The 72,089-nt window shown below is 39.3% G+C and overlaps 1 pseudogene; it reads right to left on the reverse strand.

Moving 5' to 3' along the window:
• Positions 1-23,587: 23,587 nt before the first annotated feature.
• LOC150008452 (uncharacterized) lies at positions 23,588-24,359 on the reverse strand (annotated as a pseudogene).
• Positions 24,360-72,089: the final 47,730 nt, after the last annotated feature.

Below are 72,089 nucleotides of genomic sequence, written 5' to 3' on the forward strand. Positions count from 1 at the left end.
AAGAGATTGTACCAATTTATACCCTTCCTACCAGTGTAAGAAGAGTGAACCGAAGCTTCGGTTCACTCTTCAGAGTCTTCAAGGAGCTGCTATTTGAAGTATATCCAGGATTTATAGCTGTTTTCTGCAGGGAAGGAAGGGAGGTACCTCGTTGCAGTCTTATTCTTATATTGCCTCCTTTCATTTGTTTTTTATGTGCTTCTGTTGATATTGTCAACATGATTCCAGATCTTTCAGGAATTATTTACAGTTTTTAGACTTGCAATTTAATCATTTTTCTTTTTTAAATTGTGGAATGGATTTTACCTTAAACATAAGTATAAACACAGAAACAAATACCAATGTAAATGTGTAATTAAAAATGAATATATTATAACTAATTTAAATATAATGCCACATTAAATATAAGTACCTATTTCCTGTAGAAGCTGAGTATAGCTCTACTAACTATATCTTGATTAAGTCTCTTTCTTTTTTCAAAACAATTTTCTCATTTAAAATTGAAAACAACTTTACATCTTGTCCAGTAATTTAGGAGGATGTTTACAGTTACTGCCCATTTCCCTATAGCCTTCTAATGTCTCCAAACAACTTTTAATTTCTAGGAAAGATTCTTAGATGTAAAATGCCACTTTATGAATAATTTCTATGTTCCCCTTTTGGGTAAGCTGCTACTTATCTGGCAAGCTTTAAAAACTGTTTTCAAAAACACTTTCAAGGGACCAGTTATCAGCTTCTTTTAACTTTCAAAAACACTCTATTTGGATTTTGATCCATATCAAGAATATTTTATAAGATTTTTCAGAGAAAATTTATCCTTCTTTTTAAAGAAGATAAGGTGACAAGATACAATATCTATGAGTGAGTATAATAAAACCCTTTACAATTAGAGATTTTACCTTCAAAAAACTATAAGGTAATCAACATACATGACTATATTCAATAACTATACTATTAATACTAGAAATTGCCCCTGGCTGGTTTGGCTCAGCGGATTGAGCGTCGGCCTGCAAGCTAAGTGTCGCTGGTTCGATCTTCCAGTCAGGGCACATCAGAGAAGGAAAACTCTGACTCCAAAAAACCTCCGCTGCCTTGCGGCATACCTCTTCAGGGGAAAGGCTAAGGGAGTAAACCCCGACAGAAAATCCGGAGCCGGCGTCCCTAAGGCGGTTTGACGTTGTAGTCAACACCGGCAACTCCTGCGGCGCACCTGAAGCCAAGCTGTATTGACTCCGTCTTTCCCTTGGATCCTTCAGCTGCGAAGAGAGGGGGGTCTGCTGCATGGGCAACAGCAGACCCTCCATATCACCCTGCCCAGGCTCTGTAGCTTCAGCTTCACTGGAGAGGACACTCCAGCGTCATCGCAAGATGTCGATTCAACACGGGAGGAGACAGATACCGTGTCACTCCTGAGTCAGACTGCACAACCATTCTCAGCGGTGCAGATAGACTCTTAAGAAGCTACACCATCGTCTCTCGAGACGGACGGCTGCCGCCGCCGACGACGACCAGTGTAAGAGATGCCAGATAGCTCTTATAGAGAATAGAGTATAGTTTGGACTGGAAGTTTGTTCCAGATTTGAACCCATTGATAACCCCATTTTAGGTCTTTTGTATATAATCCAGGATTTTCTAAAGTTTATGTGAACAGGGGCCTAAGAGATACTGTAGGAAAAAAAGCTTCTTTTATCAAATGACTGGGAAAAATATTGAATCCTGCTGGTATATTCTTTTTGTAGATGAACATATTAAAGGTTTTAAGCATGTTTTACTTTTGTTTGATTTAAATTTCCCAAGTGGGTTTAACTTTGACTCAGTTTTCCTTTATTGAGGTCTCAGAGAAAAAGTTTCCAGGAATACTCTTTGAAAATTATAAAATAAACTATAACTCAGGATGATTTCTAAGTTTTTTTGAAAGACAAGTTTCAGGTTCAAAGAAAAGTTAGTAAGATGGTACAGAGATTTGCTATATACTCCCTGCTGATACACATGAATACTCTCCCCTATTATCAATGTCCCCCACCAGAGTAGTATATTTGTTACAGTTGATGAACCTCCATTGACACACCATAATCACCTAAAGTCCACAGAGTATCAGGGTTCACTCTAGATGTGTGTTCTCTGGGCTTGGACCAATGTATAATGACCTCTATCCACCATTACAGTATCATGCAGAGTAGTTTTACTGCCTTAAATATCCTCTGTGTTCTACCTATTCATCACTTTCTTCAGCCCCTGGCAATCACTGATCTTTTTACTATCTCCCACTTTTGCCTTTTCCAGAATTTCATAGAGTTCAAATCATAAACTATATAGCCGTTTCAGATAGGCTTCTTTTACTTAGTAATATATATTTACAGTTCCTCCATGTACTTTTCATGGCTTGATAGCCCATTTCTTTTTAATGCGACTAATATTGCGTTGTCTGCATGTGCCAAAGTTAATTTATCCATTCGCCTGGATATTTTAGGACATCTTGGTTATTTCTAAGTTTTGGAAATTATGGATATAGCTGCAATAAGCATCCATGTACAGGTCATTGTAGGGACTTAAGTTTTCTACTCCTTTGTATAAATACCTGGCAGCATGATTGATGGGTCATATGGCAAAAGCATGTTTAGTTTTATAATAAATCACCAAAATTTCTACCAAAGTGGCCATACCATTTTGCATTCCTACCAGCAACAAATGAGAGTTCCTGTTGTTCCACCTCCTCGCCAGAATTAGGTATTGTTAGCATTTTGGATTTGGGACATTTTAATAGGTACATATGGCATCTCATTGTTGTTTTTTAATTTACATTTCCCAGATGACCTATGATGTGGAGCATCTTTTCATATGCCTGTTTGCCATCTGTATATCTTTGGTGAAGTGTCTATTCAGGTCCATTCAGGTCTTTGACCCATTTTTTAAATTGGGTTGTTTTGTTATTGTTGAATTTTATAGAGTTCTTTATACATTTTGGATAACAATCTTTTATCAGATATGCCTTTTGCAAATGTTTTCTCCCAGTCTGTGGCTTGTCTTCTCATTTTCTTGACAGCATCTTTCTCAGAGTGGAAGTTTTTAATTTTCATGATGTCTAGCTTACCAATTGTTGCTTTCATGGATCATGCCTTTGGTGTTGTATTTTAAGAGTCATTGCCATATCCAAGGTCTTTTAGGTTTTCACCTATGTTCTGGGAATTTTATAGTTTTGTGTTTCACTCTTAGGTCTGTGATCCAATTTGAGTTTATTTTTGTGACAAGTGTGAGGCCTGAATCTAGATTTATTTTCTTGTACATGATGTTTCAGCACCATTTGTTGAAAAAGACTGTCTTTGTTCCATTGTATTGCCTTAGCTCCTTTGTCAAAAATCAGTTGACTATATTCATGTGAGTCTATTTCTGGGATTTCTGTTCTGGCCCATGGGTTTATTTGTCAGTTCTTTCACCAATAGCATGCAGTCTTGATTAACACAGCTTTATAATGAGTTTCAGACTCTGGTAGTGTCAGTCCTTCAACTTTATTTTTCTCTTTAAATGGTATTAGTTTTTCTCAGTCTTTTGCCTTTCCATAAAACTTTGTAATCTGTCTGTCAATAGCCACAAAATTACTTGCTGTGATTTTAATTGGGATTGTACCGAACCTATAGATCAAATTAGGAAGAACTGACATCCTGGCAGTAACGATTCAGGATGATTTTTGCTAAAAAAGTAATAGAAAGTTGTTACAATTTTCTTTTAGAAGGTAAAAACACAAGTTATGTCTTTGAATATGCTCTCCATCATCTAAAGACCTATCTATAGAAAATTAGAAACCATTATAAAATGGGTTGAATTTGCATATATTTAGTTTTCTTTAAGTAAGGCCTATGCTTTGGGGGAAAAGGTGGGGCATTGCTTTCTGCTGGCAAATCCTATTTCTCCACTGAACATGGTTTCTCACTCTCTGCATTTTCTTAAATCCAGTATTTAAACACGATGCCCTAAACTTTCTTCCATTGTTCTATCATGTTCCTGCTGCATTTTGCCTTTTTAAAAAACCTCACTTTTTAGATGGTGCATTCTTGCTTTGCTGCACTCTGAGTGGGCACCTTGCTTACCCAGTCTCTGAAGCACTCCGGGTTGGCTGCTGTACTTTGTGGTGGGGGTTCCTCGCATCTCTGCTGGGTGTGTTGTGTCTTCTGCTCCACTCAAGAGTTGGCTTCTCTGTTATGCATTCTCCCCTTCTGCCTGTACTTGTGTAGGTCTCCTCTACCTCAGGATAGGCCTCTGGCACTATTGCCCTTGAAGCCAACAAACTTGGATGTGTGTTACCTCTGAGGGTACTTGAAGACTTTCTAAGAGGTATTGAGCGCATAGAGTTATAAGGAAGCTATTTCAGGTCTTTACCTCCGTGCATTTTTTTCTAAAATGGATCTGCCCAGGAACAAACCTGTGTTACTGGGTTGCCTGATGTGACCTCTTCCAAATCTCATCATGGTACATTGTCACAGGAAATAACCCACCCCCCAGGTGACAGACAAAGGACAATCAGAATATTGGCTTGGTGTTGAGAAAGGGAATGAATCTATCTACTTGGAAATTAATCTTTTAAATGAAATGGATTCTAATTTTTTTTTAACTGAAGATAATCATAAATGATTTGTCTGGGAACAGGGATTATATAAAATTTTGTTTAATTACCTATGATTTAGGGAGCATAAATCTCAGAAGACAATCAAAGAATTGAGTGCCACTGGTATAATAAAATTTCCATTCCTATTAACTTACATGAACAAGGCTTTTTCGTTTATATTTCTAATTAAAATAATGAAATAGAATGGCTGTTGAAAGACTTCTTATTCTTGAAATAAAAAAATATTCATAGCTACATGAACTACTTGGGGAAAAAAAGCTATCACCATTCAGCTCATTGAGAAATGTATTTCCAATAAAGATAGACTTTAATTTTAATTATAAAATTAGACATTTGTTTAATTTTATAAATAGTTGTAATAATTGGATAAGGTGAAATTAGAGCCATTTAGAACCATTTAGTCACAGTGAATAAAAATTTTAAAAAATTTATAACTTTTTGTTGCACAGAAGTATGATAGTGTGATTAAAAGAAAACCTAAATACATGAAAGTGTTACATTAGGCTAAACTTATGTGGGAGAAATGGAATAGAAATACAAGTTAAAGGGGAAAAAAAGAACTATAGATCTTAGGTATCAAATCACTATAGTATTCTAGCTAAGAATAGACACATTTACAAGCTTGAATGAAAGTAATTTCATTTTAAAATGCCAATATTTACGAAGTCCTAGAAATTAGATCCATGCCATTATTTAAACCTAGAGAAAACAGGTTTAGATTTCTACTTTAGTAAAATGTAAGAAGGCCTGTATAGTTTTTAAAATGTCTTTGGATGCGTTTGGAAGCAAAATGTTTGTAGACCACTTATGCAAGGAACTTAACCTGGGAAGGTAGGGCTCATGACATGCCTTGTTCTGTTTTTCTGGCCCAACACCTTGACCACATTAGTTAATGGAGTACCATTGCCAGAACTGATGTCACATTTATCAGTTATATGTTTCCCTTCTGTATTGACTTGATCTCCAATAAGCCAACATTCATTCAATAATCACATGCTTCACTGTTCAGTGTTTTACCAATTTGCTATTCTTAATTCATTGGAATTTAGGCAAACATCATGGGCCCCACAGACAGAAAGGACAAACTTCTCTAGTAAAGAGGTTTGTTTGTCGGGGAGATGGGCTGTCATCTGATCCTAGGTGATGAGCACTCAGCTAGAACAAAGCAGAGGTTTCCATGGGCCTTTGGATCCTAGGAGGAGGGTTTCGTAGGGAAGCTGGGACTTCATCTTAAGCCGAGTCCTCAAGGATGAGGACCCAGGATTGGACCAGGACTATTTAGCCAGGTGAGGGAGGATGAAGAGAAAGACTTCACTTCTGGTGAAAATGCTGCTATTGAGGTAGAAAGACAGCCAACATTCCTGTCCACATCCTCCACCTCCCCTCAAGAGGAATGCCTGCTTCAATGGTCTTTTTAAAGTTTCCTCATTAAATAATTTTTATATCTAGGCAAAGGACAAAGTGTTTTTAACATTATAAAGTTGTATCTTATGCTCCTATCCATAAAAATGATTCCTTTGACATTTTTAGTTTTGGCTTTTCTAGCAAATTGTGAGTGAGGAGCATATCCAATGTATTCCTTTGACATATGGTTACACCCAGTGCAGCCTCGGCCAAGCTGTCTCTGGGGATTGCAGAGGCAGAGTTAAATTTCCCACGTTGGAAAAGAGGCTTTCAGAAATGAATTGCTCGCTCAATTCTGAGTGACTTTGCTACTATTTCCCTGGGGAGGTTGCTAGGCATTCAATAGATCTCCATGTTAGGAAAATTCTTCCAAGCATTCAGTCTTAGGTGTTTTATTTTTTCCCTTCCCCTGTTAGCCTCAGTTTTGTGTTGTGGAGGCTGTATCTAATTTCCTTAAAGTTCATATTTGTAAAATGTTCCTAGAAGATTATCTCTACCGATTATCACTGGCATAGTCCTCAGGTATTACTTGTCTTAGTCATTTCCAGTTAGACACAGTCCTACTAACTGATGAAGGGAAGGAGGAGGCCATGTGACAACCAGGTCCAGGCCCGGTTCCCACCACCTCTGCACAGCTGCTACCCTTCCTCCACCCCTGGGCTCTTGCTGGGACTTGAGAGACTTGATTTCAACTGTGACAGTCTTTTGTTGCTCTTGGCCATTGTACGGCAGCTCACATCCTGTGTGTTTTTCAGATGCCCTTTCAAAGACTCTTTTCAATATCTATGGGCTTTATATGGAGTGACTGGAAAAATAATATTTAAAACTAGTGTTTTGTTAGCTTTGCTAGGAAAATAAAGCATAAGCAAAATGAAAGCTGCCATATTGGAAAGTAAAGTATGTTTTTTAAAAAAACCTTAAAGCTAGTCTTTAAGTACAAGTTGTTTAATTATAAGGTGTTCTTGCATATAAAGTCAAACACGTGACCTATTTTGTGTGCTGGCATGTTCTTAGTTTAGTAGGGGCTTTCCTTAGTGAAGGCTCTTTTAGTATCTATTAAGCCTGACAGTCGCATGAGGGCCTGGAGCCAGTTCAGGTACCCCGCAGAGGTGTGACTGGCTCAGTGTGTGGAGGTCACATCCTCAGGGCCACTGGCTCTGGCAAGGTCATGGGGTATGACCATGGCTACCGCGTCTCTCAGGTGACTGTGTTCAGAGAAAGAAGCTATGGGCTTGGTGGACAACCCTAGAGATACCTGTTAAAGGGTTGTTGTGCACAATGTATGTTTGGAAATAATACAATTTAGTTGTTTCAATCAGTATTAATGTTTGGCTTTTCCACTAATTACTAATCTCCCCAAATTTACCTGAATTGTGTCTGTATGGATGCAGCCTGCATTTCAGGTCATGTTCCCTCTTGGTTACACTCTCTGCTAGTCCATTCTCTTCTCTCTCTCTTGCTTGACTTCCAGTTGAGTGCTTCAATAAAGCTTTGCATTTTGAAAGAGTGACCTTACACAATTCTTAGTAATACATTTGTGTGTATTCATGTGCTTAACTGTCTGGTTCTGAACTTGCTCTTCTTTTGGTAGTTAACACCCATTACAGTTATATCCTGACATTTTTTAAGAAACATCAAATTTCCCGAGTTCTCTGGAGGAGAAGCAGTGGATCTTTCAGATACAAAATGGTTGAAGTGAGTTACAGAAGTGAGTTGCATTTTTTTTTTTTTTGAAATTATTTTTCTTTAGAAAGCTAAGAATCCAGCTATAGTGTATAGCATAAGGTAGCCTTGCATTAGGGTTAACTGCTACCATGAATTAGCACCTTGGTTACTTCTTTTTGCAAGGTGATTTTAAAAGCGTTCTCAAACCTCAAGAGTTCCAGGTGAGGATGTAAACTAAATTCTTTTCGGAGGAAATATAAACCAATGAATTTAATTCCAAATGAGCCTTCTTCCCAATAAAGAATCACAGAGAATTAAAACTGGAAGGGAGAAATAGAGTTTTTAAAGTTTCTTTTCCTCCTTAAGCTGAAGAATTTCCTATTAGGAAACCGTCAGCTGAGCAAATATTAGGACCAAATCCTGAATTGTTTACAAAATGAGATGAAATAAAATATTTTTGCTTTACTATTCATGGTTTTACAGATTTGCTATTCTTAATTCATTGGATTTTAGGCAAGTATCAAGATATACCACATTGTCAAGACAAAATACACCTAAAACATAATTTTTCCCCCTTAGAGTATTTGTGTTTTGTGTTACATTTCAATAAGATTTGTGATCAACTTTCCTGAATTTATGCTCAGGTGTTTTTAAGCATTGGCTGTAGTCATTAGATCATTACCTCCCCTGAGGCAAAGAAAGAGTTACCTTTATAGAGATATTAAATATCAGTGGTAGGAGCAGACATTCTCATTTTAATATAACTCTACTAATAATAATATAGCAGTTAACATTTATTGAACACTTACTATATGTTTCTGAAGTTAATGGGAGGCCTTTGGTAGTCCATTGTGAAATAGGATCTCATATGTTGATTAGTGATAAATATTGCTTAATGTGAATTTACTAAAGATTTTTAATCAGGAATGATTTTTTAAAATTTTGAAATGCAATTTTGGCATATAGCTGTATTACCCATTATAGTTGTATGTGATTTAATAATTTTTAAAGAATTTTAACTTACATTTATAAATAAGATAAATTTATATTTCCTGTACTTTTTTGAAGTTTTGATGTTGAGGTTATACTGGATTTTATAATAAGAAATGAGTAACTTCCCTTGATTTTTAAAAACCATGTAACATTGTAAATTGCATAAAAATTCTCTTAAATGTTTGATATTGCTGTTCTATAAAATCATTGTTAACACTCTCTATTTCTGTATCATTACTGAATTGTTCATTCTTCTTCTTCAGTCAAGTTTGATAATTTCCATTTTCTTGGGAATCATCTCCTTCATTTAGTGTTTCAAATTTTCAGCATAAAATTGTATATATTTCCTTATACTTGTATTAAACCTCCTTTGTCTCTTTGGCCATACATATCTATTTTCTTATTTCCAATGTTGTTGATTGTATTTTCTCTTTCTTGATGAGCTTTGCAAGAGGTTTGTACATTTTATTGATCTTTACAAAGAACCAGCCGTTTTGCTGTTTATATTCTAATCCCTTAATGCTTTTATCTTTTTAAGTAATTCTTCCTTTTGCTTCTCTTAGGTGTATTTGATTGGGTTTACTTATTTATTTTTTTGGCTTATTGAATTGAATGATTTTAATTTTTCTCTATTTGTTTAATAATGAAAGTTCCTTTTTTTTAAAGTGGTATTTTCTGACCTTTTCTCTCCTCAAGCTTTAAACATCTGTCCTTCTATCTTCACTCTTAGATAAACAGATCCCTACAATGGCAGAAAATTGAAAGTCAGAAGAGAGCTTCTAGAGACTCCCAGACCCATGTCCCCACCCAGCATCTCCACCCCTATCCTCTCTGCTTGTTGCTATAGGTAACAATTTCTGCTAGTCATAGAATAGTCAGGTAACAATTCATGCTCCTGTCTAAGGCCAGTTCCTCTGCATGTGCCCCCACCCCATCTCCTCTCGCCTAGTCAAAAGAAATTACCACACAGGAGGTGACATTTGGGGTATAGAGGAGAATTTGTTTAAGGCTACTAACTTGCACCCAGTAGATAAATAAGTTCTTGAGATCTAACGCACAGCCTAGTGATTAATCAACAATACTGTACTATAAACTTCAATGTAGGTAAGAGACTTGATCTCTGTTGTTCTCACCACAAAATATAAATGATAATTATGTAACATGATAGAGATATTAGCTAATGCTATGGTAGTAATCATGTTGCAATATATAAATATACCAAACCAATACATTGTACACCTTAAATTTATACAGTATGCCCCTTAATCTCAAAGACAGAAACCACTCCAGCAATTCTCCTCTCTCACTTACAACTCAGATCTTATCTCTCCTGGATCATGTTTGTCTGCAGACAAACATGCAATTCTAGCTCCATCTCTCATTAAACCTTCTCTTGCTCTCACTCTCCTGTCAGATACCCACAGATTTATTGCTCTACTGGGTAGCCTATGCCAGTGAGATATTTCTTTATCCTCATGGTCACAGATTCATCTTCTAGTCTGTCTTGAACCTAGCCTACAAGGCTTTCATCCCCTCACTCTATAGGGACTACTCTCGTTGGGGTTATCAGGGACCTCCGTTGGTCATTTAACTACAGTGGTCACCTTCTCAGACCTCTTGTAACATAGACCTTCCTCTTTTGTCACATATGGTCTTCATTTGTCCTCTAGGACACCTCAAACCCTTGATGTCTTCCTACTATACTGGTTGCTTCTTGTCATTCTCCTTTGTTGGCTCCTCCTTTGTCCTCTTAATGTTGGAGTGTCCCAGAGTCTGTTCTTAGCCCTCCCCTTTTGTCTATTTTACTCTGTCTTTTGTGATCTTATCTGGTATAATGGCTATCCGCTATATACTCATGGGCCTTAAATTTATATCTGTAGCCCTGAACTCTCTTCCCCATTCCAGATGAGCATGTCTAATTGCTCACTCTATCTCTACTTGAATGTCTAATGGGCATCTTCAACTTAATGTGTCCCAACTAAATTTTTCATCTGTTTCCCAAACCTGTTTCACAAGACTTTTCTGCCTCCAGAAATGGCTACTGCATCTTTCAAGTTGCTCATGCTATGCTGAAATCACCCTTAACTGCTGGTTTTCTCTTAAGCCACATCCAGGCCATTAGACAATTTTCTTGGTTTTACCTTCTGATAGATCCAGAATCTGGTCACTGATTCCTGTCTCTATTGCCATTGCTGTGGATCTGTGTCACCACTGTCTCTCAATGTAATTACTGCTGTGTCTCCTAAATGGTCTCCCTGCTTGCATCACTGCCCTGTGTGATCTGCTCAACTGAGCAGCCAAAGCAATGCTGTAACGATGTTGGCCAGACCAACCTGCCTTTCTATTCAAAACTCTGCAGTTGCTCCACATTGCACTCAGAGTGAAATCCAAAATCCTTACATATGACTCGACTCCTGTTACGTTTCAGACCTTACCCACTCCTACTTTTTCCTCCCTCACTCCACTCCACCCACGTGGCTTCACTGATGTTCTCCGGATGTGCCAGAAGTACTGTTGCCTCAGGGCCTCTGCTGCGGCTATTTCAGACCTTGTTAGGAAAATCTTCCCTCAGCTGTCCAGGAGGCTAATTTCCTCAACCCCTTAGGTCTTCCTCAAACACTGTCTTCTCCTTGAGGCTTACACTAACCACCCTACTTAAAATTGCAGTTCCCTCCCCTGAACTCCCAGCACCATTTACCTTGCTGTTTTTATTGGCTGCCAAATTATATAACTTACTGTATGTTTTTATTGCCTGACTTCCTCATTAAAATGTAAATTCTAGGATGGCAGAGGTCTTTGTCTCTTTTTTTCATTCATGTGTCCCAAGCACATAGAACAGTGCTTGGCACATGGAGAAAACTCAATGATTATTTGTCAAATGACTGATGAACAAAGGCTATGATTTTGCTGTGAGAACTATTGGCTGCCACTCATAAATTTTGATGTTCAACATACTCACTGTCTTGAGTTTTTAAATAGTGTTCTGTTACTTATAGTCTGTTTCTGAATGGAGAGAGATGGCCATTCAGGGAGACCGTCATAGTTGTGGTAGAGCATGGGACAGCTGCTAGGTATTTTAGTTGAAAAGGGATGTGCTTGAGTCAGGGATGTGGTAGTAAAATCATGAAGCTCTGCCCCACCTTCTTAAATAGAATCTATTAATGTGGTGAAGTAAGGGTGTGTTATGAAGCAGAAGCCTGGAAATGTCTGTCTTATTGTTGCAGTGGGTCCCTTCCAGATTCTGGCAGTAGTTTGTGTTTTCAGCAGGTTTGGCTTTGGGAGGTGCTATGAATTGTTGCTCCTTTCTAAATCTTCAGTGACATTTAACGAGAAGTTGGGAGAGACAGCACCAGCGACTTAGACACACGCCTGTTTTAATCAGAAATATCAGGTACATTTGGGGAAGCCTTTGTCCAGCATGTGAGTTGGCCATGTTTAAGTCCTCAAAGCTTCTTTTTTCTGTTGGTTATTCAAATTTTTCCTAAATACTATAACTATTTTAGAATTTTTGACTCTAGCTCTGTTATTAAGTCTGATTTATTAAGTGGCCCGGGAAATAGTGCAGAACCAGGTTTGTTTTGCTGCTGTAGACATGGAAGTGCTGTGGGCTGGATTTGCTGAAAGGAGGCTTGGCTCTGGTGCTGCTGACTTGGCCCTTTCAGATTACTTCTTTCTAGAGTTCCTCAGAAATGATGTAGAACCTTAGCGATGTGAAAAATGCTAGTTATTTTTTATTTTTGATATTGCAGAGAGGTATAAAGAATATAATATAAGGGAAAGTGCTTATTCCCTTAGGAAAATTTTGAGCTTTCTTTATGGCTTGTGACTCTAGGAAAATGGGAATCTTCAGAGATGATATTTGTATACTTTTCTCAAGAATGATCTCAGACTGATTTTTCTTCTTTTACATAATTTTTTCCCTCATTTAACCAGGTTATTTAAGAGGAAAAACCAAATTACTTAATACCAAATCACTTTTTAAAAAGACATTATGCTGTATGAAGCTGACATATTTTAGTCTCCTATTTTAAAAAAATGAAAATGCTTTAGAAAGAACATTTGGTGATGGTGAAATTTACACCAGGCATATTCTCTCCTACACGATGGCTGGAGAAACCTCCCCTTTTTCCTGTTGCCAGATATATAGTGAGGACATTTCTGAGGATGGTGAGCTAGAGGGAAACAGATATTTTGAAAGATTGACCCAAGGATATAAAATAAGAAATTGTCACTTTTAATGGAATTATTCTCATTTTATTTCCAAGCAAACATTGGCCCAACTTCCTAAGCAAGGTATTAATTTTCCTTCTGGCAGAGGAAAGAATTCTTATTCATTTTTCCTCTTTCCTTTTACAACAGTTATAGTCATGTTTAGTTCTTGATATTTTGGTTGTAAGTTGTTGATTTAAAAATATACTTATGAGGTGTGGAGCACAGAAATACAGGCAGGGTTTTGTGCATTGAACTGTCTTCCTGGTTAACCAAGATGTCACAGTGAGAGCAAGTTTTAAATTCAGATACAGTCAACCATGCAGGTGGGATTTTGATTGCTAGCTATGGTTATGGATTTGGGTTTGGGTCATTCTAACTTATAGCTGGAGAGTATACTTATGTATTCTGAAATGTAAAACCCTTTTAACTAGTGTTATCTTAAATAGTCCCTCTGTAAGCTATAAGCATCCATTTTCTCCTCTTTAAATATTCCTGTATTTTTGAGAAAAACCAAAGGTGATTCTCCTTTATTTTTCACTGAACTGTGCCTTGTGTTTAATGAAATATTATGTCATTTAAAAGAAATAATTGGTATCTCTCTGGTCATATGGTTTTACTGTTTTATTTTCCTCTTTAAGTTTCTGCCAGTTTTGTTTAATTTATATCTTAAGGATGAAGCGATATACTTTTCTTATTAGAACATCTGCATTAATCTTTTATTTGATAAGAAAAAATACTTTTTAAATGGCTTCAAGTATTTTTCACAAATTTGTGTTTTAACATAAATTGCTATAGTACATGTGTGAGATTTAGTTTTAAGCTTCAAGAACATATGCATATTTTATCATTCTCCTTACATTCTTAATCTGATTTTTAAAATGATTATAAATATTGGATGTGTCCATGACTTATTACCAAGTAAATGCCACCTTCCTTCAAAAAATAAGATGCCTGATGATTCATTTGCTTCAAATTCCTTCAGAGTTCTAATGTCAATGAATATGAATACTGAAAATGTGGATATTAAAAGCTCTTTATACTGTTACTTCATATCAAATTAGAGAATGACTTTTTTTTTATAGTATTCACTTCCAAAAGACAACAGATCCCTAAAACTATTTTTAGATGGCCTGTCTAGGTATAGTGGTATTCTAAAATTTCTACTTTTTTTTTTTTTTGGTTGGCTAATTGGTCTGTGTAGCCCTCTATTTCTTTATGTCTTTGTGTCTACTAACAGAAGAAATATATGAGATAAAAATTAGAATATGTTATATGTGAGTTTCTATTTTTACTTTTAAAATGCAAACAGTTATTGTGTACCAACTCTGCAGCAGTGAAAACAGGTGCTGGACACTCAAAGTTGAATTAGTTCTAGCTTCTGATCTTGATGACATTCACTCACTTATTCATTAAATAAGTATTTATTGAGTGCCTCTTATATGTCAGGCACTGGAATATAGCAGTAATAAAACAAACAAAGAAATGGCACTGGCATTTCTAGTTGGTGGAGACAGACATTAAACAAGATTTAAGTTGAAAATATATATACATTTACTAACATTGTATATAAATATGCATATATGTAATACTATACATATAACTAGCACATATATGTAAATGTTTATATATACATAAATATAAAGTAGGAAGTGATGAGGAGAAAAAAGAAGCCAGTGGAGGAAGCTGGGAAGGAGATGGGGAAACTATGATAGGTGGAAGATTTACTTAAGGTGGTCAGGGAAGGTCTAATTGAGAAGGTGACATTTGGGTAAAGACCTAGAGGAAGTAGATAAAACCTGTCCCTAGAGGAAGAGGTAGGCATGCAGGAAAGCTAATTTTCATGAGGTAAGAGATCAGACAGATGTAGATACAGGAGGGCTGGGAGCCCAGAGCAGATTCACATAACCACATTCCAGAGTTCCAGGAGGACTCTTTGAGTGGGGTTTCCGAGGAGGAGCATGGAGCAGAGGTATGGCAGTGAGAGACAACAGATTCTACAGGACATGATAGCTGTTTGGGTGTTCCTGCTGAGTAGTGATTGAGACTGCAGTTTTTGGAGATGAATATGGAAGGAACTTGGGGTTGGTTTGTGGAGTGCCTTGCACACCATGCTGAGGGAGCTTTGATTTGATTCAATTCTTCAGGCAATGATGGGTTTTAATTTGGAGATTGAGAGGGTCAGATGGGCATTTTGAATAGATTATTTTGCAAAGGGGTGGAGGTTGATTTAATTGGGACATGACAATACAATAAAGATCAGACTGGAGGCTGTTCTAATGATTTTGGTGAGAGATGTTGACCTAACCTAGGAAGTGATGTGCAGGAAGTCGGGGTTGGAGCATATAGAGATCAGGATACTTAGGAAGTAATCTCAGCAGACTTTGGTAGTTGCATGTAAGGGGTAAAGGCAAGAGGAGTCGAGTGACTTTTCTAACCTACAATAAGAAATACATTTTATATCATAACCTAGTATACATGCTGCAAATATACATCTAACTGATTATAGATTATGTTGCTGAAACAAAGTTTTATAAACCTTTTTTTAACCTTACTGTGTGTAGCATACTCTGATATTTTCTCTTCTATTTCAATTTCTTTAAAATGCTGGCTGTGACTTGCTAAATTGATTGTACTGAAGGGCCATGACCATAATATGGAAAAGACCTACACAGACTTCTTCAGGTTATCTTTTAACAGACAAGATGTTCCCTGACCCCTGTTCTTTGTGGTCTCATATCTCCAGATGCCTTCCATGCAAGAGGAGGGTGTGAGGGAGGAGACAGTAAAACATGTTGTTTCCGAGTTCAGTGCACTATGGAAACACTCATATGAGGAAATGGTGTGTTAAGTCAACCAATGCCATTTTAGTAGGACAGTTGAAGAGCTGCACACAATCATCGTCATCGGCAGCCATCCGTCTCGAGAGACGATGGTGTAGCTTCTTAAGAGTCTATCAGCACCGCCGAGAATGGTTGTGCAGTCCAACTCGGGAGTGACACGGTATCTGTCTCCTCCCGTGTTGAATCGACATCTTGCGATGACGCTGGAGTGTCCTCTCCAGTGAAGCTGAAGCTACAGAGCCTCGAGAGACGATGGTGTAGCTTCTTAAGAGTCTATCTGCACCGCCGAGAATGGCTGTGCAGTCCGACTCGGAGTGACATGGTATCTGTCTCCTCCCGTGTTGAATCGACATCTTACGATGACGCTGGAGTGTCCTCTCCAGTGAAGCTGAAGCTACAGAGCCTGGGCAGGGTGATATGGAGGGTCTGCTGTTGCCCATGCAGCAGACTCCCCCTCTCTTCGCAGCTGAAGGGTCCAAGGGAAAGACGGAGTCAATACAGCTTGGCTTCAGGTGCGCCGCAGGAGTTGCCGGTGTTGACTACAACGTCAAATCGTCTTAGGGACTCCGGCTCCGGATTTTCTGTCGGGGTTTACTCCCTTAGCCTTTCCCCTGAAGAGGTATGCCGCAAGGCAGCGGAGGTTTTTTGGAATCAGAGTTTTCCTTCTCTGTGCACACAATATGTCACTGATAATTGCCTAGATAATTTATCCTGCTGGGAGGGTGTTTAATTGTTTATGTGGGGTTTTGGAGGGTGGGGAATGGGAAGGGGATATCATCTTTCTTTTTCTACTCTCATTGCTGCTAAAATGTCAGATAGAGAATGGCAGAATTTGAGGTCCTGCAGTTGTGATGTTTGTCTGTCAGACTCTGGGTTGGACTCACAAAAACATTGTTGGTTTACTCTAACCAATTAACTCAGGTGTTTCAGCTCTACAAAGGGAGATAATATCACTTAGCTGGTTTGTTTGTTTCTTGAGGGTTAAATGTGATAACATATAGAAAGTACAGTGAAGCATAGGAAACATTTTAAGTAAATGGCTACTGTTGTTTTCCTCATGTAGTGTAATTGACACCAATACTTTGATCATTTTAACTAGCACTAGGAAAGATGTGGATCCTTCCTGAGTTTCATATATAGAATAAGCTAAAATTAAAGTTCTCTTATTGGTGTGTGCTGAGCTTTTTATGAGAACATACATTTCCATTTAAAATAAAGATGCATTTGAATTCAGGAATGAAAGATATTAAAATACATCCCAGTTGAGATGGTTATAGAGGTAGCTTCTGAAGGACTTTGGTTCTTTGGAATAGCACACTCTGAATTTGCTTAGTGCAAACAAAGCTTTTAAACAGTACTGACTTTCAGCCCCCTAAATGACATTATTTAGATATATGAGGTCTGTTGGGAAAAAGTCCAGCCATTGTTAATCTAATGAGAATTGTTTGTGTGATATCAATGTACCCTGGCAGCCAAGGATAGTAGACTAGAAGGCACATGTGTGAACAATGATGACTTCACTGTACTAGTCAGTGGGGGCGGTAGATGCCGTTGAGTGAGCATGTGCACTGTGTGGCCTTCACATTCAAAATGACTGCATGAGTAAATGAACCTTAATCAAATTTTGTGTTAAGCTTGAACATTCCTCTGTGGCAACTATTCAGATGATTCAGAAGGATTTCAGGGAAGATGCAATGAGTGCAGTGCAAATAAAAGTGTGGTACAAGTGCTTCAAAGATGGTCAAGAATCTGTTGAAAGTGATCCATGTGCTGGAAGGCCCATAGCAAGCAGAACACCTGAGGATGTTGAATGTATACAGGCTGCAATCAACAAAGATCGGTGGCTGACAGTGCGAGAACTAGAAGCTGATCTGGGGATTCCACAGACTACTGTGTCTGAGATTTTGCCGTGGAACCTTGGCATGAAACATGCCATGGCAAAATTTGTTCTGTGGCTTCTGCTACCAGAGCAGAAGGAACATCGTGCTGCAGTTGCTAATGACTTGATTCAAACCACTACTAATGAACCAGATTACCTCAAGAAGGTCATAACCAGAGATGAATCATGCATCTATGGCTATGATCTGGAAACAAAGACCCAGTCCTCCCAATGGAAGTCTCCTGGTTTTCATGCCTGAAGAAGATGCAGCAAAGTCACAGTAAGATCAAGACCATGTTAACTGTATTTTTTGATTGAGGAGGTGTTGTCCATCATGAGTATGTCCCTCCAGGCCAAACAATTAATAAGGAGTACTACCTCAATGTTCTTTGTTGGTTGAGAGGTGCAATACGATGAAAACAGCTGCAGCTATGGGCTACTGGTAATTGGCAGCTTCATTATGACAATGTGCCTGCTCATGCATCATGTCTCTTGCAGAGGTGTTTGGAGAAACATCAAGTCACCCAGGTGACTCTGCACCCCTACAGGCCAGATTTAGCACCCTGCAACTTCTGGCTTATCCTAAAACTAAAATCACCTTTGAAAGGGAAGAGATTTCAGACCATCAGTGAATTTCAGGAAAATATAATTGGGCAGCTGAGTGTGATTCCAACAAAGGATTTTGCAGAGTGTTTTGAACCGTGGAGGAGACTCTGGGAGAATTGTGTGAGGTACCGAGGTGCCTACTTTGAAGGGGACTGAGGTGTCATTGTCCTATGTACAGTGTTTCTTGTATCTTTTACCTTCTTCAGTAAATGTCCCTATTTTTTATATTACATGGCTGGATACTTTCTGCACAGACCATATATATATTTGTGTTTATATTCATATATATATTCACACATATATGTATTCTTAAATATATTTGCTGTAGTCTTTTGTATAATGTCCAGTACATTTTGGATGATTAAGCTTAAATTTTTGAATATGCGATTTCTTTGAATGATGGGAAAGTCATAGCTGTACAAGATGGATTTCTATTAAATAGTGAAAGACTTATTTAGCTCAAAGAAGTTATTGATAGAAATCTATGGAAATAGGTAACAGTGAACATCTCCATCAGAAGAATTTTACTGGTTCAATTTTCATCTTCCCTTTAAGTGAAATGTAGAAAAATGGGCAAAGGAACCTCATTTTCTTTTGGGAGGAGTTGGCAAATTGCTCCTTAGCAAAAGTCATGATGTATTTCTTTCTACTAGTAGATGCTAAACATAACTTTCTAAAGAATAAAACCCAGAAATCTGTCTTCAGTGTAAGGGTCCACTGGAGGTATAAGCTAAGAAAGGAGGAAGGAGAGAGGATGGCTGAGTGTTCTGTGTTCTCCGGGTTTTCTTGAAATACCATTTGCTATTTGGTAGTTTTCACTCTATCTGTTTTGTAAACACAATACTATATTTTTGATGAAATTAAGTGAAACAAAAACATAATATTTAGCTCTTAAGTTTGCTTTTTGGAAAAGGGAAAGACAGAGCAGCACTTAATTGACCCATTTAGAAGGAAGGATAAGATAAGCATGTGTTTTATTCCAGTGAGTACAATGATTATGCAATTAAGGATATTTAGTTATAGATTTTGTGCTGCAATCTGAGTAAGATTAGTATGGTTTTTATTGATGCTGGGCTTTGAAGGAGAGGGCTACCAATTAAATGATGAATTCCTTAAAACCATATGTGTGTGTGTGTGTGTGTGTGTGTGTGTGTGTGTGTGTGTTACTGTGGACATTTAAATTACAAGTGAAATACTTGAAGGAGCTTTGTTTAAGTGAAGTTAAAGAAATTATGGTGTTGATTAGCTCTATTTCTTAGAATTCTATATATTTACACAATTTGGTACTTGTCTTGCTTCTGTTATACTGCACGCCCAAGCATTTGGCCTGACTCCAGTGTTCTTTTTTCATAATGTAATGTATATTAAACTACGCAGGCCCTTCATAGAACAGTGTTTTCATCATTCTCTATTGATTTATACAACACCAGATGCTGATAGGGAAGGACTCTTATTCTAAGTCTGCTTTACTTGGATTCTCATTCTCTCTACCTGACTTGCATAATGCTTTGGGACTCTCTTATATATTTTTTTTCCCTGTCGAAAACAGTCATGATTAGGAAGCCATAAAAGGTCAGCCATGTTGCTTTCTCTCAGCTTTCGGTGGTGCAGAGAACAAGTAATGGGCTTAGAGAAATATTGTCATTGTCCATAAGTGATAATGGGGATCAGAACTTATTTAAAATTAATAAATGCTGAGTTTCCAGCTTTGGCATGAGCCTGAACGATTTATTGCAAGCTGCTGATGCCAAGAGTGTTTTGCATTGACCAAAGGAGTTGGGGTGGGTGCCTGAATTTCCTGCAAGAAGCGCATTCTAGGCAGGGCTGTGTACAGCCTGTGAACAGTGGTTGGTCTTTGGACCTAAAGTTGTTGCTACAAGCAGGCCAATACAAATGAGAATATTTTATTTTTTTCTTTTGCCTTGATGTTAATTTGAGTGAAAGGAAATATGAATCTGGCTGATGAGGATGAAAGATGCCTACATGGACTTGAATAAATAAATCAAATCCCTTGCCTTCTACCTGCAACTTTTAGAATCTTATTTGGATTGAAAGACTAGAGCTAGATTTTACATCTGAGGAAAACTCTGCTCACTTCATTATTATTCATATCAAATCCCCAAATCTCCCTGAAGAGATGCATTCTTCCTAGAAAATTAAAACATCCTTCTTTTTAGAGGCCAAATGATGATGGTGTCAACTATTGATGAAGATGAATAGGTAATTCTGTTCTCAATTTATACATTCCCCCACCCCCACTGTTCAGAGCAGGGAGTTTTCTCATGGAAATAGAGATCCAGTGTTTCATTCGTCTCATCTCTGTAGGTTATAGGATTATGTTAATCTCCTGGTTAGGTAATGGAGGAAAATATTTGAAAATGTGATAGCTCATTATAAGGGCATTTGACATAAGCATATTTGCTGATGACGGATTGCTGATCAGTGGTAATTTAAAGGGATTCTGAGTAGTAGTTAAGGTAGAACATTTTCCTCACATTAATCAGTTAAGATCAGGAGAACCTAAATTACAAATATCTTTCAAAATCTGTAAGTAAAATGTAGATTTGGGAAGCTGGTGTCATATAAATGTACATATACCTTATTCTGTCTTACTGTGATTTTTTTCCACCTAATCTAATTCTTACAGAAAAAAAAAACATGAGTTAACAATATGCCATTTTACTTTATGTACCCATATACACCCTTAGAAAAGGAGAAATAGTCTTTTTAGACACATATTAGAAAATAAAAACTGGGAGTAAACAGGATGTTGAATTAAAATTTCCAAGATATTGGCAACAGAAACAGATCTCAAATTCTAATCTAAATAGGAATTGGAACTTTAATCAAGTAAGTCTTTAGCAATGAGACCTAGTTACACAAATTCCTTAAAATAGGCAGTAGCCCACCTGTGAAAATGATTGGAGTAGTTATGTTTTCATTTATGGAAAAACATCACGGATGTGCCCCAGGTGAGTAATTGTTGTTTAGAGGCATTTTGGAGCTCCCCAAGAGTTGCACAATTGCATAATAACACTTCAATTTCCTCATGACATGCTTTATGATAAAGCAGCATTGGGTGCAGCTTAGCAATATCCAAAGATCAGAACAGCTGTTATCTGCAGAGTCGCTGGGGTGTATCTGTCAGATGTTTGCATATAGAACAAGGTATTTCAGTTAATGTGTCATGATAGTTTAATTACATCACCTTTCTTGGGAGTTCCTTTGACTCCTGGTTCGAGAACATCCAGTGAGATGACAACCTATCGATTTTTCTTTCTGTTGTGTAACAGCCTTTGCTTCTGTTATTGTTTGGCTAGGCTACATCTGCTCAGTCCTAAACCATACATAGAAACAAATGTCCATCATTCAGCTCACCTTCCCTGTGGCATTTAACCTCGCTCTTTAAAACCACTCTTTCCTTTTCTTCCACATTTTCTCATTAAGAGTCAGGTTTTCCTCTGGTTTATAGTCTTTTTAGTCATCCCCTCTCCTAACTATTGGTGGCCTCTTTGTTTATACTCTCATTTCACTTAATTTCTCTATTGCGAGCTCCCGAATGAATTGCTCCTGCCTGATCTCTCTCCTGGTCCTCACAGCTGGATTTCTTGACATAGCCATTTAGGGTGTCCCAGAGACAACCTCAATGCAACTTGTTTAAGAATGATTTTCTTACTAAGTGACCATCCTGATAAATCTCATCACTGGGATGTACAACTGAAACCGATGTAATAAGGTATGCCAACTGTACTTGAGAAATAAATAACTAACTAAATAAATAAATACCCGCCATATAAAAAATTAAATAAATAAATAAATAGATAATCAAATAAATAAATAAATAAATTTCTTATTTTTTCTTCCCCAAGCCCACTGCCCCTGCTTCCCCAATAAGAAGCCTCATAAGGGAAGGACCCCCTAGGGATCTGTGACTCTGTTCTCTTTTGCCTTCTGTCCCCTCGGGCACAAAGACTTGTCACTTTCCTTTCTAACCATCTGCCAGTCTGCTCTTGCCCCCTCCTGCTGACGTTGCTCTCACACAGACCCTTCTTTCTCAGCTGCCTTCCTCACTGTCCCACTCTCCTGCCTTCCTCTGCTCTGCTGCTTCTGTCTTTCTAAAGAGGGTGCCTTTCTTGTTCTATTTCCTGGCTTAAAAGTGTCTGGTTTCCAGTTGTCTTCAAGATGCAGTTTGCCCTAGTCAGTACTACTTAGGGGACCCCTCACAAACTCATCCCCCCTCTTTATCCAGCCCCCTCCCTCCTGCCCAGTCTCTCTCCCAGTCCTCGTCATGTTGTGGCCGCACCATTCCTTCTGCCACCACTCAGCGTCCCTCAGGCTTCCTGGCTTTGCATACAGTGTTGTCCCTGACAGAAATGCTTTCTGACATTGCCTCGTTTTCCTGGAAGCCTTTGCTGACCTGGGCAGAGCTACTTACTGGGTCATCTTTGTTCAATAGCATTTTGTATATATACCTCTCTCCTAGCACATCTGTTTGTGCTATAGTTATTTCTTTAGGAAGCTGACTTTTGACTGGTTTCTTAAAGGCAGAGACTGTGCTTTATTGACTTTGGACCTGGCACATGGTAGGTAGGCAACATTTGATTCATTGAATGAAAAAGTGAAAGGAATGGAAAACTTTTGCAGATAGCTCAGCATCAGGATACGCTGGGCAAGGGGACAGAGATTGTCTCTGTTTGCCTTGGGTGTTTAGCCACGGTCTGTTCTAGCTCATTAGGAAAAGGAGTGGATCCGATGGAACCCGTGTAGTCTGTGGACTACATCTTTCCCTTTAGTATTTGTGTCATTCAGTTTCTAAAGATCCTCTTAGAAATGTGAGGCCCATTCTTGTGTTCCCATAGCGGAAGCCTGCTGTTCTCCAACAATTCCTTCCTCTCGTTCTTTCTTACCACCATACAATAGTCCCTCTCTATATCGCGGTTCACTTATTGTGGCCTCACTGTATCGCGGGATTTTTAAAAATATTTTACTTAATTATCTGTCGTGGATTTTTTGCTATATTGCGGGATTTTGTGGTACTGCATATGTATGTTGTTAAAGTTATGTAGGTTTAAGAGTGTAGAATAAATGTAAGGTTCCCACTTCACAGGGGGGTCTAGAACGTAATACTCGTGATAAGTTAGGGAATACTGTATTCAGGTCTTCATTTTATGTTTTTTTTTTTTTTTATGGTTCTGCAAACTGTTTTCTTTTTAATTTTACAATGCACCATAAACATTATTCCATGCAATGGATGAAAATCTGCTGCTGAAACAGAGAGTGCGGCAGTTGGATAATGAGAGTGACAGCTAAAGCAAAGTATTTATATATGGTTAAAGCCCTGGGCCTGGCAAATACCTACCATGGGCACTACACAAAATGAATGTCTTCAAAGCCCCTTTGTGGGGCCCTACAGCCACCCCTGAGTTCCCTTGGGCCCCTCGGGTGGAAGGGGTCCTGTAAACTTTTTTGTATCTACAATCCCCCCCTCCAATCTCATCCTCTACCCTAGCCATCTCGTCAAAGTCTCTTATCATCTTCTCATTATTCCAATGCCTATCATGTATGGCCTCTTTGTATTCCTTGAGGCACAGAGCTAGCCCCTGGTTGGTTTTTCTTTTGGCTTTCCTGGGTACATCATCTCCAACTGGGTGCTTTCCTGTAGCCCTTGGTTTGATGGCTGGTTTTCCTTCTTCTTTGGGCTTTCCATCATCCACTGGCTTCCCCTCACTCTCTGGTTTTCCTTCTTCTTTTGATTTTCCCTCAATCTCTGGTTCTCCCTGGCTCTGACTTTCCCTCTATCATTGGCTTTCCCTCTTCTTTTGGCTTTCCCCCTTCTCTAGTTTTTTCTTATCCTCTAGTATTTCCTCATCTTTTGTCTTTTCCTTGTTTTCTATCTTCCCCTCATTTCCTAACTTTTCCTTGTCTTCCAGAGTATGTGCTACTTCTGGCTTTCCCTCATTCTGAGGCTGCTCGTTTTTCATGTTTCCTTGGTTCTCAAACATTCCTTCATTTTCACTGTAGAGTTTTTCCATGTTGAAATGTTCCCTCCTTTTCCTGTCCTGCAGGAATTTTGGACAGGTTCCTCCTTTTCTAGCCTAGCTGAGTGCTGAGAACAACAGACATGCAGACCTGAAAGAACCTGGAGTCTGAAGAATGCTCAGGGTTCAATCGCAGCTCTATGTTTATATTTTTATGCTTCATAAACAGTATGACTGGCCTTCTGTGTCCATTTACTGTACCACAAGTCTACTTTAAAGTTCACTTTCTGCAGTACTGCTGGGCCAATCTGCCCCAACTTTTGTTCTCTCTCTCTCTCTCTCTCTCTCTCTCTCTCTCTCTCTCTCTCACACACACACACACACACATACACACACACAAACAGGTTCTGTTTTGTCTGGCAAACCTAGAAATTCACATATGAACAGTTATTATTAAACACCTCCCTCCAACTGTGTTTCTCTCCTCTCACACACATACACACACACACACACACACACACACAGTTTTCTAATTCTGTTTTTACAAATATAATTTCATATAATTATCTTTCTTTAGGTAGACTGTTTATTTACCAGTTTCTACCATTAGAAGGTCTTATGTTTAGTTTTCATTTTATGTTTAGTTGAATGGGTTTAGTTTATTGGGTTACAATGGTATCTTTCTTAAAAATAAAATTTTAATAGAGAATATAAAAATAATAAGGCATATCAGAAAATGCATATTGAAGTAAGGCTAAATTATTGCCTTGTGAAATGTTTCAGGTATATGCCTACTGGAAAATTATCTAAAATATCTTGGTGAGGTTTGTGGTGAAATAGTTTGAAAATTGCTGACATGTCATAATACAAAACAATTGGTTTTTAATTAGTTAATAGCTTAACTTCCTTCATGAACCCATTTGTGACAAAATAATAAATGGATACGTAACTCCATTATACGAGCATTTGCCATCACCTTCCTTTTCAAATCTTTTATGAAAAATTATGGCTTAAACTTTGCTTTTCTCACTTTTGTACCATGTCACCTTTACCTTTTGTAATAAAACGTTGTTACTGTTTGTTTATTTTTAGTCACCTATGTTTTGTAATTCTTCTTTAGTTCCTGTGTGAGCCTTAAAATTCTCCAATTCCTCAAATTATAAACTTACTTGAATTTTTAAAGCATTCTGAGCAACAAATAGAATCATAGAACTTAGAGAACCAAAAGGAGAAATGAACTTAGATGATTCGTCCAATTCCTTCACTTTTCAGGTGAAGAAGGTGAGGCTTTCCAGAAAGGTCCTATTTTCAGATAGGCCTAATCTCCACCCATGAGCCAAAAGGAATTAGAAGGCATGTAATGAAAACGAGTCTCTGGAAAAGATAACATGAGAATGAAATTTGTAATTATATCTCATAGCAATAATGCCATGAGATACTTTTCCACAGTATTTATGATTATATGCAGCATGATTTTGATATGTGGCTATAGAAAATATGTGGGCTATAAATATAAATAGTCATCTATATATACATTTTTTTGTCTTACACCACTGAATTCTTAAGGGCTAAGGCGTGTCTTATTATTTAGCACTCTCTTTCTCTTCAGGGCATATATAGATATTAGGAACTCAGTACATGCTGTTTGGGTTGGTAAGGACAAATAACTCACAGACCTTTCACTTGCTTGGTAGCTCCTGAGCCACTTGAATCCCAGATGGGTGTCTTGGGCTATATTATGTAATGTGGGGCCACTTCTCCATTGCACTCAAAATTCTTAATCTTAACTGTTTTCTACTAGTTTTGTGTCAAGTTATGTTCTTCTATAAATAAAAGAGCTTCACTGAAAATTGTTCATCTCTGAACCTATATACTTTCTGTTCAAGACTAATTAGATTCTCTAAGTTTTCTGGGTTCCTCCTTTCTGGACGAGAGCTGTCTGATAGAACCTCCTGAGAGGATGGAAATGTTCGATATGCTGCAGTGTCCAACAGGGCGGCGGTCAGCCACAGCTGAGTTTTCAGCTGTTACAATGAGGCGAGTGCATCCGAGGACCTGGAGTTTGCATTTACATTAACTTAAGTTGAAAAGGCCACAAGTGGTCAGTGGCTGCTCTGTTGGCCAGCACGGTGCCGGAGGCCTGAAAACATATCACTTTGTTTCCTACTTTCCTGTTTTCTAGCTCTGTCCTCACTGTCCTCACCCGTTACAGTGCCATCCTTTCTCTTTTTGTTCTTGTTCTTCCTCACTTCTTCCACCTGACACAACCTGTTGGCATCCACACTCCCCACAAAAGAACATCGTCTGCCCTGGATCTGAGAACACATTCCTTGAAAGATACTGCAGAAATGAGATGAGAAAGAAGTTTTTAAAAAATCTCTGGTGCCTGATTCACTTGTCGTTCATGTTTTCTTTTTGATAGCATAAATATAGCTTCTTTAAAAAAACCGAAAAATTCACATGAACTTTCTCTAAGATTATAGCCTAAAATAATTAAAACCATTGAAAGTAATGAGAAGTGCTCAGCTTGCTATCTTGCAGTTACAGAAAGTTTTTTATATTCAGAATTAATCATACAAAATAACTATATCTAGTATAAAGATGAGGATAAAAAGGCAGATCTTTCAAATTTAGGTTTTATGCAAATTCATTTCAGTTCAATATCTATTACCCATAAATAGTGATGCCAGAAATATTAGTAAATGTTACTTTTACATGAATGTATTTTGTCTTCTGCAATATCTGATGTCTGATAAGAATAAAGGGATTTTTTGGGGGGGGGCTGCTTGGAAGAGAGGCTAGGTTAATATATGTTATATATTACATAATACATTAGTTTAAAAAAATTTTACATGTTTTTTCTTCCTAGTAGATCGAGAAATGCTTATCCTAAAATCCATGGACCTTGAGGATTTACAGATAGCCTGATATTGATAGCAACATTTTGTATTTATTTATATATGTATTTTTTTTTTAATAAAGGTTAAGAGTGACTTACTACATTGAGATATTACTGATTGCAGGGGCTATGTGTACTTATCACTTTACTCTGCCATTCCTGGTAGTGCCATAACAGAGACAGTAAGCACTCAATAAACACCTTTGGAATGGAATTGGAAACCATTTCTTTCATAGCCAGTACACTGCTTTTAATCTAGGCAAAAGGAATGTATGGTAACTTTTATTTTTTTCAGTGCTTCTGATGTTAAGTTTTCATTCTTCTTGATACAGTGATATGGAACATTGAATCCTAGAGGAAATAACTATGGGATTTGGCAGAGGTGGAGAAGTTAATTTTCCCATTTCCACAGCATGCTTTCTGTTGAAGCTGACTCCACTGTAAACATCAGCACCATCTTATTTTAAACTTACCAGGCCCTCATACCATTGTTCCCTCCTTTCCTGTCCTCATCGAGGCTGAGACTCAATTAACCTTTCCCCCCTAGAAATTAAACCTTAGACTGTTTAATGATCATCTCCCAGTTCTCACTCATACCCCTAAATAGATAGAGTCAGAAGATGCAAAATGCCAGGAGATGGAGAAGACTTTGGTACCCGTGTGTTTGATTTTCTTTGTTTGTGTCCTTTTGTGGTGTGCTTTGGCTTATATGTACTTCCTGCTGGGACACATACACATGATTGGAGCTATATTTTTATTTAATAAGGTAGTAAATTACAAAGAGAATCAAATGCAAGTTCTGAAGTGAGGTAGAATGTCAACCACAACTATTTAGCTGCTAAAGATGGCAATGGCTCAGTGTCAGAGGAAGGGACTCCTGCTAGTCTTTTTTGCACATAGTTGGAACAGGAATAAAGAAAGATGCACATCGTCATGCCACACTTCTGCATTCAGGTACTGTTACTTGTGGTCCAGTCATCTTTTATTTATTTTTTTATTGTTTATCTTCTGGTTTGCTGTTCATCAAGGGTGTTTTGGGTCATGCTTAGTGAAAGGCCTGTCATAGATGCTGTGATATAAAGAAATGAAACTGGTTTTCTCATATGATACATGGAAGGCTATTTTTAACAGATCAAGATAGCAATGAAGGGAAGTACTATGCTACCCTTAAATGTGACAAACAAGAAAACAGCATAGAGACTCCAGGTGTACTGTATGCAGGCAAGCATGTTTGTAGCTGCTCACTTATCTGTAGACCATCGGGGTCCATGTGTATCCATTCCATAAAGTTACTGTGAACATGTCATTCATGCAACATACACACACATGCAAACACCCAGGCCTGAGGACATTGAATATATTAGTTATCTTTGGCTATGTAAGGAATTATCCCCCCAAATTTAGCAGTTTGAAAAAATAAATAAAAGCAAACCCAGCGAGTTACCATCTCCAATTTTCTTGAGTGAGTAATTCAGGAGCTTGGCTGGGTGGTTCTGACTTGGCGTCATTCATGAGGTAGCAGCCGGGGCTACCGTCCTCTGGAGGCTGGACTGGGGCTGCAGGATCCATTTCCAATATGGGTCCCTCACGCTCCTGGCATAGTGGCACTGGCTGTTGTCACGAAGCCTCAGCTCCTCACCATGCAGGCTTCTCCATAGGGATGCTTGACTGTTGTCATGGCATAGCAGCCGGCTTCTCCCCAATGTGGTATTCTGTGAACTGAACAGGGAGGAATGGAGGACAGACTAGCAGGGAGAGATGGGGGAGGGCAGAGAGGGAGAGAACAAGAAGGAAACCTCAATGGATCTTATGGCCAAGCCTCAGAAGTTACACACCCTCCGTTCCTGTGTTCTGTTCCTTAGAAGCAAGTCACTAAGTATAGCTTCCTTAAAGGGGAGAGTTATTAGGGTCTACCTCTCGAAGAGAGGGGTGCCAAAGAATTCTGGGATGTTTTAGAACTGCGCAGCTGAGGGTACCTTCCTGAGACCTTCTTTTAACTTCCGGGCTCTTCAGAGGTCTGAGGTCCATCCTAGAGGGGCTATTTCATTCTTGAGGCCTGTGCTTTGCTGGAAGGAGCTTTAACCTCTATAGAAGCTTCTGAGTGAAACATCTAGAAGACAAACAAACCTTTTTCTTGCTGATATTGATCACTTCTCACAGCCTAACATCCAAATAACTCTCTTGATTTTGTTCAATTAAAGGACTTTTCAGGAATGCCTGAGGCAGCTGTGGAAAGCAGGGAATGAGGTAGATGACCACCCTGTCCTGTCACGTGCACTTGAATTAAGGTTTTTCATAGAAAGAGAGCCAGTGAAGTGGGCACACAAAATTAGCCATCATAGCGTCCTTCTCTTTAATAACAGCTTTTGCCTCAGCTCCAGAAAGAACCTGTGAATTGTTGCAAATTAGAATGGGCTGCATTGTGAGCACACGGGTCCCCTCAGAGCTCATTATGGTGTATGAGCTCCAGGAGGCACGCCAACACATCCAACCACACATTTTTATTGAGCACTTACCCTATCAGTTAGGAGTGGTGATAACCCTCGACTCCCAGTGGCTTAAAGCACAAAGGTTCTTTTCTTGATCATGTATTACCTTGATTGGAGGTTGACTGGGGGTGTTGTCCCCACTCTGAGACAGGCTACCAGCGCAGTCACTGAGCAGTGTTAGGTAAGAGCACTCTGGAGCGTCTCATACCCACAATGAAATACATCCACCGGGACATCACACACACCATTTTTCCTCACACTCGCTGGCCAGACCTTGTCATGTGGCTCTCACCAGCCACAGCGGAGCAGAAAGTACAGAGCTATTGTGTGCCCACAAGACGGAGAGCCCAGAGTGGTCAATGGCTGCCTTATCTGGTGCAGACACTGTTCTAGCCCCTGGGCATTCACCTGAACAAAAGAGACCCTAATCTCTCCCATCCTGAAGTTTATACTCTGATGGAGGAGGGAAACAACCAGTAAGCAGATAAAATAGTGTGTTAGATGATAGGGGCTGTGAAGGGGGTTATAAAGGCGGAGGGTAAAGAGTGTAGGTGTGTTTGTGGGGGAGGGTGTGTCTGTATTTTTAAAGATATTTTGGGGAGGTCAGTGTAGGTAGCCATGGCATTTGCTTTCAGTGTGAAGAGGCTGTGATTCAGACCTGCATGCTCACTGCTGATGGTGATGAATATTCAGCTCCTCTCAGGCCTCTGCGCTGTCAGCCGCACATGCTCTTGGGCTGCTTATAGATTCCTTTCATCTACTTCTTCGACCTTTCATTTCTAACTTGATTATAGACTATTGTTGATGATTCCATCTTGGTTATGAGATATTGTAGCTACATGAGATACTGAAGTGTAAGAATCCATAAAAGGTTTTAGGCAGATTGCTTCCCTCTCTTCGGGCAGTTACTGAAGTCTTGAATTATTGATAACGTCATTGTCATTTTCCTATAGATCTTATTTTTTCCTTGGTGTTAATTAGCTGCAGCAATGAAGGGTGCTTGATTATCAAATAAAAAATGTTGGCACTTAATTATGTTGCTGTGATTTGTATAAAGTTTTCTCTAAATTTTCAAAAATGATTCTCAGAGTTGACTTTATTCCTTTTTTCTATGTTCTTATTCATTTGGGAAATGGGGAAACAGCAGGTAAAATGTTTCATTTTAGTGAAATATTACTTCTGTAACAAAATGTAAAATTATTTTACACTTCCAAACAGTATTGTTATTACCCCCTCCCTCCACACGTAGAGGACACCCACGTTTAACCACATCCTTCTCCAGTTGTTGGAGCAGAGGCCATTCTTGTTTATTGTCCTTGACCTCTCTACCCCTTATGGCAGGAATTCTTGGGAGAAAAAAGAGGATATGGGAAAAACTGGTTCACCTAGTCAGAAAGGAATAGCAATAGGGTTTCAAGAATGACTGGAGCCCCTTCCTAATCCAGTTCCAGGGAGTATTTTTACATAGCTAATCCTAATCCTCCTCTCATTTTACACGTATGGAGCAATTTTAACTTTATTGGAGCCTTCTTTTCATTCCTTCTCAATGGTACATCTCTTAAATCCTTGAAGATACCTGTCATCTAACAATACCTTCAAGTATAAGTAGACACTTATTTTTGAGCAGAATATACTAAATGTTGGTTATATCAGGCCTTTTGCTAAATTTTTGGAAGCACAGATAAGAGACTAAGATTCCCAGGGGCCAGTGAACATATTAACCAAGACTGGGATTAATGTTATCCTTTGTAAACACTAAAACAGGGCAATCAGCAAAGCATTTTTGTATATTTTCCCCCACTGAGCAGAGAAAGTTATTTTCCATCACTCTTGCTATTTTTCCATTCCCCTTTTGTAGCTAGAATTTATTGAAGAGTGCTTCTCACTGCCTAGTACATGTTGTGTTAGAATTTTGTTGTGATTTTTAGATTACTAAATATTATTATATATTGAGGGCAACACTAGGGGAATTAATCCATATACCTGTTTTGGAAATGCTTGGGAAATTGTGGTGGCAAGCTTCCAAGAACCCAACTGCCTGAGGACTCCTAGGCCTCTGGGAAGAACCGACTCTGTATACAGGCAGAGGGTTGCTTTAGGACTCGTTGTTCTTAGGACACCACCTGAACACTTGCGAACAAAGCATGAAAGGCTGGTCCAAACGCTTAAAAAGAGTGGAGACTGAGTGAGGGCACCAGAGGCCATAGTCCGAGGTAGGGAAGAATGGAAACTTGCTGTATACTTTGTCTCAGGACATTGGATGAAGATTGATCCCGAGGAACTTGGCGTAGTAGCTCATGCTTCCTTTTAAATTAATATTATGTCAGCTGTGTAGATTCCTCAAGCATCTCCTTGCGCTGTGCAGTGCAGAAATCCACATGGAAGATGTCATGTTTTTCTACTTCAGTGTTCTCACTAAGTATCATCTCCCAGGAATAGAGTATACAGAGTGTTTATATCAGTGCCTCGCACACAGAAGACCTTCTGTAAATACTAGTTCCCTTTCTCTTTTCTTCTTTTGCAAGCTATTTTCTTCCATCAGTGAGCTTTCCATAGCTCAGTGATTGGTTTTGGAGGCCATCTCAGGAGGCTTATGTAGGAAGTGGAGGAGTTCAGTGAGAACATGGTCCAAACACAGAGTGAAACAGGAAGCAGGCTCAGTGAAGCCTGTTTCATGCACCCCAGTGGCCCGCCCCTCAGACCAGGTATAACAGTAACGAGACTGCTGGTGTGTACCTGGGTGACAGTGCTGGTGCTCCTGCATGGAAGGTGGGAGACAGTATAGGAGGAGCCTGGGTCTCACAGCTAGCCATGGTCCCCAGTCTTCATTGCTCACTAGCTCTGATACTTTGGCCAAGTTACTTAAGCTCCCTAAGCCTCAGCTTCCTTACCTGCAAAATGGGGATGAAAACAAGATCACTTCTGAGGGCTGTTTTAAAGAGTAAATGAGATAAAGACTTGGCATGGTGCTGCGCAGAGAGTGTTCTGTGCCTTGCTGTGGGAGGGATTGGTGGATTGAGACCCCGGGGAAAGAGGACGTTGCCCAGCCACCTCGTTTGCTTTTCCTGGAAGCCCTTTCCCCCCATACAGCTCTCTTCCACCTTCAGGTCTCTGCTCGATTGGTCACCTTTCAGAGAGATGACCTCTGACACCCACGTTGTAGAGTGGCCCTCATTCTCTGACTTATATCCAAACCTGCTACTTTGCATCACTTATTGCCACTGAAGAATGGGATTTTGCGTGATCACTCTTCATAGTGCTTGGCACATAGTAGATACTCAGTGAATTTACTGAAGACACCAGGTACTGGCAAACTTGTTCAGCAAAGGCCAGATAGTGAATATTTTAGGCTTTGCAGGCCATGTGGTCTCTGTGAGAACTGCCCAGCTGTGCAGCTGTAGGCAGAGTGTGAACAGTATGTAAATGGTGAGCATGGCAGTTAGCCAGTAAAACTTTATTTGTCATGGGGCCTGTAGTTTGCTGATCCTAGGATTTTCAATAAATGGTGAAGGTCAGGAATGGACCTTTAGTGGCTGTGGGGGTTTGAGTTTGGTGGGAGTGGGGCCTCTTAGTGTACTGGTAATGATAACCATTGGCAGAATATGCAGAATTAGAGGACAAAGAAAATCCGCAGTCCTGATGGGGAGGCATCTGGCTTTTGGTAAATATGATGACACAATTAGTTGGGGGATCATGTGCTTCACCAGCCAGACCAGTCCAGTGGACATGGCCTTAAAAATGAAAGTTATGCTTTCATGTTCTGAACTGCTTTTAGTTAATCTTTAAATAAACACTTACATGGCAGAGGAATTCATTGTTTAAAATAACCCTATATGGAGAAGAAATCTAATTTATCTTCCTGGAAGTTTAGGCTTCTATATACGAGAGCCCTAGATTTATTGAAAGGAGGACTGTTGTACCCACACTGTGCTCTGTTCTCCAGCAGATTTCAAGCTCAAACTGGAAACTTTTCCTAACTTAGTGTGTCTCTTGATTCCAGCCTTCAGAGTCAGTGTTTTCAATGCAGAGCCCTGCCACCAGCGAGTCTCAGGCAAGAATGGGAAAATAAAGTCCTCGGGCGTGGGAGCCAGAACTGCATCAGATGCTGACTGTAAAGCTGCATTCCAGGTTCATCTGCTAGAATCTGTTTCAGACATCTGGGGACATCTTGATTTGTCTTTCACTCCTGTAACTGGGAGAAAGGTTTTCTTCTGCCAAATGGGGTGGGGGGCAGGAGGGTGGGCAGAGCAGAGGGCTCTTGTCTGTCTTGTTTGGAGCCACATCTTTTCATAAGGAATAGATAAAAACATGTGAGGAGCCCTGACTAGTGTGGCTTAGTCAGTTGGGTGTTATCCCGCAAAGCAAAAGGTTGCAGGTTCAATTCCCGGTCAGGACATATGCTTGGGCTGTGGGCTTGTCCGTGGTTGAGGGTGTGCAAGAGGCAATTGATTGATCTTTCTGTCACATGATGATGTTTCTTTCCCTTCCTTTCCCTTTCTCCAAAAATAAGTAAATAAATTTTTTTTTTAAAAATGAGAAGATTCCTGTAATGGTTAGTCAGCCAATCAGACTAATTTTAAATGACAGTGTAATCAGTGATCAGAGTGAGTAAGTTACTCCTATGACCTTGACCCAAGTGAACAGTAGAATAGGGAGGGAAGTTAAGATGGATTCTTTTTCTGCAAAATTTACCAAGCTATTAACTGCTCCCCTCTCTCCTTTCCTTTTTGTCTCCCTCATTGCATTTACCACCTCTTTCTTTCTTCCTCTTATATGTCTTTCTATGTCATTTTCTCCTTTCCATGTTGCTGTAGTTTATGTTCTCCTGGGGGCCTGGCGGGTTAGACTTGGCCAAACTGTTGGGGACTAGGAACCCAGTGGTGGATGATGAGTTGGGACTCAGCCTTGGGATGGTGTGAATTAGACCAAGAAAAGCTGGGATTTTAGCACTGTTACCCAAAGCTCTAAAGCAAGCACCCGACCCAGGGTATGACCCTCAGCAGAGACAAGGCAGAGATGTAGCAAGTCACTGGGCAGGCAGGTAGCACTGAGGCCCAGTGCCATGTTAGATCTGGCCCTCAATAGGCTGAATTTCAGAGGCAGGAGTCAGTGCAAGGCCCTGGGCTCAAGGCAGTCCCCAGAGTCCTGGGGCCACAGGTCAGGGAGACTAGTAATCAAGATGCAGAGGGCACAGCCCAGGGAAGGCGTGTGGGCGGGAGCCTGGTCAGGTAGAAATCCACAAGAAAGCTGGATTTAGTGCTGAGTCAGGGAGCTACTGACTTTAAGGTCTTGGAATTTATGCGTTTTGTGGAATGTATTTATTTATAATTATTTAATAACACATTTCTGATTTCTGATTTATTTATTACTTGTTGTTCTTGCTGAGAGACAAGATTGGTCTTAGGCTTCACGGTGGGACACAACCCACGATGGGCAGGTGAGAGGACACGGGCAGGAGCCTGGCAGGGCACTCATTTCCTGAACAGCTCTTGGTCCATCACTTTCATCTCTTCCTCCCCCTCTCCTTTCTCCCTCAGTCTTTCCCTCTTTTTCTTCTCCATTCCCTTCACATTATCTGGTTATTTTTTTTCCTCTTTAAGAAGTCAAGCTGATAAAAATAGCCTGCATGGCCCGGCACTCCACCCCCTCGCCCCCATCCCCAGAGCCCTCCTTTAGTTCTCTCACTGTTTGCCAATTTCTCAGTGATTGTTTTCCCTGTTCTTCTAAATTATTTTCATTTTAACCAGGTGATTCCCTTAAGCTGCTGAGAACTCATGACTCATGGTTCTTAGGAATGCTTTTCTTAAGAACATTTATTTTGCCTCTTGGGTCAGAGTTCACTTTGTTCCTGCTACCCATGGGAACCTTGCTCAAATAGCTCGTTTTTCCTCTTAATATAAAATCATGAAATGAATATTAATTTGTATGTTTGTCCAGTTAAAGAGCTTAAACATTATTTTACAAGCAGAGTGTATTTTGAAGTTTTTCCCAGAACCTTGTATATAAAGTTTATTTTTAGCTTCCATGGATATTATTGAACAGAAGGTCCAGTCCTTGATTATTTTCTTTCATGGTTCTGATAAAATGATCTGGGCTAAGGAAGGGTAGGGAAAAGGAAGAGAATAAATATTTGAGTACCTTCTCTTACTAGGAGCATTCTGTTATCAGTTAACCCAAGAGAATCCTATGAGGAGAGTATAATTGTCCTTAGTTTATGGATGATAAGTTGCTGAATTCGATCCCAGCCTCAAACCCTGCCTCGAACCACTGCCATCCTCCTCTGTACTGCCCCCATTCCCGTTGGGTCAGGGGTATGAGGCCCTGCACTTCTCCACAAGCTCCTGGCCCTGCTGAGAGAGCTGGTCCCCAAAGAGGTGTGGGCGGTTAGGATCACTGAGGCCCAGTCATGCTATGTGGTGCCAAGGGTGGGAGAGGCTTGGTTCTCTTACACCTTAAGACAGGGTGGGTGAGTTTGAAAAGCCCCAAACCAGAAGGAAAATTAGCAAGTACTTACATACCACTCTGTGCCCCTTTTTGGACTGGCTTCTGGGTGCCTAAGAAGACCATAATCTATGTGAATTAACATAAGTCAGCCCCTTTGATTTGTCAGGCATTAATACCAGCGTTGCTCAGCTAACCCAGTAAGGAAAAGAAATTAACCAGGTGTTGGACCACCACTCTGCTCCAAGCCACCACAGACCTTGAACCCAACTCTATCCCTGCATTTGCCATGTTGTTTTATGGTTGTCTGGTTGTGTCTGTCTCCCCAAATCTCACAGAAATGCCCTGAGGATATTGACTGTAACTATTCTGTTCTCTTATCTGCAGCCCTTAACACTCTGTCTAGTCCACAGTAGACATTTGGCTAATTTTTTTTCAAACAACTCTAAATCGAAGGTACATATGAGTAAAAAAACATAGAAAAATTGTACAAATCTGTTATAATAGAATGATGGATATCAGTGGGATAGCAGAAAGCAAAGTGGGTAAGGAAACCAGTGTGATGAGCAGTAGATTGTAGGTCTGGAATTTGGGTTCTGGTCTGAATTTATGCATCAACTGTCTTTGTAAACGTGGGCAGTTCATGTGACAAATTTGCTATTTGGGGGAAGGCCTCAGTCTTCCTGAAAATAGTAAATTAGATTATGAGTGATTTTTAGGTCTTTTCCAATGCTAATATTTTGTGATTCTATAATTCTCATGGAAGCGTTTCAAGTATAGAAGTCCTAGAAACTGTGTAGGCTGCCAATTAGGATTGAAATGGACCATTTGAATTGGTTGAGACCAGGGTGGAAGATCCAGTCTTCTTGGGAGCATCTTCCCAGACCAGGATGGAAGTGGAAATTAAAGTTAACTTTGTGGGGCTGCATGTACTTTCTGGGAGCCCCTCTCCAGGAGACAGCTGGGAACAGTGGAAGGAATGCGGGATCTGGAATTAGGAACCGTGCTCTTGATTCCTTTTGCACCTCCTGTGGAGCTGATCACTTTGGAGGGGTTAATCTTTTCTGAATCTGTCTCCTCACTGGTGAAATGGGAATAATAACACTATCTAACTGGGGGTCTACTGTCTGCCAGAGCAGGAAGTGGACACATTTTCCCTTCTGACTTTGCATGGAAGGACAATGACTGATGAGGAGTAGAGTATTCTCTTCCTGCTTTGTTAACTGTGGCCAGAAGTTTTACTTATGTCACTGGTGGGGACATGATGGTACCAAGGGAATTTGATGACTTCAGATAAGTAAACAACTCCAGGCATAAATTAGATCCCTGAATAAAGGTCAGGGACACATATGGAATATTAAAGTGACAAAAAAACAGGTGATACATATGCAAAGTCAAATCCGTGGACTCTGAGCTTTCCCCAATGTCATTGTTCCTAAACAGAACTTTGAAAAGTGCTATGTTTTAAAAAAACTAATTAATATAATGTTTTTAAAACTGTAATAAAATATTAGGTCTATTTTTCTTTTTACATGGGTAGGCTATTGAACATATTGCTTAATGTAAACATCACAGTAAGTAACAATTAAATGCCTGCTGTGTGGTGCTTTGTCCTTGGGACTATGATGATACTCAGGTGGTGGATGTGCGTGCGTGTGTGTGTGTGTGTGTGTGTGTGTGTAGAGATGCTCATAAGCAAAGGAATTGGCTTTCTTGAAGTTGGGGTGACAGACAAAAGTGAGATAGTGTTATCAAAGTGCTAATTTACATTTTTCTCAGGGAAGGGAAGAAAGAAAATTCTCTTACAAAATGGAACTAGTGATGCGGTTCTGTTTAGGTAAATGCCATTTTTGTTGATCTAATAATGTATATTAGGATGTTGTTGAAACACTTTTATATTGCTAATTGAAATTTGTGATTCAAAGAATTAATTACAAAACTGAAGATGTAAAGCAATATTGGTATCTAGTACATCTAGTTTAAATACATTCTGTTGATGTATTATTTTCAAAACATGGATTTATTGAGAAAGTGAGTTGCAATAAACAGTTAATAGGTTGAGTAAATTATGTGGTTCAGGAAATTATTTGCTTAACAAACCTTGTTGACATTAATATTTTTTGCTATGATTCTATCAGTGCTCTTCTTCTGTGTCCCTTCTTTTTCTCAAAAGGTTGTAGGATGACCTACAATAACAGGCAACTCAGCAAGTAGAATAACTTAAACATAGGTGAAGGTAAACAAACAAAAAAAGTAAAGGTAGAGCAGTTTCTTAACAGTGGCATTGATGACATTTTGTAACAGATAATTCTTAGTTGGTGGGGGCTGTCCTGTGCATTGTTTAGTAGCATCTGTGGACTCTAGCCAGTAGATTCCAACAGTATCCCCTGTCACTGCTAAGTTGTGACAAGTAAAGGTGGTTTCAGACATTGCCAGATATCCTCTGGGTGACAAAATTACCACCAGTTGTATAGAAAGTATCTTAGTTTGAGCTACTGTAACAGACTACCACAGACTGGGTGGCTTATCAACAACAGACATTTATTATTCCCAATTCTGGAGGCCGGAAGTCCACCATCAAGACACTGGAAAATTCAGTATCTGGTGAGGGCTCACTTCCTGGTTCAGGGACAGCCATCTTCTAGCTGTGACTTCATGTGGTGGATGGTGAAAGGCGCAGGGAGCTCTCTGGGGTCTCTTTTATAAGGGCACTAGTCCCATTCAGGAGGGCTCCACCCTCATGAACTAATCACCTACCTCCAAATACCATCACATTAAGGGTTAAAGTTCAAAATAGGAACATGGGGGTGGGGACACAGACATTCAGTTCACAACAGAGGATAAGGTGACACCAGAGTGAGGTTAGTGCAGCAACCAGATCTGTGAAATCTTGATGGAGATTGGTCCTGCTGGTAAGGGACGACTGCAAGCTTTGCCCTGTGATTGCTAGTGGATGAACTGGAGAAACGTGCCCGTTAGGTGATGTATGGGGTTCCCAGGATGAAATATACCATAACTCAGCAGAAGCACACCTATTCCTAATGCAGACAGCTGAGAACATTTTCTCCAATTTCTGTCTCCCTGAGAATGAAGCGCCTGATTGGCAGGGATTTTTGTCTATTTTGTTCATTTATGTGCCCAGAGGAATACCTGGCAGTTGCTTAATAAATTTTTTTATAAAGAGATGAGTCTTGTCAAGGACGATACTCTTTTAATATAGGTCTTTCCTTATATGTTTATAGAACAGAGGGCAAGTTTTATAGGGCTATTTCTTAGAGTATTGTTAAATGAAAGTATGTATTCTGGGTGGCATAATCTAAAATGAGTGTTGACAAAATCAATTAAATGGGCCCCAGGACAATGTGGTCCAGGACTGTAGCTCCCGCCGATTCAATCCATAGTTAGGCTTTAGGGTGCCCGGGGGAGGGAAGCTGCATATTCTTCAGGGAGTGGTGAGATTGATAACTGTTAGTTAAAGCTAAGGGAGGGGGAGACTTGAGCTGAGCTATGGTGATAGTTACCACCAACATTATTAGTTATGGACTGCTTATATGTGCCGAACGCTGTGTTAAGGCCCCTCTCTCTGTACACCATCCCTCTGCATCCTTACCACCCCTGAGGTCTGTACTTCAGAGAAGAGTCCAGGGGCTCACCCAAGGCATGGCCCTGGGATTCTGTCCCTGACAATCCAAATTTGGACTAGACTCCTCACCTCTCTACTGCTCCGTCTCTCGCCCACTGAAAACCTCTTAGCCATGGCTAATCAAGCCCCAGAGTTCATGCTCTTGAACATGGCATGAGAGTTATAGACAGAAATAATTTTAAAGCATCTCAAGCCACATTCTCATTTGAGCCATAAAGGAAAAAATGACAGCTCTGTAAAACTGTAATCAGTTTAATTTTCTTGCAAACTGTTTATGATGAAAAGCACAGGCAGAGATGGTTGGGAGTGAGGTGACTTCCTCTACAGGAATGTTAATAACCACCACAGCTAACATTTATTGTGTGCTTACTGTGTTCTACACACAGTTTTAAGTGCTTTATATATATAAAAATTCCTTTAATCTTTATAACAACCTCAGGAGATAGGTAGTATTATTACTAACATTTGTGGATGAGTAAATAGACATAGAAATAGTTAAATGTCTTAATTAGGGTAGTAAGTTTTGGCATTCCAAACAACTGAGGAATTAGTATAAATTGAGTAATGACTGTCTTAATTATATAACTCTGTTCTATCAAAATTTAAAATATTGTTTATAGGCTTTGGTTTAAAAGTAAATATAATCCAATTTTAAAATAGTCATTTCAGATCACCAGTTTGATTCTGTTTTGGATGGAGGTGATGGAGCAGTTAATTAAGAACATAAGCATTGTCTATGCAGTTTTATAATTATTCCTATATTTTCATATCTATGGTTTCTTAGACTATTTAATATCAAGAAACAGAATAACTGAACAATGTCTTCATAACCCTATGTTACTAGTCAGTCTCTTTTTCTTTCCCTTATTTTAAGCTTTAAAAGGACTGTACTGGTGAGGCCTCATTATGTATGCAGATGACATTGGTGATCCCTTTGAACTAATGAACTTCGGCCTCAGGGCACATGCATTCTGAATGGGTCTTTAAAATGCATGTGCCACACCGTGGGAAGGAGTGAGGAATTACAGAAAGGAGAAATGGGGGTAGAAAAGGCTTGGATTGATAGGCACAAGTGACTGTACTAGTTGGGAGATAGTTAAAAGGTCGAATAATTCATTATTTAGAAATCACCTTCAAAGGTTGCAGTGTTCAAAAATCAGCATATTAGTTTGTGTATAGAAAAGATTCTTTGAAAAGGTGTCATTTGCTCTAACCTAAGTCTTCTTTTATACATGAAGTGTTCAATTTTGTCAGAATGCTATAGATTCCACTTTGGCCTTTTCACCTTACATAACATTTAATACAATTTTATTCTGAATTTCCCAACAATAAAAACCCTTTGTGGTAACTAAGTACCAGAGCTTTGCAATTTATTTTTTCTTTCAACAAATATTTACAGGGTGCCTTTTATTTAGAGCAGTGGACCAATAGAGCTGTGGACAAAACAGACTCTTACCTCATTTCATGTAACTTGCATTCTGGAGGGAGTAGGAGGATAAATATAAAAGATCTAACATATCATGTGCTGATAGGTGCTCTGAAGAAAAATAGAGAAGGGAATAAAGTGGTAGGTGGGCTGTTTTATGTGGGGTGATTACAGAAGGTCCCCCTGAAAGAGTCACGTGGGAATAGAGCCCTGGAGGATGGAGGGAGCACAGTAGTTGGTATCAGGCAGGGGAGATGATCAGTGGAAAGCTCTTGGGCAGGAAGATGGCTGGGCCATGTGGCAATAGACCAAGGTGGACTGAGTGCAGTGGTGAGGGAGGGGGTCAGAGAGGTGGGGTAGAGGGCCTTGCGGGGCATTGTCAAGACTTTGGAGTTTGTTCTGGGTAAAGGGGAAGCCATGGAGGACGCCTGCGGAGGGTTTGGAGCACCTGCCTTGTGTCTCCGAAGGCCATTGGCTGCTGTGCTGAGACTAGGATGGAGGCTGAGAGATATGTTGGGAGGGACAAGAGAGGTCCTGATGCAGGGGTAAGACTGGTGGCAATAGAGGTGGTGAAGTGATTGGATTCTGGATATATTTTCAAGATTGAGTTAGAGGATTTGCTGATTGGATATGGAGTAAGAAGAGAAGTTTACAAGAACTGTAAGGTTTGTGATGTGAGTCACTAGAAAAAAGGGGATGACCATTAACAGAAATTGGAAAAGCTTGGGAGGGGCGTTGGGGGACTGGGTGAAAAGGGATTGACAAGCACAGAGTGGTAGTTACAAAACAGTCACAGGAATGCAAAGTACAGCATAGGAAATATAGTCAATAATATTGTAATAACTATGTGTTGTGCCTCGAGGGTACTGCAAATATCAGGGGGATGGAACACTTAGTAAAGTCTATGATTGTCTAACCACTATGCTGTACACCTGAAACTAATACAAAATAATATTGAATGTAAACTGTAATTGAAAACAATTTTAATTTATTTCTGTTTATATCATCATTGTTCATGTCTAGAAACTGTAAGTTAGAGAACTCATGTACTTGGGCATAAGAGTGTCTGGTGATGAGGTTGGAGAAAGTTGTCAATTAAGAAGCCTGCAAGTTCAATAGTCATGGAAAATTACAATATGACTTTTTAGAAAGAGATGGATGGTATTACTAGGGGGATATAGCCGTAGAAGAAGAAATCATGGTTCATGTTTGGAGATGGTGGTGGTGGTGATGGCAGAGACACTAAGCAAAATAAGGTCCAGTCTCATAAATGATTTACCTTTGTTTTTAATTTCTCTTCAGTGATGGCAGAAGCCACAGTACAATCATGGTGAATTCTTTTGTTTTTCTCAGTCTGATAATTTGTAAAACAGAAGGCAATGGGTGGAGATGATAAATGTAGAAAATACAGATACTGAATTTTGGCGATTAGCATGTCTCTAGGACTGATAATTTTAATTTTTTCCCCCAAATTGCATTAGACTTATAGTAGCTGTATACCTTTTGTTCTCTAAGATGCTTTTTTGTTTCCTGTGATAAACTGCTAGCAAGAGCAATTGTGTATCACTCACATGTAAGTGGAAGGTTAGGTCCCTAACTGACTTGTAAATTTAATAATATGCTTCTTCAAATGGTTTTGTGGCTCTTGAAACTGCAGGAAACTAACAGGAATTTATGAGCAAGTCCAATCCACCACAAATCAGTATTTGCTCTTGGGAATGAAGGAAGGGCATATTTCTGGAGAATGTGTTTCAATCCAGGATGCTTTGTGGCTCACAGTGTGCTGGGTAAGTATGTGGCGCGGGAGTCAGTCTGGCTCTGTAAGAGTCCACTCTCCTTGTTTAGGGAGGGAAATTAGAAGTGCTTGAAGCAAGAATGAGGAGCTCAGGCTTAGATGCCCATGAACATCAGCAAAATTTTAAAGACAGCCTTTGTCTTTAGTTGAGCTCCCTGTAATACCAAGGTTTTAGGACTTTGGAAAAGTTCAAACAGATTCAACTGAAATCACTTACAGGGTGATGTCCAAAGAAATATGCTTGATGTTTGCCATAAACCCCAGGTTGTGGTGAAATGTCTTAAAAGGAATCTTGAGTGTTTGAATCAGGACAAAATAAACTAAATAAATAAAATAAATGTCAGGGCTGCAGTGGACCATTTTGAGAAGCTTTGACGAGTCTAGGAAGAACGGTAGACTAGTGACAACACAGCAAATTTGAAAAAGTGATCTATTTAGAGAGAGCCCTACTGGGAATGTGATTGGATGTGGCGAAGAACGGGGGATCCTGGAACATTGCGCTATGCTTGTTTTTTTCTACTTAACATTGTGTTTGGAACATTGGCAGCCTGCACAGTTCACTGCCTCAGTTTTTCCAGCTTTAAAATAATACTCCGCTCTTGGGATTGTGATTCTGATGAAAAACTCTGGCGTATTAATACTTTGTGGCTATATATGTGTGAGAAAACAGATTTTTATTTTTACATACTTTCTCCTTGATTTCCTTTGTTTTATATTTTTTATGGCTTTGTCAGAATATTTAAGGGAGGCTCATAATTCCTAGTTAGGAATTATCTTCTTTTCTCTGCTGGATTTTCCCACCTCTGTTAATTTGTGATATAGCAATCTTCCCTAGAGTAATTAATTATAGTTCTGCAAGCCGAAAATGTTAACTTAAGGTGAAAAATAAGTAGCAGAAGTTGATGAACCTTAAACCATAAATATTTGTACTTTATGCAGCTGCTACTAGTAATGAAGAGAAAATAACTAAGTAGAATGGACCTTAACGCGCTGGATTGCTCTGAGGGATTCTCTGTGCTTTTATGGGACTAGTAGCTGATATGGAACATTTTGCTGAATATCTATAGCACAGTGCCATCTTGTGGCAGCAAGTTTATTTTTTAATGTAAAAGCAAATTTTTAGCATTAAGTGTACATGATATAATCTTATATTTTCCCTAGTATTTACACTTTACCTCGATAAAAGATTTGAAGCACTTTATAAGGGGATATAGGGTGGGAGAATTTAAGAGAACATCCTTGTTCTTAGAAGAGGTAGGCTGAAGTATTTAGGGGTGAAGATCCATAATACGTGCATCTGTGTGTTTGAAGAGAATGAAAAAGAGAAAAATCAGTATGGCAAAAGGTTAATAATTCACCTTTGGTAAAGGGAATATTCGTGTTCACTGTACTATTCTTACAACTTTTCTGTTGTTACACATTTTCTTCTGAAATTAAAAAAAAATGACCAAGAAAATTTTTAAAAAAGGGGGTGGGGGCGAAAGGACATGAAATGGAGCCAGAAAGGAGGCAAAAAGAACGTCTCCATTGTGTAACGACCTGACCACATTTGGACGGACCACCGACTGGGCTCTACTTTTTCTAGTAGCTGATATCTCACTGTCCAGGGTTCCCGTGTTACAATTCCTTGTCCATAAGGTTTAAGGGCAAGACGTGTAAGACCAGATAGAAATTCCTTCTTGGAGGACCTCTTAAGTAGGACACTCGTGTAATGGGCAGCAACCTCAGTGAATACCTTTCAAAAGTACAGTCTGGAATCTCTTTGCCCTACTGAGCTGGCTTGATTCTGGAGTAGCTACATGGCTAGTTTTCAAAATACCTCTTAGTAAAATACTGAGTGGCAATCAAATACAGTAAAATACTGACTGGCAATGAATTTGAGATTGTACTTACTTGACAGGGCTTGAAATCCAGCTGTTCCAATTGAGCTTGAGGGAGAGCTGACATCTTGTAATAGCTGCTCCAGTAGGGTCTGTTGCATCTCAACTAGCTTGGAAAGAGTTACTCAGGGTCAAGTTTCTTTCTCTGCTGTGGATTTGAATGTGCTGCCGTGTGTAGACAGACAGGTGGATGACTTCATTCCTGAATTTCTTCCTCCAATAAATATATCCATGATAGTATTAATCTAAAAAAACAAAAACAAAAACAAAAACCCCAGGCAGGTATAACCAGATGACCATCTCTCTGTCATTTGAAAACAAAACAAAATATATCATAATCAGACATCCCTAAAAATGCTTTGCCTTGATCGCTGCTACCCAACTCTTTTCTATTTTTAAATTTCTACAAAAGCGGCCCTTTTCTTTAGCCATTCAAATTTCCATGAACATCTTTTTATTTCTTAATACCTATCTGGATATATGTATATGCACATGAATATTTCTGTCTTTAATAGCTATCTAGACACATATATACACATATATCTGCATAAATGCTTACTTGGAGGTGAACATTTTAGAAGATATGGCCTTATTCAAGTATGAAAGCTTTCTTAAAAAATAAAAGCAGGACAGATCTTGAAGTAAGTGCTGTGACACAGGGGATTCTTTTGTAGAAAGCTGTTTCTTGAAGTGACTTTGGTTTCTCTGACTCTTGTGACAGGTTTTCTTTTAAAAGCTATAAAGTGATATAGCGATGTATTGATTTCCATTATGGGTTGTGGTGCTTAGAAATTTCTTTCCCACCCCTGTGTCTGTCTGTGAGCACCAAAAGCTTATGAATTTTCTTTTCTGAAAAAGTAAAGAAGCAATGTATTGATTTTCTATAGAGCAATATTCTTTATTTTGAGGGGAATCAAGGCCCATCGAAAGACATATATTTTTACAAAGTGACTCAAGACACACACATATAAATGTATAAATTAATCAAAACATCATGAAACAAAACTCTTCCTTCTTTCACTGGATTTGATAATTTCTATTCTGTTGTGTTAAAAATACTGATCACAATCTACTAAACTTGATTTTCTGACCCACTAATGCAGCAATTTTCAACTGGTGTACTGTACATACTGGGATGCTGTAAGAATTTTTAAAACACTCAAAACCTTACTATTTAGTCAAGGGCACTGACTTTACTCCTTAGATTGTCAAATAAAAAATGACAACAGCCAATACATCAATAGGTAGATGTCCAGTGTGAGTGAATGAAAATTATACCAATTTTTCTCTCCAGATTGGCAAAAATTATAACATAGTTTTTGGCATGCCATAGATTTGTTTAAAAAGATTTTACTTATTTAGTTTTAGAGAGAGGAGAAGAGAGGGAGAAAGTGAGGGAGAGAAATATCAATTTGTTGCTTCTTACATGTCCCCAACCAGTGACCTGACCCGCAACCCAGGCATGTGGCCTGACTGGGAGTAGAACTGGCAACCTGTCAGTTTGTGGGATGATGATCAACCTACTGAGCCACACCAGTCAGATTTGTAGTGATTAGCTTACTTGTGCCGTGTGATGAAAAAGGTTGCAAATAACTGCACTAATGCATTGTGATCCACAGCCTGCAAAGCCCTGCTGTTGAGATTTTGCAGCCAACAAAGGAAGATGTGACTGGCTGGTCTTTCATTCTGGTTGTGTTGGGAGCGTCCTCAGTGAGTGATGCCATGTTCTTCTCTCTGCAGCTTGACCACATATTGTCCCCTCCACCCATGCCATGTCGGAAATGCAGCAACCCAGACCTGGCTTCTGGCCCAGGAAAGCCACTGAAATTTAAACGACAGCTGAGTGAGGATGGACAACAGCTGCGGCGTGGGAGCCTGGGAGGTGCTCTGACAGGTGAGTCACAAATGACATGTGTGAGAAGGGATTGCAGTTACACACTGGAGGGTCCTGAACGGCTGTGGAGTTCCATATGCAACAATCGGCTTGCTTAAGAATGGCCGTGCTCCTTGGCAGATCATCTGGTAAAATCTAGTCCAATCTAGACAGCAGTTAAATTGAGGATTTTATTAATAAGCCTTACTGAAATATCATTTACATACTATAACATGTAGCCATTTTCAGTGCGTGGATGGATTTTGGCAACTTTATGTGCCAGTCTGACTACCACCAAAATCAACACATGAAATGTTCCCTGTGCTCCTTCCTAGTCATTCTCTCCCCTCACTTTCCAGCCCTTGGCCCCACACAAACATAGATCTGCATTTTGTCACTATAAATTGGATTTATCTTAAGAACGTTATATTGTTGGAATCACACAGTATATGCTCCTTTGTACCTTGCTTCATTGGTTCAGTATGATGTGTTTAAGGTTCATCCACGTTGTTGCATATATGAGGTCTGTCCAGAAGGTATTTAGCCATGTAATATGAAAAATATAGACGTTTATTGAAGAAGACACAAGATACAAGAAGCCTTGTATATCGGATGATGACTCCTCAGTCCCCTTCAAAGTAGGCACACAGTTCTTCCAATTGCCATCAGCTGCCCCATTGTATTTTCTTGAATCTCATCAACAGTCTGAAATCTCTTCCGTTTCAAAGGTGATTTTAGTTTTGGGAAAAGCCAGAAGTTGTAGGGTGCCAAATCTGGGCTGTAGGGGGGCTGAGTCACCTGGGTGATTTGATGTTTTGCTAAAAAACTCTGCATGAGACATGATGCATGAGCGGGTGCGTTGTTGTGATGAGGCTGCCAGTCTCCAGTTGCCCATAGCTGCCGCCTTCTGAACCATTCAAATAGTTTCTGTGGAGGAATGTTCAAGCTTAACACAAATCTGATGCAGATTCGTTGCTCTGCTTGCTCAGTCATTTTGAATGCGACAGCCACACAGTACACACGCTCACTCCAGTGTCAACCACCCCCACTGACTAGTACAGTGAAGTCATCATTGTTCATGCATGTGCATTCCAGTCCACTCTCCTTGGCTGCCAGGTTATATCGATGGCATGCAAACCTTTCTTGTTATATTTATAGTGGCTGGACTTTTTCTGAACTAACCTCATATATCAGTAGGGTATATTGAACTGTAAAAGGAATGGCCAAACTGCTTCCAAAATCGTGACATTTTACATACCCACCAACCACAGGTGAGTGATTTAATTGTTCTGTATCCTTGCCAAATTGTGGTATTGCCAGTCTTTTTAAATTTTAGCCATTTTAATGGGTAATTAGTTAAATCACATTGTGGTTTTATTTTATATTTTCTTGATGACTAAATGTCATCAAACATCTTTTCATGTGCCTGCTGGGCATTCATACATTTTCCTTGGTGCAGTGTCTGTTCAAATCTTTCATCCATTTTTTAATAATGTTGTTAAAATTAAATGAAAAAATTTCAAATCAAGAAAACCCGCATGTCACTTTTATTAACCTGAAAAATAACCAAATTAAGATATCTTGGGTTTTTAATAAATAACTAATCATGTAAATTTCATGTTATTAAACTTAACTTTAAATCACTAAAGGTTAGATTTCTATTATAGTATTTCCTCACTTATCGTGAGTATTACGTTCTAGACCCCACCCCCGCGATAGGTGAAAATCTGCGAAGTAGGGACCTTACATTTGTTTTAGTATTTATATATATTTTAAGGCTTTATAAACCCTTCCCACACACTTATAAACCGTTCCCAGTCCCTTATTAACCTTTTCTACACTTTTATGAACACTACTTATGTTCTTAAACATGTTCTACACTCTTAAACCTACGTAACTTTAACAACATACGTATACGGTACCGCAAAATCCCGCGATATAGCGAAAAATCTGCAATAAATAATTAAATATAATATTTTTAAAAGTCCCGTGATACAGTGAGGCCGTGATAAGTGAACTGCGATATAGAGAGGGACTACTGTATTTCATTTTGAGCTCATTTACCTTTAAATACTTCAAATATTTTTGAAGAAACTTGATTGTTTTTTCTACCCCTAAATAAGGTTTTCTCTATATAGTACAGTCTTTTCTGTCAGTTCCTAAATGGTCTGAAAAATAAGTTCTTATTCACATTTTGTTATAAAATTATGGTTTATGACTTTTTGGAGATGAAATCTCTGGGAACAGAAATGCTTCTGCCACATGATGAGTAGAGTCTAGAACATTTGATCCAGTGTGGCACTGTTGGGATGGAGGGTGAAACTGACCTTGGGCCAAGGGGAAGAAATTCATCAAAAATTTCCACACTTCACTAAGTTTAAGGCAAATGTTCACATGAGTTTAGCTGATGTTCTAATGCTTAGTAGGGCATTTTCCTTTGTTGTCCTTTTATAGCTGCAGACTATTTGCTTTTTAAAGTGGGAGGTCCTAAAGATTATTTGGTCTAACCCTTATTTTATAGGTGGGAAAATTAAATCTTAGAAGTTAAAAGGTTCACCTCCATGTTTATTAATTTCAGTTAGAAAATCTACTTACTTTGCTCAAATTATTTTTGACCAATGGGAAAATCAGAAATGGTTCTTTCCAATTTTTGCTAAAGCTGTTAACTTAAAGCTTTAAAACAATCAAGGGTATAGCTCTTGATGCAGATATATGGCTTGAAACATGAAATTAGCTTTAAAGGAAGAAAGCTAGGTTTGATCCTCATTTTAAAATCTCAGCAGCTCTAGCAATTCTATACTTATAGCATTTAGCTTGCTATATAATTATTGTAGGTAATTAAGTCTTTGGTCAGATAATTTTGAAAAATATTTAATAATATTTGGAAGAACTTAAAAAAAAATCTCTTGGACGTCAGCCTGTTTTTAAAACAGTTCTTTGAAAGTTTTATTGGAATATAAAGCAAGCATTCTTAATTGGTCCTCTAGATAACTTAGCTAAAGTTTAATGAAATAATACATGCAAACGTTTAGCCCATTGATGGGCAGATATCTGTATTATGTGTATAACAAATTCAATTTGGGGTATTTACAGTTGGTAGAAAACTTGGGTTTATGAACATCAGTGTGGAATCCTTATCCAGTGAGTTTCTGCTTTGTGCAGGGCACTGTGCTAACGTCAGGTATTAGAGCAGAGAAAGAAAATATTATCTTTGATCTTTAAGAAACATGGTTTCTACTTGTTCCAGGCAACTATTGATAATCACATATGATCTTACCTTGGGACATACCCTATTGCTAACTTAAATTAAGTCAAGCTGATTTTGCCATCAAAAATTTGTCGCTGATATGTTCTGTTACCTAAAGTCCATCCACCTTCCTATTGCTTAACTTTGTTTTAATCCAAGGATCTTTCCTTTGGCAATTTTCTACTATTTCTTCTAGAACAAACATTGTGAAGGCTTAATTTACAGTTTGAAAATTTTTTCACCATTGTCCTTGACAAGCTTCCCTAAACTCTTAACTCTATGAGAGGAAGATCTGTGATCTTTTTATCTACTTATCCGTAGTAAGAATGACATCTAACATTAAGAACCTACTATGTTGTAGGCACTGTTTTTAAGGAGTTACATTTATTGACTGACTTAATCCATACCACACTCTATGCATGTATGAGGGAGGCACTCTTATCTCCCTTTTAAAGATACAAACTCTAAGGCTCAGACCAATTGGGAACATTGCATAAGATCATGGTGCTCATAACAGCAGAGCTGAGATTTGAACCCAGGCATTGTGGCTCTAGAGTCCATGCCTGTAATCACTACACTTTTCTTAGCACAGTAAAAACCCATTAGATATTCAATACATTCCAGCAAGATTAGTTGGAATGAATCCTAGGTGGAAAAATTTTTGCTCAGTTGGAATCTGGGCCTGACTCAATTTGTAGGTCTCCTGGTCCCTTAATTACAAAAGCAAATTAAAACTAAGCAATTAATACATATTAAAAACCAATCAACTTCTGGTTAAGATGGTGGCATAGGCAGACATGGCTTGCCTCTTCTCACAACCACATCAAAATTGCAAGTAAAATATAGAACAACTATTACTCAGAACCATCAGAAATTGAGTTGAATGGAAGTCTGACAACTACAGAATTAAAGAAACCACATCCATCTAGACTGGTAGGAGGGGTGCAGATGTGAAATAGGCTGGTACCACAGGACGTGGATAAAATTTTGGGAGGGATATCTCAGGAGTGAGTAGTTCCAGCCCCCACACAGGGCCCCCAAGCCCAGGGTTCCAGTGCCTGGAAGATAAGTCCCCACAACTTCTGGCTGCAAAAACTAGCAGGGATTGAGTCAGTGTAAGAAATTGCTGGAGCCCTAAGCAGTTTCTCTTAAAGAACACACACATGGACTCACCTACTCATACTCACTCCCTCTGAGCTCCAGCACTGGGGTAGCAGCTTGAAAGGCACCAGTAGTATACAGGGGGAAACTGAAGTTTCTGGCATCAAGGCAAGCAGAGGTGATTGTCCCTTTTCTATACCCTCCCACCCAAAGAGCCGGTAAGTGGTGCAGTATCTGAGACTCCATCAACCTGGTTAACACTGTTTCACCCACCTTGGAGATCTCCAGAGACTCCACTCCACCCAACTTATGGCACTACCCAAGATGCTTTTCGATATGAATGGCTGGTCTTGGCTCATGCTTCACAACTTTCTAAATTCTATCAAACAAGCAATAACTGGCTTCATTGAGATCCAGGCCCAGCACTAGCAGCAGCCAGCTTAGATTCACAGCTTAGCTTTGCCTGGGAATCTCCAAGCCCAGCACAAGTAACAGCCATCTCAGATTGCTTAATAACATAGGCAGGGTGTCCCAGGCAAAACACAGGTGGGAGCTGACCTTGGCCTATACCACTCAGGAAACTTCAGGGCCAGTGTATCCAGTATATAGCTCCAGACCACATTGGAGCACCACCACCCTGCCCCTGCACAGTTGATCCTCCATGGAGGGTGGGCATTGGTGGTCAGGGTCATAGTCAGTCCTTGCAGCTGACTGGCCTGGGTAAATCCCTCCCATTGATCTGCCAACAACAACTAAGGCTCAACTACTAGAGGAGTGTGTACTCAGCTCACACAAAGGGCACACCTAGAATACCTAGCTTGGGACCCTACAGGACACCTCCTACATTAGGCCACTCTACCAAGACATGGAGTCAAAGCAGCTCTGCCTAATACGTAGAAATAAATACAGGGAGGCTGTCAAAATGAGGAGACAAAGAAACATGGCCCAGATGAAAGAACAGCTCAAAACTCCAGAAAAAAATGCTAAATAAAATGAAGATAAGTAATCTATCAGATGCTGAGTTCAAAGCACTGGGTATAAGGATGCTCAAGGAACTTAATAAGGACCTCAACAGCATAAAAAAGATCTAATCAGGAACAAAGGATACACTAACTGAAATAAAGAACAGTTTACAGGGAAAGAACAGCAGAGTGGATGAAGCTGAGAATCAAATCAATGATTTTGAACATAAGGAAGCAAAAAACAACCAATCAGAACAACAGGAAGAAAAAAGAATAAAAAAATGAGGATAGTATAAGCAGCCTCTGGGACAACTTTAAGAGGTTCAACATTTGCATCATAGGGGTGCCAGAAGAAGAAGAGAAAGAACGAGAAATTGAAAAAAATAGTGAAAGAATACTGCCCTAATTAGGTGAAGGAAGTAGACATGCAAGTATAGTAATCACAGAGAGTCTCAAACAAGATGGATGCAAAGAGGCCCACTCTAAGACACATCATAATTAAAATGCCAAAGGTTCAAAATAAAGAGAGAATCTTAAAAGCAACAAAAGTAAAGAAGTTAGTTATCTACAGGGGAGTTCCCATAAGACTGTCAGCTGATTTCTCAAAAGAAACTTTGCAGGCTAGAAGGTATTGGCAAGAAATATTCAAAGTCATTAAAAGTAGGGACTTACAGCCAAGATTGCTCTACCCAGCAAAGCTACTATTTAGAATGGAAGGGCAGATAAAGAGCTTCCCAGACAAGAAAAAACTAAAAGAGTTCATCATCACCAAACCATTGTTACATGAGAAATTAGAGGGACTTATTTAAGAAAAAGAAGATCAAAACTATGAACAATAAAATGGCAAAAAATACAAATCTATCAACAATTGAATCTAAAAAATGAACTAAACAAACTAGGAGAACAGAGACAGATTCATGGATACAGAGAGTGTTTTGATAGTTGCCAGATGTGTGGGGGTTGTGGGGGAATGGGTGAAGAGGTGCGGGGATTAAGAAGTACAAATAGGTAGTTACAGAATAGCCATGGGGATGTAAAGTACAGTATAGGAAATGGACTAGCCAAAGAACTTATATGCATGACCCATGGACATGAACAGTGGTGGGGGGATTGCCTGAGGGAGTGGGGGGTGCTGGGTGGAGGGGAGTAAAGGGGGAAAAACTGAGACAACTGTAATAGTATAGTCAATAAAATATAATTAAAAACACATGTTAAGAACCTTAAAATTTATACATTTGCTAACCCATCAATTCTAATTCTCAGATTTTATTACTAGGAAAATAGCCATGAATATGTGCAGAGAATTAACTCTAGTTATATTTAGAGCAGCACCATTTATAATAATAAAAATTGCATATCATCTAAACAACTAGCAAAAGAATATTGGTTAAACATATTATGGTATACACATAAAATGGAGAATAAATTGTAAACATTTAAAATCATGTTGTAAAAGAATATGTTTTAACATGAAAAGAGGTTCACTGTATTTTTAATGTGAAATGCCATTATTGCATGGTCTTGTAGTGTCTCTTACTTCATAGAAATTATTGTATATTTCATAAAGGTCAGAAAAACAATCCCTATTGCTAAAGAGTTTTCTCAACTTGGAATGATGGTCGGCTGGTTTCCCATTATAAATGGGCATGTGAAGAATGCCATGGCCTTTTTCCATCCTGCAATTCAATCCATGACACATTTTTTTTGCCTGATTATTATTATTTTTTTTTGTGTGTGTGTGGCATTTGGCAATTATCAGTTGGTGACATTAATGCTGTATAACCACAAAATCTCAGCGATAGACAACAATAAGTATTTTCTGCTCATATGGTTGCAGGTTAGCTGGGTTTGGGGAGATTTAGCCTGTGTTCTGCTGAAATTAGTCCTGGGTTGCAATTTGGTTCAGATCTGCTTTGTGTGTCTGTTTTCCCCGAACCAGCAGCTACCCAGGGGATCATGTTCTCCTGCTAAAGGACAGGAGAATAGCAGCGCGTGTCTACCTGCACAGGCACAGTTTAAGCCTCTGCCGGCCTCATATCTGCTAGTTTTCTATTGGCCAAAGCAGGTCATATGATCAAGCCCACAGTCAAGGGACAGAAGCACACTCCACCCACCATGACACCTTAGCAAGGGTTCAGATATATAATACAACTAGAGGGAGCAAAAAAATTGGGACTAATAATTTGTTTATCATAGTTAGCCTTTAGCTCTGTTTTAAAAACAATGTAAAGAAAAATATTTACATTTCTCTATTTTTAAAGATAAATGTAGTATGTACTTAATGTGGAAAATTTCAAAAATACAGAGCACTATAAAGAAAAAAGCCCATAATTTCACCATGCATACACACACATTGGTGAGCTTTTGACATTTTCTTACTTATGTTTTGAATCAATCATTTAAAGGTATTAGATTAAAAGAAAAAACGATACCTTTTTTTGCAGGACTGTATTTAAACTACAGACCCAGAGTTTACTGTGCCTATCACTGCATGCATATATATATATATATATATATATATATATATATTCTTTTGTTGTTGGCTGATGGTGTTTTCTGCCTTCATGGCCTGTAGCTTGCTAAATAGGCACCCAGAAGCATCATGCAAACATTGACTGAGATTTGGAGCCCCCTGATGAGGAAGGGAGCATTATTCTAGTCATTATTCAGACTCTTTCAGTCTGAGCATGGGCATGTGGTACTGCGCCTGGCAATTCACAGCAAGGAGGCTGCAGAATGAAGGGCAGAACCTCAGGATCATGAGTTCTGGCTTCTTGATATGCAAATGTGCCCTGAATCCTAGTCTTGCATTCCACAGCTATGATGTATGAATGTTGCAGCCCAACAGTCAGCAAAGGAAGGCTTCTTTTCCTCATGAAGAGAGTTGTATTATTCAAAACATGTTTGGGCTGTTTGGAATATAAAACAAAGAGGAACCTATGTATGTGTGTGTAACTTACACATAATAATAAGAAATCAACTTTGTAGACAGTATAAACTAGAATTATGCTGTTCTATCTTGGGAAAATTGAGAGATTTTTCTCTCTTGGACTATGGAAATCAGTTTGGAATAACATCTGAAAATGTCAAAAAAGGCATTTCGGAGTGCATTTTGCTTCAAGAGGGAAAGGAGAAACAGTACAATCTCAGAAAATATTCTTTTCTTTAAAATTAACCTGGAGGCCATATTGTTTGCCTGCTCTGTAGAGCTGAACAGGTTTCTCATCCTAAAAGCCTCAGCTTAGTGGGCAGCCTGGAAGAATTCAGATTAAAGCAAATTTACATAAAATATGACTATTTTATAGGTAGCCTTGGTGTTTAGTAAATATTGCACCTAAATACCTCCCACGTTCTTTAGATTTTTTTACTTTTGTAATACTATCCAAATAATACTCATGTAAATTGTTGTTACATTACATGCTGTAAAAAACATCTTGCCCCCTGCCCCACTGCCAAATGAATGTCTTTACACAATAGTCACCTATTTCTCACTTATATAAATGTCTTGGGTTAGCAGGCATCTCTCTTCCTTGTGGAGAGTGAAGGACTCATGCTCCTTCCATCTTCTGGTTTTGCTCTTTATGGCTTTAAGTTACTCTGCTTCCAGCTGGTGGAATTGGAAAGTGATAGGAGAATCCTTTCTGCTGAAAAGCCTCAGCCTGGAAGACACACACTTTATTTCCATTTCCATTCTTTAAAAAAAAAAGAAATGTTTTATTTATTTATTTTTAGATTGGGGAAGAGAGGGAGAGAAATGTTGATGTGAGAGAGAAACATCGATTGGTTGCCTCTTGTGCACACCCCAACTGGGGACTGAACCCACAACCCAGGCGTGTGCCCTGACTGGAATTTCTTACAACAGGCATGTGCCCTGACCGGGAATCGAACAGTGACCTTTCACGTTGCAAAAGGATGCCCATACCAGTCAGAGCTCCATTCACATTCTTTGGCAAGATTCCATCACATGTTCACAGCCAAGTGCAGCGCTAGTGCTGGGGTCACTAGTATGGTCCCACTGTGTGTTCACTTACACAAGATGCAGGGGCAACATAGCACTTGCTAAATTGGGAAGACTGAGAGAAATAAGTTTTAATAAAAAATAGGATGTGATTAACTTCATTTTAGTGTGTGAAGTTTGACAGGCTTACAAGATATAGTAAGTAGATACATCAGGTGGGACTGTGGAATCACAGCAGTGGATCTTATTTGAAGAAAAGGATTGGCTTCATCTGAGAGCAATATGAGAACAAGAACTTGCCATTGGCTTCAGCAGGATAGTCGCTGGTAACCTTAGGGAGAGTAGTGAAGTGTGGGTGGGTTAAGAGCAAATGATAATTAAGGAATTAGAGGTAGCCAATGTATTGATGGTTAAGACTGTAGATAGCTCTTTTGAGAAGTTATGCTGTGAAACAGAATAGAGAAGTAGGGTAGGAGCTGGAAGGGCATGAGGGTCAGAGGGAGGCATCTTAGTGTTGGGAATGTGCAGGCATGTTTGTAAGGTCCAGAAGGCAGAGACAATAGCCAACAAAGTGAAGTGCTTTGGAGGAACCTGGCAGGGTATCCAGAGCACATGTGAAAGCATTGGTCTTTTATAGGGAGAGGAACACTTCCTCCAGTGTAACAGGAGGGAGGAGGAGGAAATGGATGCAAAAGCAGGTACTTTTAGGTACATCCATACCATACTCAGCAGTAAAAGGGAACAAACTATTGTTGCACATGACAACATGAGTGAATCTCAAGAGAACTATGCTGAGGAAAAAGAAAAAGCCTATCCCAGGAGGTTACACACTATTACTATGTAAGTCCTTTGAATATAACAATTTTTGGAATGACAAAATTAGAAGCAGGGAACTGATTATTAGTGGTTGCCAGGTTTTAAGGAAGGTAGAAGGGAAGTAGGTGTGACTATAAATGGGAAGCATGAGTGGTTCTGTGGTGATGGAAATGTTTTATAACTTGACTGAATCAATGTCATTGTCCTGGTTGTGATACTCGACTCTAGTATTGCAAGATGCTACCATTGCGGGAAACTGGGTAAGATACCTGGGTCTCTCGGTGTTATTTCTTACAACTGCATGTGAATCTACACTTCTCTCAACATAAGTTTTAATTTTAATAGAGAGTATAGTCAGTAGTATTCTAATAACTATGTATGCTGTCAAGTGGGTGATAGACTTATCAGGATGATCACTGTGTAGGTTAAATAAATGTCTAATCACTGTTGTACACCTGAAAATAATATAATGTATGTCAACTGTAAATGTTAGCAAACCGAATACAGCAATGCATCAAAAGGATCATACTCCACGATCAAGTGGGATTTATTCCAGGAATGCAAAGTTGGTTCAACATTTGCAAATCAATAAATATGATTCACCACATAAACAAAATGAAGGATAAAAACCACATGATCATATCAATAGATACAAAAAAAGCATTTGGTAAAATCCAGCACCCATTTATGATCAAACTCTCAGCAAAGTGGGAATAGAGGGAACATACTTAAACATAATACAGGCCATATTTGAAAAACACACTACCAGCATCATACTTAATGGGTAAAAACTATAAGCATCCTTTTAAGATCAGGAACAAGACCGGGATGTCCACTTTCACCACCCTTATTCAACATAGTACTAGAAGTCCTAAACACAGCAATCAGACAAGAAGAAGAAATAAAAGGCAACCAAACTGGAAAAGAAGAAGTAAAACCTTTTTTATTTGTAGATGACATGATACTGTATATAGAGAAGATTACACCAGGAAACTCCTAGAACTGATTAATGAATTTAGCAAAGTAAGAAGATACAAAATTAATATCCAGAAATCAGTTGCATTTTTATATGCCAATAATGAACTTACAGAAAGGGCAACTAAGAAAACAATTCCATTCACAGTTGCTTCAAAAAGAATAAAATACCTAGGAATAAACCTAACCAAGGATGTAAGAGACCTATACACGGAAAATTATAAGACACAGAAGGAAGAAATAGAAGCAGACACAAATAAATGAAAGCACATACAATGTTTCATGGATAGGAAGAATTAACATCATTAAAACGTCCATACTACCCAAAGCAATCTATAGATTCAATGCAATTCCTATCGAGATTCCAATGATGTATTTCACAGAACTAGAACAAATATTTCAAAAATTTATATGGAACAAGAAAAGACCCTGAATAGCCGCCACAATCTTGAGAAAGAAGAACAAAATGGGAGGAATCATGATACCTAATATCAAACTATACTACAAGGCCATAGTAATCAAAACAGCGTGGTACTGGCATAAAAACAGACACATAGCCCAATGGAACAGAATAGAAGGCCCAGAAATAAACCCACACTTTTATAGTCAGTTAATATTTGACAGTGTAGGCATGCATATACAATGGGCTAAAGATAATTTATTCAATAAATGGCGTTGGGAAAATTGGACAGATAAATGCAGAAAAATGAAACTAGACCACCTTCTTACACCACACACAAGGATCAAAGACTTAAATGTTAGACCCCAAACCATAAAAATCATAGAAGAAAACATAGGCAGCAAAATCTTGTACATTGCTTGTAGCAATTTTTTTATTGGCTACATCTCATCAGGCAAGGGAAACAAAAGAAAAAATAAACAAATGGGACTACATCAAACTAAAAAGTTTTTGCACAGCGAAGGAAATCATCAACAAAATAAAAAGACAACCCATAGAATGGGAGAACATATTTGCTGATACATCTGATAAGGGGTTAATAATCAAAATTTATAAAGTACTTACAAAAAAACCAAAAAACCAAAAAAGAAACAAAAACACAATTAAAAACTGGGCAAAGGACCTGAATGGGCAAAGGACCTGAATAGACACTTTTCCAAAGAGGACATACAGATGGCCAATAGACATATGAAAAGATGCTCAATGTCACTAATCATCAGAGAAATGCAAATAAAACCACAATGAGATATCATTTCACACCTGTCAGAATGGTTATCATCAATAAATCAACAAAAAGTGCTGGCAAGGATGTGGAGAAAGTGGAACTCTTTTGCACTGTTGGTGGGAATGCAGATTAGTGCAGCCACTGTGGAAAGCAGTGTGGAGATACCTCAAAAAATTAAAGATGGATCTGCCTTTCAATCCACCCATCTCACTTCTGGGAATATAACTGAAGGAATCCAGATCACTAATTTGAAAGAATATAAACACCCCTATGTTCATTGCAGCATTATTTACAATTGCCAAGATATGGAGGCAGCCCAAGTATCCATCATTAGATGAGTGGATAAAACAACTATGGGACATTTACACAATGGAATTATACTTCGCCATAGAAAAGAAGAAAATTCTACCCTTTGCAACAGTATGGATGGACCTGGAGAACATTATGCTAAGTGGTAAGCCAGTCAGAGAAAGACAAATACCATATGATTTCACTCATATGTGGAATCTAATGAACAAACTGAACTAACAGGAAAAATGAGGACAGACTCACAGATGGAGAGCAGATGACAGCTAGTGGAGGGGCGTAGGTCAGGGGGTGGAGGGATTGAGAGGCATGATTGAGGGTCATTCAGTGTAGTGGTGGGGAGGGTGCAGCTGAGCCACATAGGCATGAGAGGAGTTTTGGTGCCTCCGATGGGATTTCTTGGAGGTAGAGATAAAGCCCATGGAAGCTTGGAAGGAGGACTGGAAGCAGGGACCTGGGTGTGTGGTGGGGTTGGGGACTGAGCGGTGCATACAGCTAGGTTTGACTTAATCAGCCCCAGAAGGATGCCTGAAATGTTAATGTTTTGAAATCTAGCAAATTTTGAAACTCTTAAAAGGCAAATATATTTACAGTTATTATCTGTGGTGCTCTTTTTTGATACTCTCTATCTAGGTTCTTTGATTCTTTGCCAACAGGGGAAAAAAAAAAAAAAAAAAAACCCAACACCCAGATCCGCAGATAATTCACACTGAAGGTTTTATGGGCTTAAAAACACCCTGCTTCTATTTGTTTTACTGTTTCTCAATACTTATAAAATCTCTATACAGAAACCATATACCTGGGGTCAGGATTCTTTTAAGTTGGTTCAGCGGTCTGTTTTAGGACTAGTAAAATTGTTCATCAACAATAGTTTATGAAGCTGGAGGAGGTCACCCCGATTTTCTGAGGAATCAGGAGGCAAGTCCATTTGATTCTTCTTCCTTGTTTGAGTGCATGATTTTAAGTAATCTTTAAAACCGTTTGCTGTCTTCACCACTCCTATGTCAGTTTGTGTCTGGATATTTTGTTTGCTCTCCAGGTGTTCTAATTTAAAGATGACTTTTTTTGGTGTATTTTTGTGTTTGCAATTTCTCCTTGTCAGGATAGGAAGATCTCCTGAGACTTCCCTTAATGGGGCACCCAGCTGTTAGCCCATTCCTTTGACAGATGCTGCCTCCCAGGGGCTCTGTCAGGGAGCTTTCTGCTGGAGCTCATCTCCCATGCAGATGGCCTACCCATGAGTCATTGCTCCCTCTAACAGGGTGATCACATGGTGGGTCCCAGGTTCCTGGTTACCTGCTGCTTAGGAACTGCTAAGCTCATCTTGTTCAGAGCCAAGCCGCAGAGTCCAATTTGAAGCTCAAATCTCTCCTACAGGTATTTTGCACCAACAAAACCTATCTAAGAAGTGATGATGTCTAGTCTAGCATGATGAGAAAATTAATTAAGGAAAGAATCTAAATGAAGACTTGACGAACTGAATGAGATTCTCTTATAATGAGAATCAGATGAGAGATGGGGCTGTTGTGCATGTGAGCTCCAGAGAGTGCCAGAAGCTATGCTAGATCAGCAAATCTGGCTTTCCAGAAATCTGTTTGACAGCCCTACCAGATCAGGTTCGAAGGACTTAAAATTAGTCCTGAGTATTAATTAAGATGTTATTGATAGAAGACCCAGTTTCTCTTAAGAATCCTGAAGTCCTTCTGTGGAGCAAAAGGTAACTTGGGTCTTAAATCATTGTTGACATAGGATTTCAAGATTGCTAGGGCAGGAAAAATTAGTTGCATATTGAGGTAAACCATTATCATCTGCAAAATAAGTTCTTCTTGCCCTTTGGCTGAGTATGTTGGATATGGCAAATCAAATACAGTAATGGAAATTCTTCAAAACATAATAAGGATAATAGTGTTTACTGGTCATTTAAAGTTTTTGCTGGCATTATTTTAACTTGCTTGTGTCTAAATATTATTATTATGTAAGGAGGCTGTCTTTACCAATTAGGCTGCTGAAGAACTTAGCAGAAACAAACCAAAGGTGTATGGATATTAGGATCCACAAAGCACTAGACATTCCTTTCTCTCTTACCTAGTTCTCCCAGTCTCTTCTGATATCTGTCTGTCTCCCTCTCCCTGTCCCTCTCTCTATCTTTCTTTCTTCCATCTTTCACTCCCCCAGTGATTTTCTCTTGCTCCCTCTCATTCTTTCTGTCTTGCCCCCGTATTTCTTGTGTTCTAACATGTTTCTTTAAATAATGGACTTTGGTTATTCCTGAAAGACAAATGAATTTATTGAATCCATGTATCAAAAATTCAAGTTGTTTATTCTTAAAAATCTCTTTAGAATAGAAAATTGATTTCAGATATCTTTAAAAACTTTTTTTTTCTTTATTTTTTAACATTTTATCAAGGGGTTGAAATTTTTGAAAGGCATAATCGTGTTCCTTTTGGTTTTCTCTTCACTGGTTGTTTTTTGTACTTCCCTGAAAATATGTTTTGTTCTGATAGTATTTACTGAGGCCTAGTCATGGCTGGACATGGCCTTCCTATCTTGTGCATTTTTAGGTTCTGAAAAGCATGAGGATTCTAAGCCTATCATCTCAGTTCCTTATATGTGTAGTTTATAAGAAATGAAGTACTTTTAGCTTCCCGTGACTCTCTAGCCTATGTTAGGAAGCCACAAAAGTTGAAATGATTATACTACAGTTAGGAGCATGAAATATAAATAATAAAAAATTAGTATTGACTATAAAATTCCACACACTACACTCCTTTGGTTATTTATTGGGGAAAGGGAGATAAAGCTGTGAAAGGCAAGGCCGATGGTGGGTGCTATCATTTCATGCCACACTGGAACCCATGTACACAGCTGGACATAGTAACTGGCTCTTCTGGTGGCATTTTCTTATGTACAATCACACTGCAGGGCAGCTGCAGAGGTGCATGTGAGGTGTTAATTGTGCTTATGCTGGACTTGGTAAATTAGTCCTTCTGTAAATCCTCCAGTCCACACAGCCATGGAAGTGGGGTGTGGACTAACAACTGCGGGAGAAGTAGATCAGAAAGAGAATGGAGTTTAGAGATAGAAAACAAGTGGCTTGGCTGAGTGGAAGTAGCATCTTTTCTTTTTTTAATTATTTATTTGTTTGTTTATTTATTTTTAGAGAGAGGGGAAAGGAGAAAGAGAGGGACAGAAACATCACTGTGTGGTTGCCTCTCACTTCGTGCCCCCAACTGGGGACCTGACGTGCAACCTAGTCATGTGCCCTGACTGGGAATCAAACCAGCGGCACTTGGTTTGCAGTCCGACACTCAATCCACTGAGCCACAGCAGCCAGGGCTGGAAGTAGCATCTTGACACCTCTTATGCTATATTGTTTTAAGATGTAATGGCTAGAGCATGAAATGGGAAGCTGAGGCCTAGATTCTGGCCCCAGGTCATCCTCTAAGTAGCCATACCCTTGTTTCTGGTTCTCAGTTTCCTCATCTGTAAAATGAGCGGGCGTGACCAGATACTCTCAAGGTACCTTAGAGTTGGAAGTAGTAGATTTTTAGCTACCAGGATGAGAGACAAGGGAAGTCTTTGCCAAGACTGGTTTTCCTTAATTTCTCTTGTTTAAACACACACTCTTTCTCCCCTGTTGAGTGAATAAGCCCAGCTTCTCCCTTTGAGGAGCCTGTCAGTGATGTCCTGTCACTGTACTTGGAAACTGAGCACACCAGGCCACTTGTTTACAACTGATTTTCAGTGGCTAATCAAAGGTCAGGAATGTAGACTTCTTTTTTTTTTAACTTTCTGGATGGAAAGTGATAATGAAGCTGAGTTTATATCAACTCCCCAGAAGAGTTGGCAACGAAATGCAAATGCCACCAACAGGCAAGTTTAAAGATTTTTAGCAATTAGTGCTTCTGATATATTAATGACTCTGGTGGTGGTAGCTTGCATTTGTCTTTGTCATGTTCCATTGTCATCCAAGCACTTAATCAACATATATTGTCAGGACTAAATTTATTTTCTTGTGTCTGCCTGGCCAGATAAATTTTCTGTTCTTTGATAGTGCTGTCTCAGGTGCCTGCATCACACCAGGGCCTGAAGGGAGACCTCAGGGTGAGTGTCCTTTTTGCTTTTAACTCATTGCTGACTTGCTCACTGGGTGTGTGTCTGTGTGTGTGTGTGTGTGTAAAACTTTTGAAAAGAACAAACAGTATCATCTAAGTGTTTGTTTCACTGTTTTTGAATAAGAACACTGGTGGAATCATGACCAGTGTAAATGATCAACACTGCACTAAATTAGGCTTGAAGACAGATTTTGCATAAGGTAGCACAGCTCCCAGCTTCCAAGTCCCTGTAAAGGACAGTTGTGTACCTATGTTAAGTGACATGCATGGGCATTCATTATGTATTTACATGTATGCATGCATACATGGCACTGTGTCCTTGGTTTTTATTTAGTGTTCCATAATGTAGGATGTGCCTGTGTTTTTGTCCTAAATTACTCTAGAGGGCAGTAACAATGATGTCATTGCCCTTTTATTAAAACTTCTGAGATTAATTTCTCTGAGGTCAGAACAAGGAAAAAGAGGTTTGCTTGGTCTGATAAATTTGAATTGTTTTTTTCTTTCTTTTTTTTTAATCCTCACCCGAGGATACATTTATTGATTGGAGAGAGAGAGGGAGAGAGAGAAAGAGACCTCCCTCAATGGGTTACCTCCCATAAGTGCCCTGCCCTGAAAGGGGATCAAACCTGTAATCTAGGTATGTGCCCTGACCGAGGATTGAACCAGCAACCTTTTGGTGTACGAACAACACTCCAAGGAGCTGAGTCACTGGCTAGGGTGGATTCTTTGTTTTGAGTAATGAGAGCTGGGTATCCCACTGTTTCAGTCTTCGCCTTGGTTACCACAATCTCTGTTTAAAAGAACTCTGTTTTGTTTTGCTCCATTTTACTAGCTTTGGTTTTGGTGGTATATATAAATAATATTTTAAAGGGGGGAAGTATACATTCACAAGTCCAAAGCAGTGAGACCCCACATTAGGAGTATACTACAGGGAAAAATCTCTAATATCCCTTACTGCATTCCTGTTTTATTCCAGACACCTTCATGTCACTGCAGCTGATTGATTCACAGAAATACTTTAACTCTTTCGATCCCTCTACCATCTTATATTGTTCTCTTATTATAGGATGGATCACTTTTAACTTGCTATTTTTTATATATCTATCTTCCCTTTAACTAGTTTATAAGTTTTTTGATGACCTTTTCTTTACATCTTTCAAGCAAAGCCTCTTGCATTGCAAATAGTAAATGCTCAGTAAATACGGTTGCCATGTAACCCGGAGGGCATTATGCTAAGTGAAATACGTCATACAGGGGAAGACAAATACCATATGATTTCACTTACATGTGGATTCTGAGGAACAAAACAAACAAACAAAACAAACAAACTCATAGGTACAGAGAACATTTCGGTGGTTGCTGAATGAGAGGAGGTTTGGGGTGGGTGGGTCAAAAAGGGGAAGGGATCAAGATGTACAAATTGCCAGTTATGAAAGCAGTCATGGGGGTGTGGGGTGTGGCATTGGGAATATAATCAATGATACTGTGATGACTGTGTGTGGTGTCAGATGGCTACTGGACTTCTTGGGGTGATCATTTCATAAACTAGACATGTCTAATCACTATGTTGTACAGCTGAAAGTAATATAATATTGTATGTCAACTGTAATTGAAAAAATAAAAATTAGGAGAAAAATAGTATTGCCATATAAAATACATGACATCCAATTACATTTTAATTTTAGATAAACAACAAATATTTTCAGTATCCTTATGTCCAATGTAATATTTGAGGCATATATATTAAAATTTATTTGAATTCAAGTTTACTTAGACATCCTTTATTCTTATTGGTGCAGCCTGACAACTTGGTGAGTACATAGTGGAATGGTTCTGATTAAGCCATTATCAGACATATTGTCTCATAGGTATGTGCATGGAATGGCAGGCAGGAGTCCCTATGCATAGACATTGGTACAATATCCTTTTATTACCCCCCCCCGTCAGCTGTTTAGTCATGTTGGAGACAGGGCTGTTTTTGCAGATGACCCCGAGCAGATCTGATATATGACATGCACTTTGACATGTGAAACTATGTGCATAAGCCCCACTACCATGTTTTCAACAGTCACAGTGCTCTCTGTGGGTTCAAATAATAAGAGATTAAATACATTTAATGGAATGGCTAGAAAAGGTGATTAGGCTCTCAATCTTGAGAGATGACCATTTGGAGGGTGATTGGCATCACCAAATGGCCATTCCCCCACCTGTGCACCACAGCACACACTCATTCCCCGTAAGCATGGCTACATTCTCTAAAAAGGAACATTAAGTAGCCTAGTGATACTGTTACTTTAAAACAGATGTTGACCCTGGACCGCATGGCTGCTTAATGTCATCTGAGCTTTCAGAATAAATCAGTGCTAAATAATAGACCAGAAATGGAAAGGTTGAATTCCAACCTTATACTGGTCATTAATTTTCAAACAGTGCTGAGACAATCATGATGCTAATCTTTGCCTTGCTTTTATTCTTCTTAAAAACAGAGCAATGTTCTGTTATGTTTTGTAAAGCACTTCGTGATTTGTTAGAATTTGATTCAGAGCACAGGGTTGCAGTTGGGGTAACAGTGGTTCCTAGATCCTGTCGCTTTTAAATGAGGTAGAGTAAACATTAGCTTTCTAATGAGAGAGGAAGGAAACCAGGTGGTACAGCCATCTTGTCACCCTCAGAACTGGGCCCTTTAACAAACTACTACTTGGAGGCATTGGAGGCCATCTATTATATGATATTTTTGAAGAAATATTTTGTAGTTGTGTTCTAGATTCTTTGCTTACTCAATAATCAGCATCAACAACATTTCTTAAGACATACATATTAGATTATTTAGATAGCATACATAGATGTTGTTATTGAAGAGGAAGAATTTGAAATCTGCTTAGCATAAAAACCAGCATGGAACTAGAAACAGTTCCAAATAAATGTATGTGGAAATATACTGTTATGTGAATTAGATTTTATATAGATGTTTTCTTGTAAAAATAGAGAACGTGTTGGGAAATTTGCACTTGTCTAGAGATTTCTGCTTAGATATGAAATACATTTTATCCCCTCTGTGGCTGCCTTTGTTCTTTTTGTTTTTCTTGTAAAGCTCCCGATCCCCAGCTTTTCCTTGGCCTCTGTCATAACTGTTTAGTTGTAGGGCAGTTGTCAGAAATGTTTAGCATCTCAGGGCTGCCAGTGACATTTGGGTGTGTCAATGAAAGCATCTTAGTGTGCAAAAGGGTGTTATTGAGTAGGATGCATAATTTATTCCAAAAGTCAGATACTAAATACAAATCGTCCTCTAGTATATTGAGGGTTAACCAGCTTACTTTGAAAATACACAGTATTTTGTGGAGGTGTTGGACTCTTTTGGAGATGGGTTTTAGAAGAGAAAAATCAAAGCCGAAAGTGACGTGATGTTCTCCATATCAAGTTTAAGGCCACTGAGTATTTTTCATTATTGTTATTGTTACAAAACAAACAATTGAACCAAAATTAAATACTCTTCCATGCAGGGTGGAACTAAACAATGGAAAAATATGAATCCTGAGAGAAATATAAATGAGACAGAATGGAAAGTTAATATGTGCAGACATAAGTGTGCGATTCTGTAAAGTTTAGTCGGTTCTGTGTGCAGGGTGTGATGTAGGGCTTCAAATACAGATGATTTATGGTCCCAGTCAACAATGAGTTTACAATGTAGAGAGCATGTTTTGTACAGAAATAAATTGCACTCTGCATACATGCAGCTGCGTAGAAGCAGGGCATGTGATGGGGGAAGGGAAGGCTAGTAGCACCCCTGGTTGTGGATTTAATGCCAAGATGGGTAAAGCATCCTGGAGGGAACCTGAACCACCACTGAACACGATGTGTGCGCTCAGAATGGTGCAGGGCACTTGACATGTGTTGCCCTCATCATCATCACTAGAGGTTTGGAAATGGAGGCTCAGACCAGGGGAGATACTTTATCCAGGGTTCTCTAGCTTATAAATGGTGAAACCAGGATGCAAACTTGGGTCTGACTGGTTTCCCATTTGGTGCTTCCGAGTCCATCTGCTGAACGGAACGAGACCCAATTATCCCCAAAGTGCCCCTTGTTGGAGAGGATTTGATCCAGTCTGAGGATGACACCAAGAAGGAGTGCCCTTGCCAGGAAGAGTTGGTGAGCAATGGAGAGTCAAGGGGATGAAGATATTGTTTATTGCTGGCCTTCTATTTGCCAGATTGTAGGGTAGGCATTCTGTTTCAATTCTATGCTATCCTCACACTCTCCCTATGAGGTTGGTCATTTATCTCCATTTTTCAGACTGTTTATGGGAAACTGAGGCTTAGGAGGTTAAGAAGCCCGACCAGAGTCACATAGCTACTATATGATCATCAGCAGTTAGCCTTTAAATTTTGGATATGAACCTTGTGGCTGGGGTTGAGTGGTAATGGACTTGAACAGTTTCCTTTCATGAGTTTCAAAATTGAATGTATTTCCAGGATCCAGAGGGGGCAGTGAACATGTTAGATGGAATGAATTTGGGAAAGGATTGGACTAACAGGGCTGAGAAGTCAGAGTATGACAGGGAAGGAGGAGATGACTCCGACTCATTTGATTCTTATTTTGAAGAGAGCAAGATAGCAGTCCTCAGGGAGGTTTTAGAGAAGTGTAGAGGGGGCAGATGGGGGAGAAAGACAGGGAGGAAGAGAGAACGGGGAGCTGACAAGTAGTTTAACAGCTGCTCCCCTTATCTGCAACTGACTCTGAGAAAAAATGGTTCTATTTATTTGCCGTTTCCTTCCATATATCTTCCCAACAGCATTCATCAATATCTGTCATTTCCCAGGGGGTTTGGACATGTCTAGCAATTCATTCTGCTGAATTATATTTCAATACGCGGATGGAGGGAGCCAGATTGCAGATGTTAACTCTGACCTGTGCCCAGCGTCGCGTAGATACCACCACAACCTAGCTTCTGGATGCCCTAACTTAGACAGACATTCTAAGCAATACTGCTTGGTGTCTGATTCTTGTTACCGTGTTGTCATTAGAGTAGGCTCAATTTAATACTTTTTCAAAAATCAACTTGAAGTTGTCACATTAACCTTTGGTCTATACAGCTAGAGCTTATGGCAAACTGTTATGCATTTTTTTGGTAAGAATGTTAAATCCAGAGAATCGTTATCCAAAGGGAGACTACCTTGGTGGTCTAGACCCATTAGGGAGTTGCTGGCCAAGTCCAGGTCTCCTTGCAGAATGGGAGAATGTTCAGGGTGTTGATACACTGTACGGCAGCTATTATAATAGCAACGGTGAAGCTTACTAAGCTTCATTTCATTTATTAACTCATTTGACCTTAATATCTTCCCTTATTAGAATTTGAATCTCATTGGATGAGAAGAAGTATTCCTTTAAGAACAAGTTAAGAGAAAATGAAAGGTCAGATTTATTTCTAAGTAACTGGATTCCAATTGTATCCCTTTAAAAATATACTGTGTGTTGGCATTTTTGCCTTTTTAAATAGAAAGGCAAGAGTAACAGGGCAGCTGTCCATGACTAGGGGTGAAAAGACCACTGCCCCTTTGGATCACCTTTGCACATCACCCTCACCGGAAGTCAGTTTTGATTTCAAACTGCAGCTGCAGTTGACAGGGACAGTGGCAGCTTGAGAGGCTGCTCCATAGCCTCACGGTTCATCCAAAGGCTTTGATTTCTGTAGTGCAGTCATGTGTGTTGTGCTATTTTTCCACAGCCTCCAGCTCTCTCACAGTAAGGGACTGGGCTTTTGTAACTCCTGAAATATTTGTCATGTACCCAGTCAGTCTGGGCTTGCCCAAAACGTATCTTCTGCTACCTGCTCTGCTTGTAATAAGCTTCCTTTTAAAGCGTCCCCCGAGCTTTGTCACCAGGCCCTTTGTGGTTACTAATGTTGCCTTGCCATTCTATGTTAAATATTGTATAGAATGCTGGTAATGGGTGAAATTGGGCATCTCTGGTGGGTTTGAGTCTTGTAGCAAAACAGGAGGAGTGCAGAGACTGCTGTATTGGGCAGTTAATTTGATTCACACCTTGAGGCCCCATTGACATCACTGTGCCATGATTGCCAACCTCCCAAAAGACATGCATGGTCTCCCCCTTCAGCTTTCTGTTTCCTTGTGAATTGGAGATCCTTGGCTAGTAGGCAGTGATAACCTCAAGGTCTTAGGGTCAAAGCTTTGCTTTGGATTTTTCTTGTGTGAGTAAACACAGACCAGTCTTTTTTTTTATTTTAAGGCTAGAATAGCAGCTCAATATAGAAGTCAGTGAACTTCAGCACTCACTGGTCACAGGTCTGTTGATTTCTCAAATTATATTCATTTATGCCATTAAGAAGAATGATTTAGCAGTGTTATTGATGCTGTCTAGGTATAGTTATTCTTTTGCAATGGGGACAAGAAATTGGAAGTCAGTCACCCATGTGAGAGGAAGATGAAAGGAACCACGTTTCTCTGTGGTAGCAGCACAGCTGAAGACGGGTACATGGAGGCTGTAATTGCCTGTGGGCATGACAGTCGAGATGATGAGGGAACTGATGTTTGGGAGTGAGCAATGGGGCATGGAAGAGGAATATCTTGATGATGATGGAGTATGCTCAAGGGCGATGGCTGCTGACTCATGGATTCTGCCCACATTTAGCCGGTGACTTATCATGGTCTTTAACCTTCCTCCTTGAGGGTTCTTAAAGAGCACAGCTCCTCTCACTCGTAAATGATTCAAAGGGCTTAAGTTATTAAGTGTGAGTGGTAAAAGCAGGTGCTGATGGAGTTGAATGTGGATAACTCTTTTTGGCCAACCCAAAGGATCCCCTGATTTTTTCCTTTGGAAGGTGCAGTGGTTTTGGCTAAACAAGGGAGAAAGAGAGAGAGAGAGTGGGGGGGGGGGGGGGGGGGGCGCGTGCGTGCGTGCTTGGTAAAATATACATAACAAAACTTTACCATTTGATCATTTTTATCTGTATAATGCAGTGGCTTTAAGTACATTCACATTGTTGTGCAAACATCACCACTTTTCATCTCCAGAATGTTTTCATCATCTCAAACTGAAACTTAAGATCCATTAAACAATAACTCCTCATTTCCCCCTGTCTCCAGTCCCTAGTAAACACTTAGACTTTCTTTCTCGGTGAATTTGACTATTACAGAAACCTCATGTAAGTGGAATCATACAGTATTTGCCCTTTTGAGTCTGACTTATTTCATCTAGCATGCCTCTGGGCTTCATCCATATTGTAGAATGTATCAGAATTTCCTTCCTTTTAAAGGCTTAATCATATTCCATTGTATGTATATACCACATTTTGTGTATCCAGTCATCATCCACTAATGGACATTTGGGTTATTTCCACCTTTTGGCTATTGGGAATAACACTGCTATGACTATGGGTGTACAAATACCTGTTGAAGTCACTGCTTCCAATTGTTTGTGAGTATACTCAGAACTGGAATTAAGCAAGGGAGGTTTTAGTAGGCAGTGGTGAGAGCTAAATGGCAGGAATCTTCCTCCTCCCACTTTAGTGGTAGATGTGGACTTTCTGAGGGCTCCTGTGAGAGCTTCAGTATCTACAAAGGTTAGCAGCAGCCTGGTTGGTAGCCAAAAGGTAAGATTGAAGGTGAGAGATGTGAGCATGTGGCCCTGTCTTCCTGCTTGTGGCTCTAGCACAGTGCTAGCTTCCCGTTGTTCTTTCTGTCCCAGCCCTTTCACCTCTGTAATGTTACACCATTCTCCTCCCCTTCCTTATTGGCTCCCCCACCTCACCAAAACCCTGGAGATCAAGGTATTGGGCACCTCAGTTTCCCTTTGTTCCTGATTAGTACCTTAGAGGGATAAACAAACTTTTCCTGACTTTTACATATAACCGAGCACCAGAAGCCTTATCTAAAGGCGGCTTTGTGATGTGCTTACTAGGTCTTATTTTTCCTTTGATGTCCTGTTTGTACTCCAAGGGCAATAACCCCAAATGTAAGACTGTGGACTGACTGCTAGATCTATGTTGCACTTTAGGTGATATGGAACCTTTTTTACTGAAAGCTTTTAAATCTAGTCAGGTACCATTATTCCTTGATAGTAAAGTGCCTCTCCAGAGGCTACATTTAATTCTTTACATAGCCATTCTGCTAAAATTATTGCTGACCTGATATTTTCGTACTTAAGAGGGATACTTCAAGCTTTGGGGGTGCTTTGAAAGCATGGACGTATCTCATGTTTGAAAGCATGCATTTATGGAGGTCTTGCTTCTCGCTTCTTGGGATTCAGAATAGAAACAAAAGAAAACACATTTCAAGAAAGAGAGCATAGTTAGCTTACGCAGAACCAAGGCACAATCTGACCCTGACTGGTGTGGCTCAGTTGGTTGGGTGGCATCCCACAAAGCAGAAGGTCACTGGTTTGATTCCTGGTCCGGGCACATGCCTGGGTTGCGGGTTCGGTCCTCCTGTGCGAGAGGCAATCTATTGATGTTTCTCTTTCATGTTGATGTTTCTCTCCCTCTCTCTTTTCCCCCTTCCCCTCTCACTAAAAATAAATAAATGCCATCTTAATTTTTTTTTCCTTTTTTTTAAAGGCACACTCTGGCTCTAGGATCAAAAATCTACTTATTTTTAGGTGTAAACTTAAAAGGTTCCAGACTTTCCCACTCTCTCTGTTAAGTAGAGGCCCTGTGACGAAAACAGTAACAATAACCAGCACAAACAACCCATTCAAATAACCCACGCCTCTGTGGTTGGAGCCTAAAGAGTTCTTGTATTACTCTGGCCAAATGATTTCAGCTTTAA

The sequence above is a fragment of the Furipterus horrens genome, unplaced genomic scaffold (assembly GCF_987537825.1).
Source record: "Furipterus horrens unplaced genomic scaffold, mFurHor1.1.pri manual_scaffold_5, whole genome shotgun sequence".
Lineage (NCBI taxonomy): Eukaryota > Metazoa > Chordata > Mammalia > Chiroptera > Furipteridae > Furipterus > Furipterus horrens.